At 34.7% G+C, this 54,661-nt stretch overlaps 2 protein-coding genes and 1 pseudogene across 8 annotated transcripts in view; all 3 read right to left on the reverse strand.

Annotated features, from left to right (window-relative positions):
• LOC145267057 (uncharacterized) overlaps positions 1–1,948 on the reverse strand; it is a 22,528-nt gene extending 20,580 nt beyond the window's left edge. The window contains exon 1 of one of the 2 annotated variants that reach the window (XM_080123003.1): positions 1,726–1,948. The gene's annotated coding sequence lies outside the window, so the exon portion shown is untranslated. Of the gene's footprint in view, positions 1–355; positions 415–1,725 lie in introns of those variants that run through there. The other variant, XM_080123004.1, reaches the window with a different exon arrangement.
• A 7,555-nt stretch (positions 1,949–9,503) lies between these two features.
• LOC145267058 (testis-expressed protein 9-like) lies at positions 9,504–52,805 on the reverse strand. Of its 6 annotated transcripts, none has more exons than XM_080123006.1 (12): positions 52,668–52,805; positions 46,239–46,386; positions 41,672–41,735; positions 40,361–40,431; positions 37,003–37,048; positions 27,091–27,194; positions 24,222–24,388; positions 21,043–21,125; positions 18,064–18,237; positions 16,856–16,990; positions 14,372–14,506; positions 9,504–10,007 (listed from the first exon to the last, which is right to left on the reverse strand). In XM_080123006.1, exons 2-12 carry the CDS (start codon positions 46,331–46,333, stop codon positions 9,933–9,935), a joined length of 1,149 nt encoding a protein of 382 aa, XP_079979132.1. In that variant the 5' UTR covers positions 46,334–46,386; positions 52,668–52,805; the 3' UTR covers positions 9,504–9,932. The 6 variants fall into 6 exon arrangements, with proteins under 6 accessions (XP_079979132.1, XP_079979135.1, XP_079979131.1 ...); XM_080123009.1 differs by lacking the exon at positions 52,668–52,805 and adding an exon at positions 52,608–52,631; XM_080123005.1 differs by lacking the exon at positions 52,668–52,805 and adding an exon at positions 52,274–52,484.
• Positions 40,113–40,296, reverse strand: LOC145267314 (U2 spliceosomal RNA; annotated as a pseudogene).
• Positions 52,806–54,661: the final 1,856 nt, after the last annotated feature.

Genomic DNA, 54,661 nt, shown 5'->3' on the forward strand with positions numbered 1-54,661 from the left:
AGAGAGAGAGAGATGGGTAGGGAACGAAGACGCAAAATGTGTATTTCTACAGAATTGAGACGAGATTTTGTAGTCGATAAATGGAGTTTTCAGATAAAAACAATTGTTTCAACTAATTTTTTTGTCAATTCTAATAAGTTACAATGGTAGCTTCAAGATTATGCAGTCAGAGTTATCTGAATATTACCGAATTAATAATTATTAAATAAAAAAAAAGAAACAACTTTAATCGTGTTAGCAGGTGAAAATTGCCGCCATCTTGTTTAAATCGAAACGGAAAATTATCTCCCCTTTGGACTCTCCTTTCATAAAATTCTGTTTTTTTTTAATTTTCTTTAATAAATAATTTTTTTACCTGATCGATTTTCGTAATTTTTGGATATAATCATCTTAGAAATATGACGAATACGTAGAAAGCATTGTTTGCGTGTGAAATTCAGTTGTATGATTCCTGAAATTTCGTCCCAATAGTTTAGAAGCGCCGCAAAATATATCTTACAATATTTGGCTTGTTTTTTTTTTTTGTTTTTTGTTTTTTTACCTACTCGGCGAAATTCAAGAACTATTCAAAAAATAAACAAACAAACGTTTTACGCAGTATCAGCGACGTCATCTTACTTACAATAGTGTCTAAGAATTGTGTATAAATTTTACGAATTACCCAAAGATGCTAAATTTAATAAAAGAAGCAAATTTTATTTTTATTATTGTTTATTGAATTAATTTTATTAATTAGAGCCCCCCCCCACCGTACATTTGTTTTGAAAATAGTAGCTAAATTCAAGTTGCCCCCTTCGCAGAAATAATTTTTTTGGCACTTCTGCATAACAGTAACATGAGACAAATGTGTGTATTTTAGTTTCAAGAACGGCTGATAGATGTCACTTGTCAGTCAAAAAACAGGGGTCGATAACTCTTCCTTTTCTAAAAGTGGGTGCAAACTAAAATTATATTTTTCTATATTTTTATACAATCTTTGGCACTTTTGTATGAGAGTGACATATTAGCATCAGAGACGAGTTATCGACCCCTGTTCTTAGAAAGAGAAATGGTGTTTAGCAGCCATTATGTGAACCTCAAATATAAACAAGGGTTTACGATAACGCAAAAATATTTAATAACAAAATAAATAACACAAATGAAAATTGAAACATTTATTGAATAAAAAATGTATCAAAATGTAATTTTGAATGTATTGATATAATTTTTTTTCAATGAGTGATTCATAACTGAAGATAAAATAATAAATATGATAACAACATGAAACATTTATTGTTTTTAGATTTTTATTTTTTTCAAAAACAATTTTTTTTTTGGTAAGGTTCTATAAAAATGTAGCAAAATAACAATTAAAATAATTTTAAGTTGTAGCTGAATTTGTAATCTGAATAATTCGCAATTGTATTCTGAGTATTGCCAGCATTGAGGATTGAACCTTCAATCTTCAGAAAAGTGTCAATCACAAATGCATTTCACCAAGTTATCCGTTACGCCACGGACACTTAAGATGAGAACAACAGGCCGAATAATAATCGAAATAATACAAAAGTTTTTTTCTTTCATACTGCCACTCGAACTTAGGGTTATTAGTAGAATTAAGGAAGGGCATGTGTTTTTGATAATTTTTGGAGTAGAATTACTAACATTACTAGCATGCTGAAAAAGTTCAATGATCAATATGGCATGTGGAGTAAGTTTACAGTTTACTGTCTGAGGTGCCCTTACCGGGGAATGCTGACAAGGTTTTTCAGGCAATCTTTAATTGGCCAAAGTACTCCATCTTCAGGGGTGCTGGTTTAACTCTCCGCCACCTTCAGACCTTGTGTCACATCTTCCTAGATGAGAAAGCAGTAAATAACATCCTTAAACTTCAAATTTGTCTGATAATTGTACTATAAAAGCTGTTTGTATTCGGAAAAAGGGAAATAATTCATTCTTAATTTCACATGAGTTACTTCCCCTTTCATAATGTCTTTCTCATGTTACCATAGCTACCAGAGTCGAATTTTATTTCCTTGGAACTTGTGCTGTTTCTTATTTTATTTTTCTCTCTCTCTCTCTCTCTCTCTCTCTCTCTCTCACACACACACACACACACACACACACACACACACACACACACACACACACATTAAAATTTATAAATTCATTTGCGCGGGAATTACAGCATTCACCCACACCAAATCTCTTTGGTCAAAAATGATGCTTGAGAAATGGCCGACATAGTTAAAAGCACGATTTTTCATCCAAAATATGAATTTTTGACCAATCAGGGCTCAATTTAAAAAACTTATTTTTTGCAAGTCTCTGGGAGCCTCTAAAGAAATATAAAAAGCAAGAAGAACTTCTCTTCTGAGACACCAGCAGAAAAGCAAGTCGCAAGTTGAACACTCGCCGAGCGAATTCAGTAGCTGAAATGACAGCTTTTCTTGCACGTCAAAGAACATTGTTCGACTCTCCCTTTCTCTCACTTTGCCACAACATGTAGTCTGACTTTTCTCTCACACTCTCACCTTCTTCCTCCCTTCCTTCTTTCATACAAACTGTCACCTTTGCGCACAATTTTACATTATTTGGTAGGGCATTTCTTTTTATTTATTTATTTCGAGGGATTTATGCAACTCCCTAACAAACTAAACATTACAGGTTAATATGCAATGGAACTAAATCTATCTAGCGTTGCCCGGGATTGAGTGATAATCAACGAATGTTTCACACTCTGATATTAAATCACCCATTTTTTAATCAAATCGATTGATTGCTGGCTCTAGTTGGGGATCCATATTGGTGGACCAGTGGGAAACTCACATGCCTCTCAGCAGTGACTTAATCCACAATACATTGCAGTCTACGTTGCACTGTAGAGGACCTACTGTTGATTTTATAAAATTATTTTTTATATATAACAGCTTGAATTAAACTTTAAAAGGCAAAAGTCAAGTATCATACTTCAATTGTGCTCTAAACAGAAACATTCATTACGAACGTGCCCCTGTCATATCAAAGAACCTATTGTTGATTTTATATACCTGGTTTTACTGGTTGTGCAGTTATAATGGCCTGAATTTAAGTTTAGAATGAAATAGTCAAGTATTATGGGGTAATTGTGCTTGAAACAGAAACATCTTGATCTTTATCAATGATCTCCCAAATCACATTCGTAGACAACTACACAGACGACACTACCATCTACAGCAACAGTTCAAAAGCTGGTAATGACAGAAATCTTTCTGATTCTCTCTCTTCTGATCTTGAGCATGTGATGCAATGAGGAAAAAGGTGGCTGGATAATTTTAGTGCATCTAAAATCAAGTTTCTCTCTTTTCACCATCAACGCTCTGACACCCATCTGGCCCCAATTGAAATAAATGGCTCTCATCTTAGAGAAATACTATGTCTTAACAAGCTCCTGGATCTGACCTTCACTCCTGATTTGTGAGTGGAGCACACACATCATATCTGTTGCCAACATAAATGGATGGATCATTGTACCATTCCAGTAGATATCTCACTTCTGATGCAATCCTTTACCTGTTGTTCGAACATGTTTTCCAACACATATACACACCCACACGTACGCATACACATACGCACACACACACGCACGCATATACACATCCTCATACACACACTCACATTCATGCGCACACACACACACACACACCCGAGCTGTGACGTCACTTCCTTTAAAGTGAAAACCAGATATGCGCACCCAGAACACTAACTCCAGCATAAAAGTCAACAAAACCTGTCAACTTCCCTTTTTTTGTCCGGACCAGCGTTCGAGCTGCTTAGTCGACGAACCGACCGTGTGCTCTAACGTCACTCTATCTCCCCTTCGGCTTTGGTCCATCAAAACAGACATGTGCGCGACGCTCTACTGAGCTTAACCCTCTCTTTCTACAGGCCGGCTTGCCACTTCGCGTTTTTCTATTGCATTCCCCTTTCCTTCCACGCGCGTAGTCGTCAACGGCCGAATGAACACGTGTACACCCAAGACTTTCATTTCTCAACATAAAATAAATGACATGTTTATTTTATTCCAGCATTTGAATTCTTTGTTTCCTTCATTCAATTCATTGCATTATTTTTTTTTTCTTGTAGCGAGTTAGGGTATTTTATATATCCTGGTCCGCAACACTGTATAAGAGCCAAGTACATCCTAGAATGGAGTACCGTTGTCACATCTGGGCCAGAGCTGCTCAGACCTTCCTATCCTGCCTTGACAGGGATCAACACCGGCTGCAACTTCTTTTCCAAAGAAGAGAAACGTGGATTCCATGAACAAAGCTTCTTTCTTAAAAGTGCACGCCTGTGGAACTCTCTTTTGTTTGCCTATTTCCCACCTGACTACAACTTGGATGTCTTCAAGTCCAACATAAACAAGTTCCTGATGAACTGCCTTCTTAAGTAAGACACTTTGTCAGATCTCCATTGCTAGTGATTATTACAATATTATCCCATTGATTACTGTACACGCAATAACCCTTATCCCTGAGTGGCCTCTGGGCCTTGATAAGTGGTAACTTTCTTGTAAAAAAAAAAATAAATCAATTGGTCCTGTGCCAGCTAAACACGAAAAAGGAAAATTGCATGTTGCAGAAAATTGGCAGTGACTGGCCATTGATACCACACATTACCAACGCGAACTGTATCTGACGATGATTAGCTGGGAGCCTGGGAGGATAGCAGTATGGTGAAACATCAGAACAGAAACAGCTGAAGAGAGTTGTTGAGGAGGTGTTTATGTGAAGGGGTGAAGTGGAAGAGGTTTTGGTGGATAATCATATATCTTTCTGCTTGGGAGTTTTTACAGAGCTACGTGCGAAGTGGAACATTACGTAATATTTCAAAGCGGCATAGCGGCTGAGTAGCAATGGACTCATCATCAGTATCATCGGACTATTAAAGCTGTAGCATCAAGAAGCTAAATTTTGGTATAACATGGCACCGAAGACTGACCAAGATGAAATGTCAGTACCGGATCGGCCTATTTTTACATATGAATGGTGACATCCATTGGCCGTCACAGAGAATGGAATAAGTACGAGCGGAAATCACGGTTGGTGAAAAGGTGTGGGTGAAACTATCCAATTCTTGTTGTACAATCTGCTGGGGAAGAAGTCCTGTAACTGAAGTGCTCTCCAAGAACTAAGTGACAGTTGACGGAATGCCACGTCACATCTCAGACATATGGAGAGTTTCCTTGCCAGCAGAGGAAGATGTTGATGAAGTTCCACTAGAAGAACCGATACGACGGTCGCACCGTGAATGAAGATGCCCAGCATGAATACTGAACTATGAGACCAATTCTTGATCTTAAAGATCAAGGGGGAGTGTCATTAAAGATTAGTACAAACCTGTTTGCGTGCAGTTTATAGAGTTCTGTGTAGACAAAAAAATGAAGAAAAAAGAAAAAAAATGGCCACCTTTTCTCTTTATATGCTTCTGAGATGCTTCAAAACTGTAAATCTTAAAGATACAGAGTGGAATGATAAAATTGTTGCACTAGAAAAGACGACATGATTCCATTTCCGTTTGAGTAAAACTAGTTTTCTTTTTTTTTTTGCTGCAGACCATTTACTAGTTGGCTAGTTGTGTACAAATCCCAAGAGCTATAGGAGCCTTCTATCATGTCTGAAAGTGGCACAATGTTCAACGAGCGTAATCAGTGATGCGCCACTGTACAACTCATGTTCTCTACTGACCCAAGTTATGACAACAGGATCCTTGTCAGAATCCTCAAAATGCATCGCTGGATTACCTCGAACAATAGGGATGTGTCTAGGGTGATGAAAACAAAGTTTCCGGCCACGGTTATGGTCTTTGGTGTGATTTCAAGTGAGGGTCACATCATGCCACCTCACAACTTTGAAATCGGCTTGAAAGTCAACACCAAAGTGTATCTGAATGTGCTGAAGAGTGTGGTGATTCCCTAGTGCAATCAGGTGGCCGCTGGCAGACCTTGTGCGTGGCAGCAGGACTTGGTGCCAGCTGACAAGTCCAAAGAGACCCAATCTTGGCTTCAGAAGGAGTGCTACGACTTTGTACCCTTCTCTCACTGGTCCCTCTTCCTTCCCCGACCTGAACCTGCTAGATTACTACGTTTGGTGATACGTCAAGAACATCACCAACATGACCTCTCACAACATCAAAGCCAGCCTGATCGCCACGATCCAAAATCAGCACTGTAAATCTTAAAGACATTTTTTTTATTCTTTCATATCCATCCTTATTATTTTGTTCGATGTTTTTCTTGGCGTTTCCATACCATCCTCCTCCTTCAACTGTTCTGCATCTACTCAAGAACTTGCATCAAGGTGACCAAATCAACACAGTTTCTTGTCCTACATAGATTTTGTTATTTCCATTTCAACAGATTGTTCTCTTTTGGAGGGCGGTATGAGCCGCATTGATCTGACCTTTTCACCTTTCAACCTCAATTGCATGAACAATCTGGTCAGCTGATTTGTGCTGACATCCCAAGATGACATAGGTCCAGCTTGGTTTTACTTGTCTTCCTCCCGAGGACCAGGAAATACGAGTAGACAGCTTGGAAATGTGGGGAGCTCTTCATCACAACAGGAAAGATATTTATACCCTCCCCTTTCTTTTATCACTTTCTTCTATGTTTTTCTTGGCCTTCCCGTGCCATCTCAACTCAAGAACCCTCATCAAGGTGACCAAATCAACACAGTTTCCTGTCCTACATAGATTTTGTTATTTCCATTTCAACAGATTGTTCTCTTTGGGAGATATGTATCAGGCACATTGATCTGACCTTTTCACCTTTCAACCTCAGTTGCATAAACAATCTGTCCGGCTGATTTGTGCTGATATCCCGAGACAATACAGCTCTAACTTGGTTTTACTTGTCCCCCTCCCCTCCCCGCTGAGGATCAGGAAATATGAGTAGATGTCTTTGAAATGTGGGGAGCTCTTTATCACAACAGTAAAAATATTTATACCCTCCCTCTTTCTTTTACATCTATCGTTATCACTTTCTCCTGTTTTTCTTGGCCTTCCCGTGCCACTTGCTACCTCAACAATTTCACATCAACTCAAAAACTCTCATCAAGGTGACCAAATCAACACAGTTTCCTGCCCTACATATATCTCTCTATACTGTTCAGATTTAATCTGGGCAGGAGCTGCTTGGCACACCTATCCTGCCTTGATAGAGTTCAAAACCAGCTTCAAAACCTAGTAGGCGATGCCCTTTTTTTCTTCCCTGCAACCTCTTTATCACAGAAGAGATGTCACCAGCCTGTCTCTGCTCTATTGCTTTTTTCATGGTAAGTGTTCATCTGAACTCCAATCTATGGTCCCCCTTATCAAACTTTCACAAAAAAAAAAAACACACTTGACTAGCTAAAACCACTATACATGATTTTCCCCACTGTCTATGCCTAGATGTAGATGCAGATTCCATGAACAAAGTTTCTTTCCCAGAACTGCCCGCCTTTCGAACACTATTCTACTGGCATGCTTCCTAGCTGAATACAACATGGTAGCCCTCAAATCTAATGTAAACAAGTTCTTGTTAGGTCGTCCTCATAAATAAGCAAATTCTACCCAATTTATATCATTAAAGATTACTTCACAACCACCTTACATTCATTAACCCTTATCCTCAAGTGGCCTTCAGGTCTTGATAAGCGATGACCCCCCCCCTCCCCCAAGTAAAAAAAAAAATCTTCCTTTGAGATCGTCAGAACTAAGCCTATTTCTAACACTCAAATTACACACCCATCTTATCATTCTCATATAATTTCACACCATGCAATACATGTCCTCAAGCCTCACTGATCAGGTCTAACTTCTGTACACCACACACCCACGCACGTGCCTGATAAACTTTTTCCTTGGTCGGCAAAATTACTCCAGCCATTTCTAACTTTTCCAGTCACACAAGGAGATTGAAAGTTTTGGAAGCTTTTTACATTTAATAATTTTATACCTGGATACCTGGCTTTGCCCGGTCGTACAATACACTTAAACATAATATTTTAATTTATGCAGATTGCGTATGTATCCTTATAGAATCAATCCTCTGCTGAATATTATATATTACGATGAATAATTTATCTGGTGGACCAATTCGCCAAAAAAAAAGAAAAGAAATTTTTAAATAAAAAAAAATAATAAAGATAATGTCGTTCATCAAATTTCATCTGTGTTTGTTTACAATATCATGCCAGCTGATATTTGGCTTGAAGATAAAAACACTGGAAAAGTCAAATCTGATTAATGTTTACTTTTGAAATATGCAAATGGAGAAATGATTTGCAGTGATTTTAAATGGTCCTTCTTTTATCACAAACTGAACTCATTAATAAGAAAAATTAAAATAAAATGGTGAGGTACACCTGGGCTTGAACAGGGTATCATCTGATCTGTAGTCTACTCCTGAGCTATATCTCCATATTATGATAAATCTGTTTTTTTTTTAAGGATAAATAATTTGCTGAGATTTTATTATCTCCCTTGAACGGATGTAAAATATTTCCCTTTAAAAATTCTTCTTTTTTATCTACAAGAGAAGAAAGACTATTTTTAAGACCAGATTTTTTTGATTTTCGATATTTATCAGATGAATTTCTGTACAAAACATATCTAAGAACTAGTGTTGGGACGATTAATCAGAATCGGAAAAATCGGAGCTTTTTGGGGTATCAGAATCAGAAAATATTTAGCCTATTTTCCGATGCCAAAACTGATTCCTTTACTTATCTTTTTCTATTTGATTTTGGTTTAAGAAACATCTTCCACTGCTTGTAGTAATAATAATAAAATAAATATTTATTGATTTAAACTTCTAGTAAAACTAAAATCTCTAGATCACCCCCTCACAAATGTGTGGTTTTACGTCTGAGAAAATATAAGCACATTTAAGGTGTGTTTTTACAGTAAACGGGACAAAATAACACTTTTATAGTTAAATATTTAGATATTTATAAAGAATCGGAATAGGAATCGGTAATTGTATTGGAATCGGGAGTTTAGTACAGAATCGGTAATTGTATCAGAATCGGGACAAATATTGGAATCGTCCCATCACTACTAAGAACACTGCCAGACATATAAATTAGTTTTGTGAGAAATTTGCAAATAATAGGCTCAGCCGTTTCAGAACCTATGAGGAACTCACACACACACACACACACACACACACACACACACACACACACACACACACACACACACACACACACACACAAAATGATATTTATATAATGATAGAGATAGAGATATTAAAAGAACATTATCTTAGCCAAAATTAGTTATAATTTTGTAACAATTTGGTTCAATTAATAATTTAATGACCAAACGATACTATAATAATTAAATTTAACTTCCAAAATTCTATTTAAAAAAATATTGGTAAAAAAAACAAACAAACAAACAACGAAAAAATAAATGAATCAAAGAAAAAAGTAAAAAACATATTCCTGAGCAACACTGGGGTAGGAACAGCTAGTAATAAATAAATTTAAAACAAGGAAAAATTTTTTGTTCATTTATTTGAGTTGAAATGAGCGAGAGTTCAAATGAATTTATTTGAGTTGAAATGAGCGAGAGTTCAAATGAATTTATTTGAGTTGAAATTAGCGAGAGTTCAAATGAATTTATTTGAGTTGAAATGAGCGAGAGTTCAAATGAATTTATTTGAGTTGAAATTAGCGAGAGTTCAAATGAATTTATTTGAGTTGAAATTAGCGAGAGTTCAAATGAATTTATTTGAGTTGAAATGAGCGAGAGTTCAAATGAATTTATTTGAGTTGAAATTAGCGAGAGTTCAAATGAATTTATTTGAGTTGAAATGAGCGAGAGTTCAAATTAAAAAAAATCTGGAACTGTTCGTATCTTGAAAATCAGGATAAAAATTGCTGCCAAACAAACAAAACATCCGTGTCTTTGAAAATTCGTTCCTATGCTTCCCATTCCATTGCCTTTACAAATTCTTCTTCCGTAAAAGACAGCATCTTTGACGCTTCCATATGTAACTAGAAACAAATACAAGTAAAAAAAAAAAAACGGATTATAAGGAATTTCCCACATGAAAGTAGATTAAAAGTTAACAATTTCATTAGAAATCTAAGTTAGAAATTAAGCTAATGTGTGCAGGAAATGACGTCATGAGAAGAAGTGAAGAAGACACGTTAAGTAAAATTATTTCTTTTTGACTTCCACTTTCTGTTTATCAGAAATTTTGCCAAGTTCTTGCCGGTGTATATTGAGGAAAAGTCCCTTCTGATTAATTATTTCCTGTTTAATTTTGTCTGTGCGTGTAAGTTCGTTCCCTATGGACTCTGAAACGGCTGGGTTGTCTTCAAATCCTTCTGATTAATGCTCACGTAATTCCAGTTTGATTTTAAAACTTTACATAAAAAACAGTCTCTTAACGATATACACTGGCGAGAGGTGTGTGGAGTCATAAAACGGGTGACAGCATTACAGCAGCATGAAAAACAGGCATTAAAACCAAATATTATTATTATTATGATGATGATGATGATGAAGAAGAAGAAGAAGAAGAAGAAGAAGAACCAGGCTTCTCTCTTTACATCATCAACATTGATCCACATCTGGGATCAATTGAAATGAATGGCTCTCGTCTTCAGGAGGCCTCAAGTTTTGACAAGCTTCTGGGCTTGACCTTTACTCCTGATCTTAAATGGAACACGTACATCAAATCTGTTGCCAAGGCCGCTGGAAAAATGTGGGATCTTTCTATCGATCCGGTAAATATCTCACTGCTGATGCTATTCTCTATCTATATAAAAGCCAGGTACGTCCAAGGATGGAATATTGTTGCCACATCTGGGCAGGAGCTGCTAGAAAGGACTTGTCCTGCCTTGATAGAGTTCAAAATAGACTTTGTAGCCTCATAGGAGATGTCCTTTTCTCTTCCCTGCAACCTCTTTTGCCATGTATTTGCCGGTATATACCGAGAAAAATTCCCTTCTGATGAATTATTTTGAGTTTAATTTTAAAACTGTACATACAAAATCTTTAAAATCCTTCTTTTTCAGGATTGCTTTATTCCTACTTATCTATAAAAGCCACTCTGTCTGTGTGTGTAAGTCCGTTCCCTATGGACTCTGAAATGGTTAGGTTGTCTTCAAATCTAATAGCAACAAATTCTTGGGTTATGCTAAATAAAATTGTCTCTTTTTAGCCTTTCACTTTCGGTTTAGCGGAAGTCTTGACAAGTGTTGCTGGTGTATGCCGCAGAAAAGTCTCGTCTGATTAATACTCATGTAAATTCCAGTTTAACTGTCGAACATTCAAAGCTTTACCAAATATGTTTGGATTTAAAGAACAATTGTGAATTTTATTAATCGGTGGCAATTTATATATATATTTATTATGTATAATATGGTGCAATCACATTGACACACCATCGTTAATCAATACAGAGGCTGGCCAGTACCAAATGGGTGACCATTTAAGAATACTAAGCACTGTATGTATAGGGTGGCAGGACAGCACTTCTTAAAGAAAGAGTAAACAAATATATGGTTTAATTTTAAATCTGTACATAAAAAAACTTTACTTTGAAATGCTTCTTTATTCGGAACGGTTTTATTTCTACAGGGTGGAATGATAAAATTGTCACCCTAGAAAAGACGACATGATTCCATTTCCATTTGATGATAACCGGTTTTTTTGTTTTTTTTTGTTGCTGACCATTTACTTATTGGCCAGTTCTGTACAAATCTCAATGAGCGATAAGACCTTTCTATAATGTCTGAAAGTTACACAATGACCAACGAGCGAGATCGGAAATGCGCTGCTGTACAACTCGTGCTCTTTACTGATCAAAGTTATGACAACAGGACCACTGCCAGTACCCTCAAAATGCATCACTGGATTGCCATGAATAACAAAGGCATGTCCAAGGTGATGAAAACAAAGTTTCCATGGTTATGTCTTTGATGTGGTTTCAAGTGAGGCCCACATCATGCCAGCTCACATCTTCGAAGTTGGCTTGAAAGTCAACACCAAAATGTACCTGAATGTGCTGAAGAGTGTGGTAATCCCCTGGAGCAATCAGGTGGCCGCTGGCAGACCCTGGATGTGGCAGCAGGACTCGGCGCCAGCCCACAAGTCTAAAGGCTTGGCTTCACAAGGAATGCTACGATTCAAGGAATGCTTCTCTCACTGACCCCCTTCCTCTCCTGACCTGAATTGGTTGGACTACTCTGTTTCGTCATACGTCGAGAACATCACCAACATAACCAAAATGATGAAAAAAAAAAAAAACCTCCCTAAATGGTAATGAAAGATGTGTCTGATTAAAGGTGTGTTTGTTTGGTGTGATTTGGCAAGACTTCCATTCAATAGAAAGTCAAAATCAAAAAGAAATTTATTTTACATATAAACTAAATCTTTCTATTTGGCTGGTGATTTACTTGATTCAGACGTCTTTTTCAAAGCTGTATTCACTCGCTGTGTCTGTTTTACAAATATTCTAATGAAATGTGCTCTGATGAACTGCTAGTACTTGTGCCCCCTTGACGTACATACCCCCGACTAACCTACCAAGCAGCAAAATCTCACCCCTTCACTGTTGAGGTCTCTAGAAGCTGGAAAGCCTTGTACTCTAATAGTTTCTTGTCTCGGGCTCTTAGACTTTGGAATTCCCTTCCTGTTTCCTGCTTCTCATACTTTATTAAACTGCAGAAATTTAAATGTAATGTGAAGAGACAACTCGCTGCTCAACTCCCCACATTTCCATGCTTGATATGATCTCAAATAGAAGCCTCTTACATTCCGATTGGCATGAAAAAGAGTTTTTAAAAAATGCAGATATAACAAAATCTTTCTCTTTGGCTGGTGGCTTGAATTGATTCAGATGTTTTTTTTTAAAGCTCTATTCCCTCCTCTCAGGTATCAAACGAGGAGAAACTTATATAATGGATATGTAACTCTACAATATGTTGTATAAAATAAAATGGACACTTATGCCGCAGTGCAAAGAATTTTGTCGACATATTTTTTAATTGTTACATTATTCCAACCACTATTACAGGACCAAAAGAAAGAGACTGTCATATCTCCAGTGAACTCAGCCAACCAGAAGGTAAACTCACACACATACACACACATATAAATACAACATAACTTTGAAAGAAATTTTCTAACGCTTTTGTCTACTTCTTAACAAACTTTGGTCTTTCATCTCTGTAAAATTGTTGATCTATAAATATGTTTTGTTTGCTAATTCATGTTGTTTCGCTTTCATTCCAAAATTTCTGTCATTGAGTTTGCACTTGCTAACTGGTGACCCATTCATAACTTTCATGTTTTTATCCAACTTTTTCATTTGCCAATTTAACTACATTTATATTAATTTTAAGTGTTGCTTTTGGTGCTTTTCAAAGACGTCACTATTACTTTGGGGAGATGACGACATTAGGTTTTTGCAACTCTTGCAGGGAGGTGTCTGTAATCAGAGTTTTTTTTTCTGTCTGTTTCGATTCACTCAAAACCGCACACACCTCGTCTTCTCATGTATCGTTCTCTTCTTCCTCTTCTACTTCTTGCTCTTTTTCTTCTTTTTTCTTCTCAGTCGTCAGAAGCGTCGTCTTTGTCTTGACTACGTTTTTCCTTGTCCCTTCTTGCTCACAGTGACCCGTTTTTATGCTAAGCTGAACTCTCGTGTGTGCGAGAGAACACGAGATTTTGCGTGATTACTTGGCAATATTAACCGGCCGCCGCCATCTTGCCGTTTTTCTTTGGACGTGCCCGCTTTGCAGAGTGCACACCTCGAGCGTTTGTCAGGTAAGCCCGTCTGTTCGCAATTTATTACACAGTGTCAAAGTAACACATGCAGTGCTTAGTATCTTGGTAGTGCTTGGTACTGAGGAGGCTCAGCGTTGCTTAACTTTGGTGATCTAATGAGAGCCAGTGTGCCAATATGATTATGCCATATATACATTAGGTTCATTTTTTTTTTTTTTGTGGGCAAGGAGAAGAGAGGGAGAGAGAGAGAGAGAGAGCAGCAGAGAAAAAGTTATTGACTTGGACCCTAATCTTTTCTTTAACTTCCACAAATATAAACATTTTTGTTCTATTCCCTCGTGCTATGTAGACAGACGCCTGAGGTAGTCTTTATTACAATCATTTCTGACCATTTTAGTGAACAGACACATTGAAGTTAAATTTAAAGATATTCATGCGACTGTTGACCACTTGTAAATTTGATATTCCCTGTAAACTTTCTTCTTTGGAGGAATCTGGCATAGCCCAACCAATTTCCTCATAGTTATCAATTTACAAATTCTCTAAGACACGATTTCAGGGAAGAATAAATTCCATCAAAGAATCGGCACTGTTTTTTTTTTTTCTTTTTCAAACAAACCTTTTGTTTCTTGAGAATATCGATTAGTTTCAATTGTTTCCGAAATCCGGTCATCAATTCATTTTTCTGTTTTTCCAAACGACGGTTATCGGCCATTAGCTGCTCTGTCCGTTTCTTATCTTGAGCACTGTGATCCTGAAATAAAAATTTTGACATTTGTTTTTTTAAATACAATGCAAAACAAAATACTTATAGGTATTGGTTAGACAAAGACAAAATTGAAAAAAAAAAAATGAAAAAAAAAAAATGAAAAAAAAAAAATTGAAAAAAAAAAGAAAAAACTTCAATAAAATATTTTATTTTTTTATCAAGATCAATATTTTCATTTTGCTTAGTGATATTTCAGAGGAGTTTTCACCCATGAAAACTTATCTAATAATATCAGCAACTAAAAATAAATTTGTTTGTGATTTACTGAAATTTTATTTGGATCGTTCAGACTACTATTCTCATCTTGAATGGTACACAACATGTAACCTCCGACTTTCTTCAGGTATATCATGTTGATCTCAGGAATCTTTCTGTTGAACTCAAAAACCTGCACAGAATTTCAAACCCGAGTGGATTAAATAAAGTGTTTCATTTGAAATTCCATGCAAATTCCCAAGTGCAACAAGATACCTCCAGACTCAAGACCCGAGAGCCCTTCTACAATTCAAAAATCAAAAATTTCAACAAAACCAGCTTTGAAACCTAGCAGGTGATGCCCTTTTTATTCCCTGCAATCTCTTTCCCACACAAGAGATGTCGCGAGCCTGTCTCTGCTCTAACGTTATTTTCATGTTAGGTGCTCATCTGAACTCAAATCTATGGTTCCTCCTTGCCAAACTTTCACAAAAAACAACGACTAGCTACAACCATTATGTACAATTTTCCCCACTCTCTATCTGTGCCTAAATGTAAACACAAATTCCATGAACAAAGCTTCTTTCTCAGAACTGGCCGCCATTGGAACACTATTCCACTGGCATGCTTCTCGGCTAAATACAACGTGGTGGCATTCAAATCTAATGTACACAAGTTCTTGTTAATTCGTCTTCATAAATAATCAAATTCCACTCAATTTACATCATTAATAACATTCATTAATTCACTACCACCTTACATTCATTAACTCTTATCCTCGAGTGGCCTTCGGACCTTGATAAGCAGTGATCCCAAGTAAGGAAAAAAAAAGCAGTGGGTAGAAGCAAACTAGATCAGAACAAGACATTGTGGGACTGCAGTAAACAAACACAAGTGGAGAAAAATAGACTCCCCAATTTGCCCAAAGTGCAAGGAACCCACTCCTAACCCCAGGACACAGACCACCTGATCCTAGACTGTCCAGTCACCCGACTGGAAGGAGACTATGTGACAGCCCATCTATCTGAAAACAATTTCTCAGACTGGCTAAAAAATAGCGGTATAAAGGTCTAGCCCATATGATACTACTACTACTACTACTACTACTACTACTAGTGCAACAAAGATTCCCAAATTCAACCTAAAGAAGATCAGTTTGCATCGACCAAAGTGTTGTAAGAATAACGCTCAAGATAAGAACAGTAGTCCAAATAATATGATTAGCCGTCAAAAAGAGGCCAAAAATACCCCAGCTGGAAGCCAGGTTGTTACGCCAACTTTCGCTTTTAGGTGAACTCTGACCTTTAGGGTGCTACTAAAACCCTTCCATCCAAACTCCTGTGCTTTACTAAGAGATGCCTCCATTCAGTCTCGAAAGACAAAGGATACCCCTTGTAAGGGCAGCTGTGCGTGTAAATATGTGGCAAGAGTTGCGCAATCCCCAACCACACCTCTCCTGAATCGGCACTGCTTGAGTCCAGTGGCAAGGAGAAATCCAGAACGACTGGAAACAATGCCGAGATAAGCGGAGAGTCTAGAAGTGTAAGCCATGTTTAGTTTCAGATGGTTCGTTGTTCTAAACAAGTCTTGAGAGGTGGTGACTGGTTTGCAGTAGACAGAATAGTTTCCGATGGTTCGTTGTTACACACAAGTCCTGAGAGGTGACTTGTTTGCAGTAGACAGTTCCACAGAGCAAAATATTCTTACAGTGTCGAGACGGAAAAAAACATGTGAAATTGCTCCAGAAAAGGTTTATATTTATGAAGCAATTCTGGTTTTTGATTGGTTGGTAGCAGAACGTGAATTAATTCGATTTGTCAGTTCCTGGCAGCATCGTTTATAAATAGAATCTCTCAACTGTGTGGGATCATACCCCCATTCTTGTTCCAAAATATTACAACATAGAGCACATAAAGCACTTGGTCACCCATTTGGTACTGGCCACGCTCATCGTTGCTTAACTTTGGTGATCTGACGGGAATATATATGTGCTTTACTATCTAACAGTAATACTACCCCTTTTATCCAAACTCCCAAGGGTGATCCCGTTACACTTAAAAGGTACTTTCACATTTTACACGTCCGCTCGTCCTTAAATGAGTGAAGAAGTAGAAAATAACTTGACGACAAGAAACCAACCTTTGATTCGTTTTTTATTTTCACCAGCTGTTCCTTGAATTTTTCGTTCTCCTCCAAAGCACGGTTGAGTCGCACTTCCGTCGCTTTGTGAGACGATTCTTCTTTTTTATTGTTACGCTTTATGTCGTCTAATTCCTGTGGACAAAAATTTACAAAAAAGAAAAAAAAAGTAGAAAGAATAAATAAAAAGTATTAATTAGTGATGGGACGATTCCAATATTTTTCCCGATTCCGATACAATTACCGATTCTGTACTAAATTACCGATTCTGATTCTTTATAAATCTCTAAATATTTAACTATAAAAGTGTTATTTTGTCCCGATTACCATAAAAAGCACATCTTAAACATAAAAACACAGAGATTTTAGTCTTACTGGAAGTTTAAATCAATAAATATTTATTATTTTATTATTACTACAAGCAGTGGAAGATGTTTCTTAAACCAAAATCAAATAAAAAAGATAATTTAAGGAATCGGTTTTGGCTCACAAAATAGGCACAAATTTTTCCGATTCTGATACCGATTCCGATGCCCCGAAAAGCTTGGATTTTTCGGATTCCAGATTCCAATTCCGATTAATTGTCCCAACACTAGTAAAAAGACAATACCGACTTCAAATATCTTTAGATTAGAAATAGAAAAACATTTATGGATAAAAGAAAATAAAAAAAGAAGTTAAAAAGCAGAAGTAAGATGGAAGGAAAAAATGAGGAAAAAAGAGGAGAATTAAATAAGAAAAATATAAAAGAAAGGCAGAAAAAATAAGCAAAAATGTGGGTAAACCAGATCCAATTCATGGAGGCTTAATCCAAAGGAGATAGGAGTACTCCGAAATAAAGTGAATAAAAAGTAAAAATCCGGTACAATCATGGGCAAAATAATCCTGAAGAAAAATTTTAATGAAGATGTAATCTAGTTCTGGGTCTTTGATTAAAGAGATCCTCACAAAAATATCATGTATTGATATTCTGTCCTTAGAAAATGCATTATCATACACGTCAAAAAGCTTTTAAAAGATGCAGTAATAATTTAGAAGAATAGCATACAAAGCAGATGTTGGGTGCATATATTAATATTAAGTAGGGAAGTATTCCAAATTCCAAATAAACCCCTTTCTATAATTTTAAGAAAATGTGCCTTAATTAGGGCAAACAACAATTTTTTGTTACAGAGTCCAGCAATAATACAATAATATTTTCTTCTTACTCTTTTCAAAGCTGCCAGTTGGGTTTCAAATCCGTCATTCTTTGCTTTGCCATCTTCAAACATTTTTTTATATTTTTCAATTTGTGACTGTTGATAGGTGATCGTCTTTTGCTGTCTTGTGCGTTCTTCTTCAACTTGCTTTTTCTGCTTTAAAAGATTTTTATTTTCTTCTTCCTGCAGAAAACAAAGAATGGCATAAGAATTATTGCAACACAACCAACAGAAAGGCACTCAGAGAGTGCACAGTGACACTATGGTACATCTGTGTACAGGACCAATGGTTTGGTCTTTTTTAAGAAAGCCCCCTTTCCTAGATGCATTATTTTCACAGGGGCTGAGGAACTCCATTTACTCTCTGTATGTATTCCTCCAGAATATGGGAAGCTGACAAGTGCTATATCTTGCCTAACCGTGACCTGGAACTGTGAAAGGCAGAGGCGGTCATCACCCTGAGGTATTATACTTCCCTGCTTACCTGAATAAATACAGTATCTAGTATTCTCAGATAGTCACTCATCTGGTACTAGCCAGAGAATGTGCATGTGCCCCCCCCCACACACACAATGGAATTTTGAAACAAACTTTTTAATGCTTTTCTCTACTTCTTATTCAAGAACTTTAAAACTTCTCAACAAAACTTTATCTTTATTTTATTTATTGCGGACTATTATCTTCATCTTTCTTAGTTGTTGTTTCACGACATTTCAGCCAACTATTCCTTTGGCCTTTGTCAGATGGTAACTGCGACAGGATAGGAACTCCGAATCTCCTAACTGCATTCTCAGTAATTACTGCCTTCCATAGTGGTTGTAGTTTCACCACGTTTTTTGGCCCCGTAACTAATAAATAATACCCATCTCAATAATGAATTCCAATTAAAAAATAATATATATATATATTCCATTCCATAGAAGATCAGATAATAAATAAACATGAATTTATAAGACCAAAAAATTCAACCTTGATCGCTCTTCGGGGCCCGTGGCGCAGTGGATAGAGACGTTGAATCTCTACGGTTCCAGGTGAGAATTGTCTGAAGATAGCGATTTCAATCCTACTCAAAGCCGGCCAGAGGCTCAATTGGCCAAAAACGTGAGATGACAACAACTACAGAAGGCAGAAACGAAGTTCCTATCCCGTCGCAATTACCACCTGACGAAGGCCAGAGGAATAGTTGGCCAAAACATTGTGAAATAACAACTAAAAAGATGAGGATAACAGTCCGCAATAAATGAATTAATAAATAATACTCATCTCAATAATGAATTCCAATTAGAATAATATACAAACTTTATCTTTCAAAGTATATTTTACATTTCTGTAAAAATTGTTGATAAAAATATTTGGTTTGTTAATTCATGTTTTCATCCATCTTTTTCGTTTGTGAATTTAACTACATTTATATTGGGAGCGCTGTTCTTGGTACTTTTTCAAAAACGTTTTTTTTTTTTTTTTGCACAGTGGTCACCACTTATCAAGGCCCGGAAGCCACTCGGGGATAAGGGTTATTGCAAGTACATTACGTTAGTGTGGAGATTTGATAAAGTGTTTACTTAAGGGGGCGGTTCATTAGGAATTTGTTAACGTTGGACTTGAACACAACCAAGTTGTAGTCAGGTGGGAAACAGGCAGACGGAACAGAGTTCCACAGGCGTGCAGTTCTAAGAAAGAAGCTTTGTTCATGGAATTTACGTTTTGATTTAGGCACAGATAAAGAGTGGGGGAAATTTTTCACAGTGGATTCAGCTAGACGGGTGTTTTTCATGAAAGATTGGCGAGGGGGGACCAGAGATTGGAGCTCAGACGAGCACCTGCCATGGAAATAACGATAAAACAAGGATAGGCTCGCAACGTCTCTTCTGTAGGAGAGAGGTTGCAGGGTAGAGAAAAGGGCATCCCCCACTAAGCCACGCAGTCTATTTTGCACTCTGTCAAGGCAGGATAGGCTGTTTTTAGCAGCTCCTGCCCAGATATGGCAGCAGTATTCCATCCTTGGATGTACTTGGCTTTTATATAGATAGAGAATTGCATCAGTAGTGAGATATCTTCTGGAGCGGTAGAAGGATCCCACCATCTTTCCAGCGACCTTGGCAATAGACTTGATGTACGTGTTCCATTTCAGATCAGGAGTAAAGATCAAACCCAGAAGCTTGTCAAAACACGGGGCCTCTCCCAGACGAGAGCCATCCATCCCAATTGATGCCAGATGGGGATCAGAGCGTTGATGATGTAAGGATAGGAGTTACTATCACTAAAATAGACTATCTGAAACCAGGAACGGCACTGCATGTCTTTGCTCATATTCATGAACGTATCCATTTACTAACTTTACTAACACACCTTCTCTTTCATTTCCTTTTATTTACTTGTTAACAAAGATAATTCAATACAGTTGTTTTAAATGTTGTCTTTCAATTCTACTGGTCCTCATCTCCAAACATATCTTAAACCTTCAGTGGCTTTTAGCCTTGATAAGTGGTGACTCATTAGTATAAAAATCCTCTCATAATCTTCATCATTCAACTTTTAATTTATCCATCTCATTAACCCTTATCCTCGAGTGGCTTTTAGCTTTGATTAATGGTGACTCATTAGTATAAAAATCCTCTCATAATATTCTCCATCATTCAACTGACAATCTATTCATCTCGTTAACCCTTATCCTTGAGTGGCTTTTAGCCTTGATTAATGGTGACTCATTAGTACAAAAATCCTCTCATAATGTTCTTCACCATTTAACTGACAATCTATCCATCTCATTAACCCTTATCCTTGAGTGGCTTTTAGCCTTGATAAATGGTAATGCATTTGTATAAAAATTCCTCTCATAATATTCTTCATCATTCAACTGACAATTTATCTATCTGATTAACTCTTATCTTTGAGTGGCTTTTGACTTTGATAAGTGGTGTGCATTAGTAAAAAAAAAAAAAGTTACAAAATTAAATCAACTAAAAATGAAAAAGAAAAATCTCTGACCTTCTCACAAAATTCTTGCGAAAACTTGTCCAATTCCTCTTGCATGACATGCAATTTTGCCTTCAGGAAACGTATGGTGGCCTCTAAGAGACAAAATAAAAGATGATAAGAGAATAAAAACAAGAAAAATGCAAAGCTTGTCATGAAACACTTCTGCACATTCGACAGAATACGACCTGCCATTCATATTTGGATTCTTCAGGCTACTGTTCTCATTTTGAGTGTTGTTTTCACAACATTTCGGTCGATATAATCTCCGACTTTCTTCAGTTCTTCAGGTGTATCTTGTCGAATTCAGTAATCTTTGACAGAAACTCAGGAATCTGCGTGGAATTTTGAATGGAACCCTTTATTTAATCTACAGAATGCTCTTGTTCCGTCAGCCATGACTGGGTAGAAGTTCTAAGTAATTTGCGATTGTATTTTGAAGTATCATCCTCCAGAAGAATGTAACTTTACAACTGAATTGTACCAAGTGATTTATCCATTACGCCACAGGTCCTTGCAGACAGAAAGATTACAGATTTTGACAGGAAGATTCCTGAGTTCAACAAGATAAACCTGAATGTCGGAGGTTATATTGACCAAACACATTGTGAAAAATAACACTCAAGATGAGAACAGTAGTCCGAAGAATCCAAATAATACGAATAATCAATCCTTATCTAAAAAAAATTTAGAAACGTTTGATCTGCCATATTTCGATATTTTTCAGATAAGGATTGTAATTGCTTTGGATTATTCAGACATCATCAACTTGTATTTAATATTATCTTGGATGTTATTCTCACATGTTGGCCAGTCAAAGCCAGAGAGAGAGAGAGAGAGAGAGAGAGAGAGAGAATCTACTAGTGGGGTCCAAAAAATTCCTTTATTGAATAGTACCAATGGCTTATTTGTGCTAAATAATCTTAAAAAGAGACACAGGTTTTGTTATTTATTATCTTAGATACATTATTCAGGAAGAGAGAGAGAGAGAGAGAGAGAGAGAGCGCGAGAGAGGGACAGATAGAGAATCTATTAGTGGGGCTGAAAGAATTCATCTATTGAACATTACCAACGAGTTATTTGCGCAACATAATGTTATAAAGAGACATAGTTTTTTTGTTATTCATTATCTTAAATACATTATTCAGGAAGAGACAGATAGAGAATCTACTAGTGGGGTCAAAAGTATTGAATACTATGGAGGGGGGAGGGGCGCTCGGCTTTGCCTGGGCATAGAATACGCTTAAATATGATATTTTAATTTGTCCAGATTTTGTACATATTATTATAGAGTCGTGATTTCAAAAGTAAAAAAAAAAAAACATAAAGTATTTAGGTGCCATCAGCTAGAATCGAAACCAAAACCAAAACTGTAGCATTCAAAGCTGGTGACGTTACCACTGCACCAACGTGAAACGCATATGAACTGATTAAAAATTAAAAATAAACTAAGATGAATGTACAAAATGTTTAACGATTTTTAAAAAATTTTGACCAATTTTTTACCCCTTAAAACTATTTTAACCGGCTAAAGACCCATAAAAGAACGGTCCGTAAAAAAATCCAATCATTTGAGGCCCATAGCATCGTTCTGCAACTTTTAGTTTCGGAGGAGATAGAGTTTGAAAATATGGAGATAGACAGACCGACAGACATATAGCTGTTTATATATTAGATTACCAATAGCTTATTTGTGCCAAATAATCCGAAAAAGAGACATTTTTTTTATTTAATATCTTAGATACATTATTCAGTCAGAGAGAGAGAGAGAGAAAGAGAGAGAGAGAGAGAGAGAGAGAGAGAGAGAGAGAGAGAGAGAGAAAATCTATTAGTGGGGCTGAAAGAATTCATCTATTTAACATTACCAATGAGTTATTTGTGCAATATAATGTTACAAAGAGACATAGTTTTTGTTATTTATTACCATAGATACATTATTCAGGCAGAAACAGAGAGAGACAGATAGAGAATCTACTAGTGGAGTCGAAAGGATTCATTGATTGAACATTATCAATGGCTCCATTAGGGCTTATTAGTGCCTAGTAACATTACCAAGATACATTTTATTTTAATTATTATTCTCAGTACATTATTCATAGAGAGAGAGAGAAAGAGAGAGGAGGAGGAGGAGAGGGAGATAGAGAATCTAATAGTGATTAATTTTAAGAGCATGCATTTTAACACAATAGTGTCACATATTGCAACTTGATGTCAATGAGCATTTCAGAATGATTTTCAATGGAGTTATCTTTTACCAGACTTTTGAAGCCCATTAAATATGGATTAAAAAGCGAATATTAATATACGGCTCAATCACGTTGATACACAGGTTCTCGCCAGATCATCAAAGTTAAGCAACGTTGAGCCTAGCCTGTACCAGATGGGTGACCATTTGGGAAGGCGAGGCACTGTATGTACCGTGAGGTAAAATACCAGGTTGAGAAACTGGCGCGGTCTATCCTTCTCTCGAGGGTACATGGGACTCTCTTAAGCTGTGGTAGGCACCCCATCTTGTGATGGCACCACAATAAAAAAAATACCCTAGATAGCCCTGACGAAGGATCAAGTATTCAGTGACCAACAAGATTTGAATTACACTACAAACTTGGCCTTCGGGACAAGATCAAAGTGTAGTATCTGTTCTTCAGATGCTGCACTTCCATTTCTTGTTCTCTTTCGGTGGAGGAGAAATCCTTCACGCCTGAGACAATTTTTATTTTTGTACCTTTTCTCCACGTTAAAAAACGACCCTGGTGTCTAACTCTGTCCCGTGGGGAGGCATAGTAAATAGGTACACTACAAACTTGTGTAGTGAGTTCAATCTCGGCTATGGCCGCGCTGGATGGATGGATGAAAAAGTGAAATGGACAGACAGACAAGCAGGTAGATATGATATAGAAGAATTTTTAGTTCATTAAAAAAGTTATAGGCCATTGACTCAGAATTAATACTTTCTGCCAAATTGATGGTTAAATACGGTTAAATTTATGCTAAATTATTAAATACTAATTCTTATAAATTCCTAACTTTGCATTTAAAGGATGCCATTATACTTAGTTTGCTCCACCTTATCATTACAAAGATCTATACAAAATTTGAGCCAGATCCGTCCAGTAGTTTCCAAGAAAAAGTAAGACAGACAAAGAGAAATATAAATGTTGAATTGCAACTTCAAAGTATAATAAACTCACCGCTTCCCACATCTTTTGCCGTAGATGGCAGGACGTCATCAAATTCTTCCGAAGGAATTCCAGGAACCAAATCAGTTTTGTTTATTTGTTCAGACATCTGTTGGAATGTCTCCTGCAAATCAGACATGTAAGTCGAGTCTGGGAGTGCTACATCTTCAGCACCACAACTGGGAAAAAAGAAAGAGAAAAAAATTCTCTGATTGTCTACTCATTTTTTCATTTTTGGATGTACATTTAAAGAAACATAGAGACATAGTTGTTTATTTATAATCTTAAATACATTATTCAGGCAGAGCCATAACCCTAATCAGCTTGACTTTTAGAATCCTATCTTTAAAAAAAAAAAAATAGAGAGGCGTGTTGTCAATCTGCTATCCAGGCACACACATGGACACAAAGCACAACACTTTCAGTTTGAGACATATACGTTTATCGCCCCTTCTTTCTAGCAATTGCATGTTTCAGCCCATAGGTGGCGATCAACTTTTTTTTTCCTCTTCTGTCTGTCTGCCTGCCTGTCTGTCTGTCTGTCTCTCTCTCTCTCCCTGTCTTTTTCTTTTTCCCATGACACAGGACAGTGACGACATACGTCACAAGTTCCAAGTCTGATTCACACACGCAAACCGACTTGTACATACCAATACAACCTTACAAAGGTAAGCTAAACTTTGCAAAATTATGAACAAACTAACTATACAATCCATGAATCACCTCTATAACCACATTAAACAAACTATGTCAATCTCAGTCCACAAATGATCACAGAAATCAACAAACACAGACATATGCAACACACACATACGCAACACACACATACGCAACACACACATACGCAACACACACATGGTCCAATACATTTTCACTAAAAGGTTTTGTTTGTATAAAGGAATGTATAAATACTATTTACTTGTTTAAATAAAGTTTAAGGTTGTGCAGAAATAAACTTGGTATGAATTTTCATTAATTTATGTTGTCAAACATGCAATGCTACCTCAACAAAACTTATTTTCATCCCAAACAAGGCACATTACTACTGAGACACAAAGTGATTTGAATTTCAGACCAAGAATTAATCTAGTCTGGTGGAATATGCGGCTTAGTATTGTAACTATAGACAACATCACTTAGAGAAGGTACACCAATCCTTGTGAAACTGCAAAAGTATTTATCTAAGTAATCTGGTTAATGTAGTGTCAGAATATATCTGGTTATTAATGTTTATCTCCAATGTCCTTACTGGAGTCTGTGACATGTTTCCATTTAAAGAGCATGCAAGCAAGATGTTTTTTCACATTACATTTAAATTCTTTCATGCTGATACATTCAGGGAAACAAAGAGCAGGGAGAGAATTCCAAAGGTTAGCAGTTTGAGGAAATGAATTAGTAGAGTAGAAAGCTTTCTGGCATCTGGAGACTTATTCAGTGAAAAAATAGGATATTTACTTTGAGGTGACACAAGAGCAGCAAGTTCATTAGAGCACATTCCATTTAGGTACTTGTGAAACAAGAATAAGGATGCAACATTTTTATCGCTGAACATGCGTATGAATACCCATTTTAGTGGGGTACTTATGTATGCAGAAAAGTCCAACAACACGGTCCTTTATCTTTTATTTTTTTGTCGTTTCACCCCAAACAAGGCACGGGGGTACTTAGTCACGAGGAGCTACTATTTAGAATCAGATTTGCAGGGATACTGTTTAGGGAGTTGGATAGCAAGATTACACATAACATTACACTTGAATTTCTGCATGTCAGTACGGTCAGGGAAGCAGGGGCCAGGGAAGGAATTCCAAAGTGGAGCAGTCCGAGAGAAAAAGCTATTTGAGTAGAAAGCTTTATGGCATCTAGGGATCTCTACAGTGTAGGGGTGGGATTTTGCTGCTTGTCAGGTTTGTCTAGGTTATTGTCATCGAGGGGGTACTAATGCTTGGAGTTCATTGAAATACTTGTAAAACGGGCACAAGGATGTCACGTTTTGACGATGGAACAGAGGTTGGAGTTTAGTTGATAGTTAATGACCTATTAGGTTGGCGACTCTTTTTTGAACCTGTCTAGAAGCGAGAGACAAGTGGCAGATGCACCAGACAAGATGTGGCAACAATACTCCATTCATGGGTGTACCGTAGCCTTGTAGAGATACAGGATACTCTCAGGTGTAAGTAGTCGTTTAGCACGGTAGAGAGAGCCTACCTTCCTTACAGCAGCCTTGGCAATTGCCTCAATGTCTTTGTTCCAATTCATGTTGTCTGTGAATATTCACATACTGACATCAAACTGTGCACTTATTGTCTCTATAGACACAACTGTCCTTATCCAATCAACTCTGGTGTTCTTACTTCCTTACTCCTCCCACACCTCTCATAATCCCTCACACATGCCCTGCTTTCCTTGAATCTCTTATGCCACTCAAAAACTGATGCTCAATTCCTGCAAGATGGTCCAAAAGCAGTCTGAAGCATTCCATACATTTGTGGCATTTTTTTCCAAATAAACAAATGAAAATAAATAAATATTTATTTGCTTAAAATTAATATTTCGACGATAGGCACCATCCTCAGAATTAAAAATTTTAAGTATACATTTCTGATGATGGCATCTATCACCGAAATATTAATTTTAAACAAATAAATTTTTTTTTTCTTTTTTCATAATATTGTATTGTAATTTGGCTTATAAACATATTTTATTTAAGAAATAAGACATTTCTCATTAAAAAATTGGTCAGCATTTACACACACAAAAAAAAAAAATCATAAAATTTTCATTCAGCACTTTCTTGGTGTTTTAAATGAACTGCCAGGAAAATTTTGATGATAATATGGTCCTTATTCTGCATAAGTATCTTTTATTGTTGTATTCGACTTACTGTGGTGAAGGCTGTCTTGCAGATGATCCTCTGGCTTGACTGCTTTTACCCCTTGGAGGTCGGCCATGACTAGAGGTCGGCAAGGATTGCGAGCTTTTTAATTGCTGGAATGAAACAACTTTGTTATGTTAAAATAAAAGTGCAAAGAAAAGAAATTGCTGATGTGTCACCACGTGGTCCCCTGCTTGACAACGCTGTTTCTGTCGTATTCTTTTTCATCCTCTCTGCTGACCGTGTTGCTGTCATTGCTATAAATTCATATCGAATTTCAAGGCAAAATAATGGTCTCTACTAAATTGTCACGTTACAGTAATGAATAAATCCAAAAATTACGAAAAAAAAAAAAAATTATTAAAATAAACATTTTTTGACAAAAATGAGCAAAAATAAAATGTTTGCATAAAAAAACACTGAAGAGTTCCAAAGGGAGGTAAATAACATATAACTATTGCCAAATTTTTTTAAACAAACTGTGTTTTGTCTTGTTTTTAGCATAACTGAGTTACTTCCCTTGATAATATGTCATGTCTTCCCAAAGAACTATGGCGACGTTTTTTTATGATGAAGATCGAAAACTCATGTTTTTTTTTTTTAAATAATTTGATAATATTTAAATACTACTGAAATGACAATTAATAATTTAGGAGATATCATTGCTTTTAGTTGAAATTGACAGAAAAAAATACTACTGACATGACCATTAATAATTTAGGAGATATCATTGCTTTTAGTTGAAATTTAGGAGATATCATTGCTTTTAGTTGAAATTGACGAAAAAAAAAAAATACTACTGAAATGACAATTAATAATTTAGGAGATATCATTGCTTTTAGTGTAAATTGACAGAAAAAAAAAATACTACTGACATGACAATTAATAATTTAGGAGATATCATTGCTTTTAGTTGAAATTTAGGAGATATCATTGCTTTTAGTTGAAATTGACAAAAAAAAAATACTACTGAAATGACAATTAATAATTTAGGAGATATCATTGCTTTTAGTGTAAATTGACAGAAAAAAATACTACTGACATGACAATTAATAATTTAGGAGATATCATTGCTTTTAGTTGAAATTTAGGAGATATCATTGCTTTTAGTTGAAATTGACAAAAAAAAAATACTACTGAAATGACAATTAATAATTTAGGAGATATCATTGCTTTTAGTTGAAATTGACAGAAAAAGTCAGTAGATAACATTGTCTTTTTTTTAAATTGATTTTTTTCATTTTTCTGAATTTTGCTATTATAGTGTAGTTGTACTGAAAAAAAAAAACCAAACAAACAAAAAAATTCTGCAACTATCAGTTGCATTCTAGCTGTGTTTGTGGCACCATCGACCTTCTCCATGCTAATGTCTTCTGTCGTTCAATTGTGTCCAACCCACAACTCTACTGTCGTTTACTGTCACAAACCCAAGACTGCCCTAAACCGTCCCCAACTGTCATGTACTCTCCTAATACTGCCTGTAAATTAACTCCAAACCTATTGTCTTCCATTGTTCAGTCCTTTTGTTCCTGTTACTGCCACACCTTGCTGACTGTTTTCCTCCTACCTATAGACTTGGTATTTTCAAGACTAAGGTCAGTAGGTATCCCTTGTCTTATTTCTGAATTTTTGAGATGAGGATAGTTTGGACTGCTCTTCTCATCTTGAGTGTCATTTTCACAATGTTTCAGTCAATGTGACCGCCGACCTTCTCCAGGTGTGTCAAACTCGGGAATGCCGACCCCAACATTGTTTCCGTAGTCTTCTTCTCTTTTGTCTTCTCTGTTGGCCATATCATCATCGTTGCTTATATTGGTAGCTGAAGGGGACAAATATGAATAAATAAAAATAAAAAAACACAAAAAACAAATTCTGTAAATATCAGTTGCATTCTGGTTGTGTGTGTGACACCATCAACCCTCTACACGTCTACTGTCAAGGTCATGTTCATCAGTTGATGCCAGCTCATATTGATCTGCTCTGAGCCACAGCCTGCATTCAATTGTGTCCAACTTGCAATTCTTCAACTCTGCTATCGTCAACAGTCATAAACCCAAGACTGCCCAAAACCGTCCCCAGCTGCCATGAACTGTCACTCCTAACCCTCCTAATACTGCTAATAAATTAACTCTTCCTAACACTCCTAATACTGCCAATAAATTAACTGTAAACATATTGTCCTTCTATTGTTTTGATTTTTTAAATTAATTTTTCATTGAACTCTTTTCGTGATAACAAATAATATATTTTTCACTGAAAAAATTAGTCAGTGTTTATGTAAAAAAAGAAATATCCAATAATTTTCGTTTGGCACCACTGGCGTTTTATGTAAACTGCCTGGAAAATTCTGAATCAGAGTCAGTGGCGGCTCGTGCATGGAGCTGTGGGACTGCAGCACCCCCAAGTTATTTCTACACAATATTAATGATAAAATTAAAAATAATACGTTTGTTTATTATTATTATTATTATTATTATTATTATTATTATTATTTTATTTTTCCTATGTGTACATTATAAAATCATTAACTTTAATGTCGGTATTTCCAAATTCATATAATAACAAAAATAAAACTTGCTTGGAGCTGTGAAATTCACAGTTACACTTTCTTAATGAAATTCTCTTGTACACATGCGCGGATTAGACGCTTTAGGCAGCCGATGAAAGCTGCTTGAAGAACTGTCGCTTGGCGCAGTTCCGTGTTGTGAAATTCGTTGTTTGCTTAGAGTGTGCGCCTGTATAGATATGATAATATTGTTATTGAAAAAAAAAAGGAGGTTTACTTATATTTTTTAAAATTATTATTAAAATCTGCACATAACGTGTTCTTGTACATAAAATATTGTGCTATTTTTTTTAAATACGCACACTTTTAGCGTTGAGATTTAAGTCGGTAGCAGACGGAAATATATAATATGCAGAAACTGTTTATTTTTATTTATTAAAAGTATTCGGGAATTTAGCAGTGAAGCTAACACACGGCCAAGAGTAAAAACCAAATATACAATAAATAAATTTTACCATAAAAATAAAGTTACTTTTCCATCTACCTGCCTTTTTGTTTGTTTCTTTAAAGTAGTTTTAAATGCTATTTATTTTGCAACAACTAAACTTTACAAAAACAACTGTTTACATTTTTTCCTAGAAGCAAAAAAGCGAAGAAACAGTTTATGTTGAAAATACATTTTAGTTAGAAATCTTTTTAACGTGTATGTTTTAGATATAAAAAAATTAGCATTTATTTGCCTCCGACAAGGACAATGTTAAAAGTTTTACACTTTGAAAAATGGATTTTTTACACAAGATTTTTTAATTAAAATGTGGTTGTAAGTAAAAAAAAAACACAGTTTTTTTAAAAATAATTATGCATTTTTAAACTTTACATTGAATTTGTGAGTAGATGGGTCAGATAATACGCATTAAAAAAAAAGTAATTAGAAATCCTTCTGGACTGAGACAATTTTAATTTTTTGTTTTTGGGGGAAGAAAGCTACATTAAAATTCGATGTTTTATAATGCTTATATATGACATCCTATTTTCTTATAATAACTCTCCACTTTATGTCGATCTTTACCGGCATGGGAAGGTCAGTAAATAGCCAAATTTGTTCTTTTTATATAAAAAGCAAGTTGTTAAAAGATTTGTAAATAAAATTTTGTATCTTTAAATATTTTTGTTTGTTTGCTCACTTTATAAAAATGTAAACTTTTTTATTTTGCATTTTATTTACAAATACGTTTTGTTATAAATACATCTTTAAAAATAAATTTTGTAAATAAAACTGTTATTAAATAAAACGCTATTTTCAAATAGTAAACTCCTAAATTAACACTCGTAGGGAGGCAGATAAATTTCAAAGTTTTTCTTTTTTGTTTTTATAAAAAATAAGTTATTTTTAAAAATGTTTTTTTTTTTTTTTTTTACAAAGGCATCACCACATTATCAAGGCCCAGAGGCCACTCAAGGATAAGGGTTAAAGAGTGTACAGTAGAAATTGGACAATATAGTAATCATTAGTAATGAAAATTTGGTAAATTTGATAACTTATATGGAACAGCTCATCGTTTGTTTGCAAAAAAAAAACCCCAAAAAAACCCCGCAAACTTTTATTTAATCTGAAAAGGAATAAATATATATATTATTTTTATTCTGTAAAGTGTACATAATTTAAAAAAATCTTTTTAATAAAAAAGTTTTTGCGTATTATCCATTTCTGATTGATTATTTGTTTTTGTTATATATTTGAATATTTATTTGAATGTTTGTTTATTATTTGATTAAATATTTATTTATATATTCGAATTCCTTTGCATGATATTAAAAAAATACGTAAAATTTTTGAAGCAGCACCCCCACTAATCTCAGGCACGAGCCGCCACTGATCAGTGTAGAAACAACACATTTATCAGTTACAAGCAGAAGGAAAGAGAGAAAGACAATGGGAAGAAAAGAGAACCTGTAGGTGACAAAGGATACAATCTACCCCACCCTCCCTATCGCTGACTGCACTTGCAGCAAGTGCCAACAAAGCTGCAAATCCAGAATCGGACTATATAGCTACAGTAGATGCTGTAAAAACTGAAGAAAGTGCTCAATACTGTTGTAGAGCAAATATGCGTTTTATTTTTTATTACCGTATCTTTCTGTCAAGTTACATTATTGTTTCAGCTACTCGGCCGTTTTTTTCTGTAGCTTCCTCAGACTTTTACAGAAATGTACGACAAGTTAAAATAAAATACTGGCATTTCTGTAAAAGTCTGAGGAAGCTACAGACGGCCAAAAAATCGGCCGAGTAGCTGAAACAATAATGTAACTTAACAGAAAGATACGGTAATAAAAAATAAAACGTATATATATATATATATATATATATATATATATATATATATATATATATATATATATATATATATACATTAGGGATGAGACGATTCCAATATTTTTTCCAATTCCGATTTCCGATACAATTACTGATTCGGTATTAAATTCCTGATGTCGATACAATTACCAATTCCGATTCTTTCTAAATCTCTACATATTTAACTATATAGTTGTTATTTTTCATGATTACCGTAAAAAACACATGTTGAATGTGTAGATATTTTCTCAAACGTAAGGATAAAAAAATCAATGAAATTATCTATTAGATTTACATTTTTTGTTACATTAGATAAAGTAGTTGAAAAATAAATAAATAAATGAATAAATAAATAAAAATTTGCTTGAACCAAAAATAATAGTCGCATCTTTCATGATTGCCAGTACCGTATTGTTTTAAAAACAAAACGTTCGAATAAATGTATAAAAAAAAAAAACATAATAAAATTCTCTTTTATATCTACAAAAAATAGTCGCATCTATTTTTCCTTACAATTAGCATCTCATATAACAAAAAAAATAAATAAATAAAAATAAAACAGAGTTACCTCCCTTAGATGAATCGATCTTTCTTCATAACTACCATAATCCCTTCTGATCATTCAAGGGGAATAAATAAAAGGCAATACTTTCGTATGTTATAAAACTAAGTAGAATATAAGGGGAGGCAAATCTGGTAAAATTATCTAAGATTACCTCCCTCGAAGATTACTGGACAATTGTCTAAAAAAAGAAGTCTAATTAATTTAAATAATCTTTATACATCTACTGTTTTATTTATATACTAGCGTGGGTACCCGGCGTTGCCCGGGTGTTTGTAGGTGTGTGTGGTGTTAAATAAAAAAGAATCCGGGGGGGGGGGGTAGGATCGAACCCGAAGCCCTGAGGAAAATAAAATCGGCCAGCCAGAATGAGTTAGCAAAAGATGTTTGAATTTATTTAAGTAAGAACCAAATTGACAGGTGCGCGCCCGGAAGTCGTCGAGCGTTACGACGACGACGATGACGACGACGTCAATGACCAGGTTTGTTTGTTATAAGCGAAGTAAAAAAAGAAAACAACATTAAAACGTAAGCGGGAAAAAAACACAAAAAAAACTAACGTAAGGCAAACGAACGATGAAAACAGAAAAACGGACACGTGAAAAATGGCTTAAATAAGCCTGTTTCGATATTAAAATTTAAAAAATCGGTGGGTACCCGGGTGTTTTTGGGTGTGTGGTCGGGGGTGGATAAGCGAAATAAAAAAACCCCAGAAAAACGAACGTTACGTCAAAAATGGCTTAAATAACACTGGTTCAATATTTAGATATAAAAAATCGTAAAAAAAAAAAAAAGACATCTCACATCACGATTCGAACCCAAAACATTTAGATAATGAACCAACGCGTTAATCGACTGACCTAACACGACGTACATGAAATTTGTTCAGTTTTTCAACTATTTAAAGTAAATCAGGTCATGACATCATCTGTCGCATGTGTAGAACCGCTCGTCGTCACGAGAAGACTGCTTTTGTTGACTCCCCCCTGTCGAAAATTGTCAATTTCGGGGTGAAAAAATGAACGTTTTTGGACAATTTTTTGATATTTTTCGAGCGAAGGATGGGGCTTCGATATGAGACCGTGTTTGTGAATTTTTGTTGTGTCTGTCGAAAGTTTTTAGCAGACACACAAACATACACACATACATACATTTTCGCTTTTATATATATACTAGCAGGGCTACCCGGCGTTGCTCGGGACCGTATAAACAATGAAAAAACAAAAGCAGATATTAAACATATGTTTTATTCTTAGGGGAGAGGAATCTTTCACCTCAAGTTTTAGCGTTACAAACAAACATTTGTCTTTTATATATATAGATATTGACAGTTTTTTTTGGGGCCCCCCTCGAAGATAACTGATCAGTTGACCAACTTCTAGTGGTCCGTTTGACGTGAAATTTCGATATTTGTCATCCGGGTGATGGGGCTTCGATATGATACCAAATTTGTCAAGTTTGGTTCCGTCTTTCAAAAGTTTTAGCGTTACAAACAAACATACATACATACACACAGACGTTTGGCTTTTATATATATAGACTAGCAGGGCTACCCGGCGTTGCCCGGGACCGTATAAACAATGAAAAAACAAAAGCAGATATTGAACATATGTTTTATTCTTAGGGGAGAGGAATCTTTCAGGGTGAGAGAGAGAGAGAGAAGATAAAGAGTGTGAGAGAGAGGCAGAAGAGAAAGTTGTTCCATCCTCTTTCCCAAATTTGACTACTGTTCACGTTTGAACTCTCATCGTCGAGTTGATCCTCGAGTTGCCTATTGGCCTTGATAAGTGCTAATATAGAGAGAAGAGAAACAGGGTGAGAGAGAGAGAGAGAGAAGATAAAGAGTGTGAGAGAGAGGCAGAAGAGAAAGTTGTTCCACCCTCTTTCCCAAATTTGAATACTGTGCATGTTTGAACTCTCATCGTCGAGTTGATCCTCGAGTTGCCTATTGGCCTTGATAAGTGCTAATATAGAGAGAAGAGAAACAGTGGTTTATAATGAGTAAAATCTTTGTTTGGGTGGATGAATAATCCGTACAGAAATATGTTGACAAGGTGAAATGCAAAATATTCATTTTAATTTGCCGACATATTTCTATTATTTTTGCGCATGTGCAAATTCGTTCATACCTTTGAAGTGGTTTAATTTTAAATCTTTCTTATCTATCTTTCAATAGTTCAAATGGTAGGAAACACGGTGGGAGGACTAAATGTTTTTGTTTCAATTCTAGCTGATAGCACCCAAGTCTTTCTTTAAAACTTTTGAAATCAGTATTATGTATTAGGTACAATATAATATTCAATAGAGAATTGGTTCTGTAATGATAAATAAAAAATCTGCATGAATTAAAATATATTTAAGCATATTTTACAACCGGGTAAGGCCAGGCGCCCCTCCCTAGGACAAAGATAAAGTAACGTTGTCAACCAAAGTTGAGGGATAAATTTATATGTAACAAAAAAACTACAATAGAGTTCCATTCCTTAGATAAATCAGTCTTCACTGGTGAGACCTGTGGAAATTCCATAGTGGCATCTTTTATATGTAATGTATTGTTGCTGGCAATCATACAACATAATCATGTTGACACACCGGTTCTCATCAGATCACCGAAGTTAAGCAATGTTGAGCCTGGTTAGTATCAGATGGGTGACTATTTAGGAATTCTAGGGGCTGTATATGCCCTCTGCTTATCTCGGCATTGTTTTTCTTTTTTTTTTTTACATAGGCATCACCACATTATCAAGGCCAAGAGGCCACTCAAGGATAAGGGTTAAAGAGTGTACAGTAGAAATTGGGCATTATAGTAATCATTAGTAATGAAAATTAGGTAAAGTTGATAACTTATATGGAACGGCTCATCAAGAACTTATTTACGTTAGACTTGAAGACAACCATATTGTAGTCAGCCGGAAAGCAGGAAAACGGAAGACAATTCCACAGGCGTGCAGTTCTAATAAAAAAGCTTTGTTCATGGAATCTACGTTTAGGTTTAGGCACAGATAAAGAGTGGGGGGAATTATTGATAGTGTTTACAGCTAGACGAGTGTTTCTTGTGAAAGTTTGGCGAGGGGCGACCATAGATTGAACCTCATTCGAACACTTTCCATTGTTTCCAGTCGTCCTGTACATACACTTCACTTGCCACTGGTATTTGACAATGTTGACTCAGGAGAGGTGTGGTTGGAGATTGCGCACGTTCTGCCACAAAAATTTCACGTGCAGGCACCCCTTCGTCGGTATCCATAGTCTGTCAAAGACTGAAGGAGCCTGTGTGTGTTTATTGCTGCTGGGCATTCTGCGGACGTTCAGCGTGAATGGAGACCTCATAATATTATTGTACTTATTTACTATACCTCCCCACGCGACAGAGTTAGACCCCAGGGTCGTTTTTCAACGTGGAGAAAAGGTACAAAAATAAAAAAATTGTCTCAGTCGTGAAGGACTGATCCTCCACCAAAAGAGAACAAGAAATGGAAGCGCAGCATCTGAGGAACAGATACTACACTTTGAAGTATTTATTTGCTCCCCCACTAAGCAAATTAGGCACAAGGCCGATTTTTAAAGTGAGGAGTGAAGTGGAAATGGGGACCAACTCACCAGGGAGTAGGGGAGCTGGATAGTGACAATTGGTATGAAGGGTTGCCCCTACATTGACCAAGGTCTTATATGTGGGGTCGCCCCCACATATGGTCTTTGCTTCCAGTATCTGCCGGAACAGATACTACATTTTGATCCTGAAACTGTAAAATATTTACCTAAATGATGTGGTTAAAGTAGTGTCACAATATATCTAGTTATTACTGTTTATCTCAAATATCCTTATAGGAGTCTGTGACATATTTCCATTGTATTGATGCCTGGTGCAAACAGAAACCCCATGATATCATTATACCATGTATAGACCGAACAGATACTACCCCTTGAATCCTAGCCAGAACACCAAGAAGGTATATTTAAGTTTCATGTATGGCCTAAGAGCGACATGATCTTTTTTTTTATTTTACTTTATTTATTTATTTTTACATTGCGTCTTTGGTGATCGGGAGATCCTATTTATTCAAAAGGAGGATAGAAGATGACAACATACTACGAACATTAAATTAGAATATATCTATATACTAATTTAATTTTCGTAGGATGTTATCACTTTTTATCCTCCTTTTTAATAAATAGGATCTCCTGATCAAATAATTTATAATCTGGAAACCATAACACACGTACGTACGTACGTTAAAGGTACTACGGTATTAATATATAGATTATTATCGCAATCCCTTTTGATTCATTCGGGTGGAATAAAAAATAAAAGGTATTAAGTTTGAAATGAAGTTAAGGGGAGGCAAATCTTGTAAAGTTATATAAAATTATCTCCCTTGAAAACAATTGTCACGTAACACTGAAATTAACAGGAACTAGTCCAAGGATGGTTTATAACGAGTACGAACATAAATTAACGTTGTCAAAGTTGAGGGATAAATTAATATGTAACAATCATACCTTAAATTTTTCATATTCACTTGGATCTTCATGCTCCATCGATTCTCTGAAATAAATGAAGAAGAATACCTAGAAAAACATCTTTCATGTTTCAGAGGATTATTGTGGCGTGGTCCCTGGCCTTGGTAGAGGCCATTTTAGATTAACACAGCGTCTTTGTGCATTGTCAAGAACCACACTAACATTTTATTATAGAATGGGTAAAACAGTTACGTTGTAACAAAAGAAGAAATTGATATATATATGAGGGGCGTTCGAAAAGTAATGCCTCCTATTTTTTTTTATTCTGCCAGAATGTATCAAAGGAGATTGTAAATTGCATTGTTATGATGACTGAACTTATGCATTCACGACCTGAAGAAGAATATCTAGAAAAACATATTTCATGTTTCCGATGATTATTGTGGCATGGTCCCTGGCCTTGGTAGAGGCCATTTTTGGATTACCATAGCGTCTTTGTGTATAGTGAGCACAAGATGAAAAAGGCTTGTATGTGAGTCATTGAAGATTCCTTTGCAGTCAATGGCATGGGGGTGGACAGGGGAGCATACGTTCTTGGGTTCTGTTCGAGATGCTGTAGGACGATGTAATCTGGGGAAAATCTCATTTGGTCACTGTCCTTACAAGAGTTCCTAAGTTTCTAACTTGAACAGAATTTTGAACAAAAATGGAAATATTATAAAAAGTGTAAGAGTGTAGAGTGCTTGCCTTGCATGCAAGAGGTTCGGGTTTCGAATCCTGAGTTCGGATGTGTCTAACTGATGAGCCCAAATGAGGGCGAAACTCAAGTCTTGGACTTCCGGTTCTTTGATTGTCATGGCTCTTGTGGGCTGCGACGTTGTTTGGCTGTGGAATTTATTATATACAATCTCTCACATTCTGAAAATCCTATCATAAGTTGCTCGCTTGGTTAGTATTGCTGGATGGCATCGTCCTTTCGAGTTAAAACTCCTACTTGTGAGACATCAGCTTGGGGTTATTAGCTGGTTGGATGACCGCGTCCCGTGTTGAGATGAAGTAGGTTCATTTCACAGTCGGATTTCGGCGCGGTTTGCTTGATCTGTGTTGGTTAATTGAAATTCTTGTGTGCAGGGCGTTTGCTCAGTTGGTAGAGTGCTTGCCTTGCATGCAAGAGGCTCGGATTTCGAATCCTGAGTTCGGATGTGTCTAACTGATGAGCCCAAATGAGGGCGAAACTCGAGTCTTGGACTTCCGGTTCTTTGACTGTCATGGCTCTTGTGGGCTGCGACGTTGTTTGGCTGTGGAATTTATTATATCCATATAATTATAAAAGTTGCTTTGGCCTTTAAACCATCCATCTGGTTTGTGACTTCCAGTTTCAACAAATTCGTCTGCTTACCTATTTCATGGCTTCCCTGTCTTAAATCCAATATTAAAAGCCACTGCTGCTATTCAAAACTTACACAAGGTCAACAATATTTTTTTGTTTTAACTTATTTTAACATGTTTTCCTTACAATCAAATGTAATTTAACCCCTAGTGTTAAAAAAAAAATGATTTAAATATAAATATACAATATATAACTATAATCATATTTATACTCATATTTAATGCTTTTAGTAGTGCTCCTGTGGATTCAGACGACTTTTTTTTTCAGGCCTTACTTAAAAAATATTTCCTTTTCAAGGAGGGGGGAGGTAGAAACTTGGTTTTAGTAGTGCTTTTAGTAGGGCCTCCTTAATTTTAACTAGCAAGGATTGAATGATGATCAACGAATATTTCACACTCCTATATTTTTATTGTCATCGAAATCCGTAAAATCGCCCGGGAGGAAGTTTCACATGCCTCCATGCAGTAACTTAGTCCAAAATATATGTTATTCTACATTGCACTCTAGAGAACCTACTGTTTCTTTTATAAAATTATTTTATATAAACTTCTTTCCAGTTAATGCAAAAAAACATTAAGAAATTTACGTATGGGGTTTAACCTACAGACCACGTCATACAAAAAAACAAAAAACAAAAAGAACACGTAAATTTTCAAGTCTTATAAAATTCTTTCCAGTTAAATTAAGAAATTTACATGCGGAGTTTAAATCTGCAGACCACGTCATGCAAAAAAAAAAAAAACCCACGGCATCAACTTATCCACAGTAGAATTTTCACAGCCCGTTGTTCTATCATTGTTACTAAGTGACGACATGGAACAAATAGCTTTACCGATGATAGATAAATTAAAATAACGGTTCTGATTATTGATTACCAGTAATTATCAGGGATATTCTGAGACAAAACTTAACTAAGACCACTCCCAAACTTATACACTAAAGTTCTGTAAATTTTAAATAAAATCTGTTCAGCCATTTTCGGAATCTATAAGGAACAAACTCCCACACACACACACACACACACACACACACACACACACACACACACACACACACACACACACACACACAGAGACAAAGTTGCATTTATATAATTGTAGAGATTAGTGCTTGCAGTAGTGCTCTAGAGGCTTCCTGAGTTTTATTTTTCCACTCATCACTTAAAAAAATGTTTTCTCAAGACAATAAAAGACAATGTAATCTCAAAATCACTTTTTATTTTGAACATTTTTCATCTTACTCTTTAAAGGCCAACGGGTAGGCTAGTAAGAGATAAGAATATAAAAGTTATTTTTCGTCATTGATGCAAACACGTGCTTGGTGAGTTTGTATTCACAGAGCTTAGAAATGTATAGGTCAATATGTTAGTAGTATGTAAGTAATATATGTATGTGAGTATTTGGCAGCGTGGCATTGTGTATGTGTGTTGGTTTACCTTATGCTGTTCGTGCGTGTGAGTCGATAGCAATTTGTTTCCGTTCGCCTGACTGTCACTACTATGTAAGAATGTGTGTTTGAGATGAAGAAGGCGTGTATATGAGTCATTGACATGCTCTTGTTCGCCTCATCCAGACAAAGGTACAAAAGGGGCGAGGTGGGGGGGGTGTTGAGCAGACTGCATGTAAAACAGACGTTAAACTGAACTTGATGATGAAGAATTGGATGAGAGTGTTTGGGTGAATAGATGTAGAACAGTTGATGTAGCAGGGTCAGTTCACAGAGGAAGGCTTGCCTCCCCCATGAGGGCATAGTTAGACACGAGGTCGCTTTTTAATGTGGGGAAAATCCAGCTCCCCAAAAAGGAGCACTGTGGATAGGAACAAAAATAAAAATTGCCTCAGTCTAGAAGGATTTCTCCTCCAATGATCGAGGACAGAAAAGGTGAAGTGTAGTATCAAAACAGATACTACACTTTGCTCCTAGCCAAAAGGCCAAGAAGAAAACGGAAGGCCAAAGACGTTAATGTATGAGAAATAAATAATGTTACCATAACAAAGAATTACTTACAGAAATTCAACCGGATCAATGTTATCCAAAATTCTTGCCCTCGAAGAATTACTCCCTGTGTCGATTTCAGCCTAAAAAACATTGAAAATTTCTTCTTATGATCTTTCTGCATTTTTCAATAAAAATAGAATTTCAATAAAAATAAAATTTCTTCTTATGATCTTTCTGAATTTTTCAATAAAAATAGAATCAATCAATAGAAATTAACTTTAAAATAAATTTCAATCATTTACATTTTGCTATTATTTGGAACTAGCAAGGAGACCAGACGTTGCCCGGGATTAAATGAAGATCAATGAATTTTCCACACTTCCAATACTTTTATTGTTATCAAAATCGGTGCAATCGCCTATTTTTCAATCAAATCGACTGATTACCTGCTCTAGTCGGGGATCCACCATAATGCACTAGAAGGAAGCTTCCCTTGCAGTGACTTAATTCACAATACATTGCAGTCTACACTGCACTGTGAAGAACCTACTGGCGATTTTATAAAATTATTTTTATATAATGGTTTGAACTAAAGTTTAAAATGCAAAAGTCAAATATTCTGGTTCAAATGAGTTATATAATCAGAAACGAGGTTGAACCTAGTTTGATTTTTTATTACAATACATTTTCATTATTTTTTTTGTATTATTTGGGCTATTATTCTCATCTTGGTTGTTTTTTCCACAACGTTTCGGTTGATGTAACCTCCGACCATCTTCAGGTGCATTCACACTGGATGTTATTCGTGAATAGTGAAAAAAATGTTGTTTTTTTTTTGTTCTTTCCCAATGAACATAGTCGTTAGAAATTTAAAATGCAAATAGCGCCAATACAATTTCTTTTTTTCTTTTTTTAATAAATCCGGGTTCCTTCCATTTTTTTGATATGATGTTTGTATATTTTTTAAAATAAAATAATTTTCAATCCTCATCTCAAAAATATGCAAACATCATATAAAAAAAAAAGCAAAAAAAACGGAATGGACCCGGATTTATTAAAAAAAGAAATAGACTTGGTGCTATTTTTCAGCATTCACCAATAAGATCCAGTGTATATACCTGAAGACAATCGGAGGTTACATTGGCTGAAACGCTGTGGAAAAAACCACCAAGATGAATACAATAGTCTGAACAATCCAAATAATACAAGAAATAATTATCAAGCCTCATCTCAAAAATATACAAACATACATTTTCATATTTGAAAAATTGAAATCTCTATTTACAGTTAGACATTCATGTTAAAATTAAACAAACAAACAAACAAACAAACAAAAAACGTTAATAATAATAAAAAAAGAATTCCTGCGTTTTTACTTACAATTACTTTTTCGGCCTCATTTACCAACATGGCCGTTTTGGCTTCAAGTTCCTCATTCAGTCGTCTGAAAAGATTTTCAAAGATTCCAAAAAATCACCAAAGAAAAAAGTTTTCTTTTCTTTAATTGTCAAACAATAAAACAATTTTTTTTCTAAATTTAATGGTTTTGTCAAAAAATGAAACCATTTTTTTTTCTAAATTTAATGGCTTTGGCAAAAAATGAAACAATTTTTTTCTAAATTTAATGGCTTTGTCAAACAGTAAAACAATTCTTTTCTAAATTCAACAGTTTCGTCAAACAATAAAACAATTTTTTTTTCAAAATTCAATAGCTTTGTCAAACAATAAAACAATTTTTTTTCTAAATTTAATAGTTTTGTCAAACAATAAAACAATTTTTTCTAAATTCAATAGCTTTGTCAAACAATAAAACCATTTTTTTTCTAAATTCAATAGTTTTGTCAAGCAATAAAACAATTTTTTTCTAAATTTAATGGCTTTGTCAAACAATAAAACAATTTTTTTTCTAAATTCAATAGTTTTGTCAAACAATAAAACAATTTTTTTCTAAATTTAATGGCTTTGTCAAACAATAAAACAATTTTTTTTCTAAATTCAATAGCTTTGTCAAACAATGAAATAATTTTTTTCTAAATTCAATAGTTTTGCCAAACAATAAAACAATTTTTTTTCTAAATTTAATGGCTTTGTCAAACAATAAAACAATTTTTTTCCTAAATTTAATAGCTTTGTCAAACAATAAAATTTTTTTCTAAATTCAATAGTTTTGTCAAACAATAAAGCAATTTTTTTCTAAATTCAATAGCTTTGTCAAACAATAAAACAATTTTTTTCTAAATTTAATAGCTTTGTCAAACAATAAATTTTTTTTCTAAATTCAATAGCTTTGTCAAACAATAAAACAATTTTTTTCTAAATTCAATGGGTTTGTCAAACAATAAAACATTTTTTTTTTCTAAATTCAATAGCTTTGTCAAACAATGAAATAATTTTTTTTTCTAAATTCAATAGTTTTGTCAAACAATAAAACAATTTTTTTCTAAATTTAATGGCTTTGTCAAACAATAAAACAACTTTTTTCCTAAATTCAATAGCTTTGTCAAACAATAAAATTTTTTTTCTAAATTCAATAGTTTTGTCAAACAATAAAACAATTTTTATTCTAAATTTAATGGCTTTGTCAAACAATGAAATAATTTTCTTTTCTAAATTCAATAGCTTTGTCAAACAATAAAACAATTTTTTTCTAAATTCAATAGCTTTGTCAAACAATGAAATAATTTTTTTCTAAATTCAATAGCTTTGTCAAACAATGAAATAATTTTTTTTCTAAATTCAATAGCTTTGTTCAACCTTTATCGTGCCGACCATAGAATTTACTTTTCGATTTATTTATTTTTTAAGACAAATTTATCATAGCTTGTAGACTTTACAAGAAATTTTTGTAGTTTACATGAAAGCAATATACATGAACTACTGAAATCAAGTTAGCTTAGTACAAATATTTGATAAAAATCGAATTTGGAATAAAATTATCGGTAATTGAGCATAACACAGTAGCTTAACTTCCAAACATGTCATTAAAGGGCGTTTGCATCACTGAATTGAGGTACGGAAGGACAAAATAGAAACAATATCCGCTTTTCTCCAAAACTGCTTACGTATATATTTGGGTAAAATATTAAGATATTTTGTGTTAATATATTTATGTTTTAAATTTATTAATAGAAACATGAAAAAAACAATGAATGCGCTGTGAAATATTTTTTTGAATTTGTAAACATTTTTTATCAATTTTTACTTATTTATTTTTGTCAAACTATTTAGATATTTTAAAAATATATTTATTGACAAAAACATTAAAAAATAAATATTGTTTTGAATCCTTAAACTTTTTGTATCAATTTTTATTTATTTATTTTTGGTCAACTATTTAGATATTTTAAAAATATATTTATTGACAAAAACATTAAAAAAACAATAAATGTGTTGTTTAATATTGTTTTGAATTCTTAAACTTTTTTATCAATTTTTATTTATTTATTTTTGTCAAACTATTTAGATATTTTAAAAATATATTTGTTTACAAAAACATTAAAAAAAACAATAAATATATATTTATTTACAAAAACATGAAAAAAACAGTGAATGTGTTACTAAATATTATTTTGAATTCTTAAACTTTTTTAGCCATTTTTATTTATTTATTTTTGTCAAACTATTTAGATATTTTAAAAATATATTTGTTTACAAAAACATTAAAAAAAAAACAATAAATATATATTTATTTACAAAAACATGAAAAAAACAGTGAATGTGTTACTAAATATTATTTTGAATTCTTAAACTTTTTTATCCATTTTTATTTATTTATTTTTGCCAAACTATTTAGATATTTTAAAAATATATTTATTTAGAGAAACATGAAAAAACATAACATTTTTTTTTTTTTTTACATTTTTAACTGTTACAAAATAGTGAGTGTACAAGAGAAAAGTGGTTTAACAGTTGTATGAATAATCTTATTAGAATTCATAACAATATTTTATATTTCCATAAATAAATATATTCTCAAAATATCTAGATAAATTGAACAAACACTTTTTAAAAACCTTTTTTAAGTTGTGAACACAATGCGACACATTCATTAAATTTTTTTATATCATGTAAATAAAGAAATTTTTTTTAAATATCTAAACAGTTACCAATATATATGACACATTAACTTAAATAAACATAGCTATTTCTTATAAATTTTCCTAATGTCTGTCTGTCTGTGGATGTGTGTGTGTGTGACATGGTTTATCTCAGCCTACATGCAATCCACCCAGGCAAGTAAGGTACCAAAATGAAGCTTATGACCCAGCGGATGTTTTAATGATATTTATATCCATGCTTGGTGTATGGAAATGAAAAAAAAAAAATAACGATTTACTAAACAACGTTTTATTTACTGGATATTTTTCCGATACAAGGACGCAAGTTTGCCCAGCTGGGCAAACTTGCGTCCTTGTTTTAAAAAATATGTGATAAAAAAAAGTAATAAAAAATAAGCTGTTTTGGAGAAAAGCAGAAGTATTGTTTCCATTTTTCCCTTCCATACTTCAATTGAGTGATGTGAGTGCCCTCTAACAATGAGTTTGAAAGTTTAAGCTATTGTGCTATGCTTAATTACCAAATTATGACTTCTACATTAATTTAAAAATTACAGTCTATTTAAAGAACAATGGGAGGAAAAAGGGTTAACAAACTTTAATGGCATCATTTTAAAAAGATTAATGACAATAGTTACTTAAATTTAATGGCCTCTGGAATAATACTGTAAAGAGCCATAGATATATGCAGCCACAGTTATCATGTGTCTGCGGTAACAGTGACATCCAGAAACTATCTTATTGCCGATGTATATCTGTAAAAGAATCAGGTACGCCCTAAAATGGTGTACTGTTGCCACATTTGAGCAGGTTGGTTGGTTGGTTGTTTTTGTTTTACGGCATATCAACCCTTTTTAAGTTATTTAATGTCGAATTCAGTGATTTTGAAGAACAATTTTTTAATAGAGTACATTTGTTTTTTTTGCAAGTCGGTTTCTATTCAACCCATAGTTGGGACCCTAACAGGTACTACCAGTCCGGGTCAGAGTGGACCTGGGAGCAATGGCAATTAAAGGGTGGCTCCACACTCCCCAAAGCCCGAAAGCTGGAGCCTCACCATTGGATATAGTTTAAGGTCATATCCAGAACTCATCTGGGCAGGAGTTGCTCATCGTGCCCTATCCAGCCTTGATAGAGTTCAAAACCAGTTTCAAAACCTAATAGATGATGCCCTTTTCTCTTTCCTGCAATCTCTTTCCCACAGAAGAGACGTTGCAAGCCTGTCTCTGCTTTATCATTATTTTCATGGCAAGTGCTTGACTGAACTCCAATCTATGGTCCCATGTTGCCAAACTTTCACAGAAACACTCGACTAGATATAACCACTATATACGATTTTCCCCATTCTCTATCTGTGCCTAAATCTACATGCAGATTCCATGAACAAAGCTTCTTGCCCAGAACTCTCCATCTGTGGAACACTGTTCTGCTGGCCTGCTTCCCGGTTGAATACAACATGGTAGGCTTCAAATCCAATGTAAACATTCTTGCTGAACCCATAAATGATCAAATTCTACCCAATTTACACCATAAACGATTACTATACCATCACCGTACATTCGTTAACTCTTATCCTCAAGTGGCTTTCAGGCCTTGATAAATGGTGACTCCCAAGTAAAAAAAAAATATGCGAACATAGAATCTTTTAGATACAAGACTAAGGCCATTATGCAAATTTAGGTGCTGCTGGGAGTCCAAGGTGACAAAATAAAGGTAAGGATTGGCAGTATGCATATTGGCTATACCAACTTACTAAGAGAGGGTCGGACAAAATTATTTTAAATCGAAAATAGATTAAAAACGGTGAAATTTCCACAGGTTGCGCTATCTATCATGGTTATGGAAAAAAATGTCAGACATTATGGAAAAAACATAACGGATATCATACTCACTTATATTCTTCTTCTTTGGTATTTAATTCGTTAAGCTTTGATTTTGGTCTCGATGGACTGTTTTTTGTGGAACCTTTTCGCTTGACAATCGACATTTTGTTTCTGATACTTTCTCATTGATTCATAGAGTTTCATAGATCGCCAGTCTCTATAAATGAAAAAAAAAAAAAAAAAAAAATATATATATATATATATATATATATATATATTTTGAAAAACAAAGCAAATATTAATATTATATATTCACATATTTTGTTCCCAAAATGCAGAAATTACAATAAGAGACTTGTTGGCACATATTCTCCTATTTTTGAGATAGTATTATAAATTTTAAACATAAAGAGTCGGAAGTTTCCAAACAGGGAGAAAGGGGAAGACAGCATGTGGAAGAAATGAGCGGAAAAAATAAAAGAGGGTACCTGCCGACACAGCAGTGGATTTTGACACTAAAGAAAAAAAAGAAGGGGGAAAATTATTGCTCCTCACAAAGAAGCAGACATCGCGTTTTCATTCTAAATTTTGGAGAGGAAATCATAAGCAAGACAATTAATTACAAAGTTGTTTCTTCGGTGAAAACGGATTGTATAGACCCAAATCCCACAACGAGGAAATCACCATTCTTTAATAAATTTAACCTCACTCTTTGTTAACAGCAATGAAGAGTGTTAACTGACCCCATAAGAATGAGATGGGTGGCCATTTTATTTTAAATCTATATAATAAAGTGAACCCCCTAGCATAATATATTTTACTGGCGGAGGTGGAGGGGGGGGGCTTTAAAATATGCTTAAATATGATATTTTAATTTGTCCAGATTTCATATATATTATTATAGAGTCGTGATTTCAAAAGTAAACAAAAAATGTATTTAGGTGCCATTAGCTAGAATCAGAATCGAAACTTTAGCATTCAAAGCTGGTGACGTTACCACTGTACCAATGTGACATGCATATAAACCGATTAAAAATTAAAAATCAACTAAGACGAATGTACAAAATATTTAACGATTTTTTTCAACTTTGATCAATCTTTAACCTCTTAAAAACTATTTTAACCAGCTAAAGACCCATAAAAGAATGGCTCATAAAAAATCCAATCATTTGAGGTCCCCTAGCGCCGCTCTACGACTTTCAGTTTCAGAAGAGATAGAGTTTGAAAATATGGAGACGGACAGACAGACAGTCAGGCAGACATATAGCCGTTTATGTATTGGATTTTCATTTTTTAAAATGATTTTGACGTATAATCGCACGTAAAAAAACACAACAGAATCTTATTTGGCACCAGTGCAGTTTAACATCTGCAAGTAAATTTCTTGCTTTCATTTTAGGAGAGTTCCATCCCAGCTAAAGTTAAATGTTAAATTGTAGAAGTGTCTCTTATTTCTTTTTTTTTATATTGAGAGCGTGGTGGTATGTTTGTGGGGGGACGAGTTTGCCTGATTATTTTTACTCCTTGTCATCTCAAACAAGGTGTATTGCTACTTGGAATGTATGGGGCTACTATTTGGGATTGTGTCTAACAGGAGACTGTGGGGAGTTGAGCAGCGAGTGTTCACATTACATTTAAACTTCTGCAGGTTAGTACAGCCAGGAAAGCAGGAAACAGGGAGGAAATTCTAAAGTCTAGCAGTCTGAGAGAAGAAACTATTAGAGTCGAAGGCTTTCCGGTATCTAGGGACCCCAACAGCGAATGGGTGGAATTTTGCTGCTTGTCATATTAGTCGGGAGTATGTACGTCGAGGGGACATAGGTGCTATTGAGTTCATCAGAACATATTCCATTAACTTGTAAAAAAAGCACAGGGCAGCAACATTGCGTCAATGAGACAGAAGTTTGTAATTTTTGACATTAAACTTTAATCCAAGCCAAAAAGTTCTTTCTATTCGGCAGTTTAAAGACTTTTTTTTTACTCACGTTCCCCCCTAAGAAGGCATATTTCTACTTGGATGTAAGGGGCTACTATTTAGGACCATGCCTAGGAAAGATTAAAAAGATGTTGGTTTACGTTAAACTTCTGCATATCCGCACAGACAAAGAAGCAGGTAGCAGGAAGGGAATTCCAAGGTCTAGCTGTTCGAGATTTTTGAAATTCGAAAGGCCATAAAGTAAACCTCGTAACGGAAGAATTGCCGACCAAGACCGGTGTCAGTTAAAAATCGCTTACTAATGTAAAATTCTTCAACTTCCCAGACAGGATTTGCTCTGGCATCGCAGAGTTAAAAAAAAAATTGCTTCAGCAATATTTTACATGATTATCTGAGTGTATTATATTTGTTGAAGTTTGTGTTTTTCTCTCAAAAATATTTAAATAAATACAAAAAAGTAAAAAAATAAATAAAAACAAAAAAAATTTTTTTCCGAAAAAGATAAAGAAATCAATAAATATTTAAGTAATATATTTTTTATAATAAAACAGAGTCAAACCATTGAAAAAACATTGTATTCTATCCTCACCCCTCCACTCCCTAAAAAAAAAAAAACAAACAAGCAAAAACAAGCAACGATCCTGGTACATACGGTGGTACATACGCCAAAGTTAATCACTTTTCATACAAGGACCCACTACAAATAGGAGACAAGGGGTTACTTAATCGGACACAATCAACAACTGCCCAGTCGTCTCACCTATAATGGGTAGCAGACTACACAATCATCAAATAATATGATGTGCAAAATTCAGAACGAAAAAGGTGCTACAGCATGGGTCCACCGTGCACACGTCAGATGGTTGGTTCAGCGTCCACAACTAACCTTTACAGATCTCTCACTCCCACTATGCAATGAATACTACCAATAGCCACTAATAATGGGTAGCAGACTACACAATCATCAAATAATATGATGCTTGACGTGACTACCCCTGACAAACCCGACAAGCAACTAAGTCCCACCCCTTCACAGTAGAGATCCCTAGGTGTAAGAAAGCCTTTTACTCCAATAGTTTCTTCCCCAGAACTGCAAGTCTTTGGAACTCCTTTCCGAGATTCTGCTTTCCCAACTGTACTGACATGCAGAAGTTCAAGTGTAATGTGAACAAACATCTTGCTACTCATCTCCCTTCATAATGCCCCCGCAAATTATGTCCCTGATAGTAGCCCCCTACTTCAAAGTAGCACTGTTCCTTGTGTGAGGTGGAAATTGAATAAAAAAAAAAATATATATATATATATAAACTATAATTCATGGCGATCTGGGGGAGGGATCTAATTTCAGAGCGACCCTCGCATGCTCGGTAAATTATCAACACTTTCCGTTTGTGAACTTTCCGTTGTTTTCATGTAATACATGTTTTAAACTGTTATCCGTAGTTCTGTTCTTCTTGTGGTTATTTGTGAGCCGTTACACCATCCTTCCACTACAATACACAGTTCATTATAGCAAAGAATTATCGGGCAAAACACATTGCCCAAGGAAATAGCTATGCTAAGAGAGAGAAGGCTAGGAGATTTCGACAGATCGAATACGAATATATGTGATGAAAAATATTTACAAAATGGGCACAAGTGACAAACATAGTTTAAATTCATTCACTGACACACCAAGTTTAAATAGAAATAAAACGTGAAATCAGGGAAACAACCATTTACCTATGGCAAGGCTAACCCGTATCATTATGACACATCTGACATCAAAAGTTATCTATTGTTCACACATGAAAAATTTGTCTACAACTACGTGGTTGTTCACCTACTGACGACAACAACAAACTTTAATAACAAGGACTTTGATATTTTCTTCACCTTGGAACATCCTGTCAACAAGAGACATTTCTAATTATTTTTACTTCTAACAAACCTTAATAACAAGGACTTTGTTATTTTCTTCTTCTCGGAAACTTCTTATCAACAAGAGACATTTTCAACCATTTTGTTTCTTTTCAATAAATATTTAACTTAGTAATCTGTCTGTCTTTCTTGCTACCATACGCCAAATTTGTTATTGTGACCGTCATTATCAGGTATTAAGATACAATATCTTGTGACGACGATATAACACATCGTATTCTATTTTTCGGTGTTTCTTAAGATACAGTTGACAGATCGATTTTTTAAAAATGCTGTTTTAAGCAAAAGCAATATTACATACTTAACTGTTATGCCGAAAATAGTAATATATCCAAAAATTACACAAAATCATCGAATAGAAATTTATTTCTAATTAAAAGTAATTTTTACAGAAAATTGGGTGAAATTAATTTTTCTTAAACGTTATAAAGTAGGCAGTAGAAGACTACACACAGGGGAAATAACTCCGAAAGGAATATTTTAGATTACTTGTGTCATGGCTGCAATATTTGTTGTTTAAAAGCAATAGACTTATTTTTATTATTAAAAACACAGTAGCAGTTGTTTTACTTGACGAATTTTCGTAATTTTTGGATATATTACTATTTTCGACATGATATATTATTATTTTTGCTTAAAACGATACATTTTTTCGACTATAGCTTAACAACCACCCATTTTTCTAATAAATATTAACTTTCTATACTTGTTTCCCACGAGGGCAGAGTTAGACACATGGTCGGTTTTTAATGTGGGCAAATCCAGCTCCCCAAAGGGGGACACTCTGGATTGGAGGAAAAATATATTAATTGCCTCAGTCATGAAGGATTTCTTCTCCACTGACAGAGGACAGAAAAGGTGAAATGTAGTGTCAGAACAAATACTACACTTTGTTCCTAGCCAAAAGGCCAAGGAATGAAATCAATAAATATGTAATAAAATAATATATTTTTATAACACTAATGCAAAATTTAATCAAATATTACTTATTTTCGTAAAATATATGTACAAAAATAAAATTTTCGTAAAATATATGTACAAAAATAAAAGTTTCACATTTTCAGGTTTGTATTACTATACACATAGATTCGAAAAAGTTGTCAAAAAACAAATATATAACAAATAAATGTTATCAAAAGAAAGATAAGTTACTTTTCTACCTAATTGGATAACTTTTTAGTGTTTTCATTTTATATAACATGCTTATTCAGCTCGAAAAACATACAGTGTTTATCGATGTACTGGAAAATTTAAAATGGCGCCGGACTCTCTGTTGGACATGGTAAGTTTGGGAAAATGAGTTAAAAATAAAAAAAACTATACAAAATACTGTTAAAACCCCACCAAATATATGTCGGCCTTCAGCCTATGTCACGGTAAAAATATTGAGCAAGTTTCTATCAGTAATTTGTATAGTTTTTTATTTGTAAATCATTTTCCCTAACTTACCGTGTTTAACAGAGAGTCCGGCGCCATTTTAAATTCTCCAATACATCGGCAAACACTCTATGTTTTTTTAGCTGAATATACATATTACATTAAATAAATACACAAAAAAATTATCCAGTTAGGTAGAAAAGTATCTTGCCTTTGATAACATTTGTTATTTGTTTTTTGACAACTATTTCGAATCTATGTGTACATGATGTTTGTATTATAGATGTACACTGTACATCTATAATACAAACCCACATTTTCTTTCACGCCAGTTTGTTTGTTTGTTTGATGTTTTCCAATGAAAACAGAAGTCTGGTTTGGTAACGGAAGTATTATTCGTTCCCCTCGAGGTTTCACCTGACACCGGTGGGTGCGCGTACGACCGAATGGAGAGTCGCCCATTGTTCCGTTACACCGAGTAAACATATATCGATTAGTTTTAAATCCTATTTAAGTCACGTATATTATTTTGAGTGAATTGGGTTTGTGGTTCTAAAACAAAAAAGAAATACATATTACTTTTGTCGCGCGCCCCGCCCCTGTTATATCAAAAAATGACATTGGGAATTATTAAAGATACAATAAGATAAATAGATAAATCATGCTTGGCCTTTTGGTCTGGAACAAAGTGTAGTATCTGTTACCTTGTGTGCGCCCTAATTGTTTATAGTGTTGGGAGTGTTGTTGGACTTGTTGGACTGAGTGTTGGTTGGACTTGTGTCTAATTGTTTATTTTATTTATTTTGTATTTACAGAAAATAAATGATAAAAACCACAAACTGTAGTATCTGTTCTGATAACTACACTTCACCTTTTCTATCCTCGGTCACTGGAGGAGAAATCCTTCATGACTGAGTCAATTTGTATTTTTGTTCCTATTCCGAGTGCCCCTTTTTGGGGAGCTGGATTTTTCCACATTAAAAACCGACTTCCTGGAGAGGCAAGGCACAAGGCAATGGGTTATATTTGTCCAAATAAGTTTCTCTAAATAATTGTTTGTTAATTTGAACTTTTTCATCGATAGTTTCGTATATTTCAATCAGTTTTTTTTTTTTTTTTTTACGATTTCGAGATTAATCAAATAAACTGACAAAATTAAAATTAAATAAAACAATTAAAAAAAAAAAGAAAGATGTTTAAATTACCGATATTAAAATGGAAATAAAAAAAAGAAAGAGAAAAAAAATAAATATCTTTCTTTTTACCTGCGAGACAACGTTTGGTAACTAAGCAACTTTGCAGACAAACATTTCATGGAATTAATTATTCCCCTATTCTTTTATTCCAGAATTACAGAATTATAATACCGATAAACTCATAATCAAGATTTCATAAAATAATTAGTAAATAGGCATGAAGTCCATCGAATCTCACTTCCGCTTACTTCCGCGAGTACTTATAATAAAATTGGTTATCTCAAGTTCCGCGTGTTTGTTTTAGTTCCTGCTTCTGCTAACCGTTCTGCTTTACTGTGAATGACACGGAAAGTCTCTTCCGAAGATACTTCTTCATTATAAGAACGAAATTCAAAAGTCGAAATATTGAATTTCAAGCAAAACCACCGGTATTTAACATATCCAAAAATTACGGAAAACGATAAGATAGAAAATTAATTATTAATGAAAATACTTTTTAGAAAAAAATTCAAGTTAAATTAATATACAGCATGAAGTCAGGGGAAGTAACTGCAGCCTTCTTGTTCAATTAATGGCGGATATTACTGAATCGTGTATTCGTCAAAGTACATGTTTTATGTGATAATGCAGTAACATTTACTTAATTGCGACATGACAATTAAGTAAATAACATTGGTTTTGGTTGAAATTGACATAGAAATTGAGCAGATAACTTATTTTTCAATAAAAATTCATTTTTTTGTCGATTTTTGGATTTTGCTCTTATAATTAAGAACCGCTCTTCTGAGTTTGTTTAAGGTTTTAAGGTTTGTTTAAGAGTTATGGCCTCAAGGTTTTATAAAAAGGGATTAGGGGTGGGAAAGGATGCCATAGAGGCCACAACAAAGAATCTATGAAATGAATAACGTTGGAAGTTTGTAGATTCTGACTCCATATAATTAAAGACAGACGAATGTTGAAGGTTGAGAACGGACTTTATTTACTAGCAACAATTTGTATTAGAAGAAGCAAAGTGTTCGTAGGATGGAATGTGATTTAACAAAGGAGATGAATGTTCGTAAAATGTTTGTAAGTATGTATGAATTGACAAGGAATGAATGTTCGTAAAATGTAACTTATCTTTTGGACGATGGAGAGGGTTAGGGTAGGCCGGTCATCCTGCTGTCAGTGATGTGTGTCCTGGCTTGTAACTGGAAAGCGAGTGACTTTTTTCATCAGCGCTGGCAGCCTGGCGTCTTCATCTTCTTTCTCCTCTCTCCTGGTTCCCTAAAAACCCTCGTTTTATAGTGGCAAACTGGCTCCCAGTGACTGTGATATTTGAGGTGTTTATTTTAGGTGCGAAGCTGTGCCATTGGTTGATAATTATTTTGTGGTTATCTTATTTTTTTCTTCCCAAGCGGAAGCGATGCCTGAAGCCATGTGCAAAAGACGATTTTTCATTTTGTCTCTCATGGTGGATGCATTAACATCCGGTTCGCTGCTAATTCTCATCATGTTCCCACAGAGTACAGGGCTCTATGGACAAACTTATCCTTAGTTGATCTTTGACAACTAAATATTTTCATTTACTAGCCAAATAGAAAAGTTACTAGTGTAGCAATCACAGAGAACTATTTTCTCTGGTGAATCAATGCACCCCTCTGAGTTCTTCGGCCACAGGCTGACCTATCAGCTTACAGGGCGCATTGATTCATCTGCTCCATAAAAAGTCTTGAGGGAACATCAGTCAATCAGAACCGGACCTCCAGCCTAGCAACACCTATCCTCTCTCGTCCCCTGTCCACCGGATATCTGGGTGTATCAGAATTTGGAGGGAATTTTTGACACCCCTACCACTGCGAATAAAATATAAAAAACTCGTAATTTCTCTTTTTAAAGTGGGTTGTTTATTTTCTTTATGGAATATACTTCCAAAATAAACTATTAAATTTGTTTAAAAAATAATAGAAATATTATTTTTTAAAAAACAGTGTTTACAAAGTGCCGGCGCACCTTCATACAGCCATTTTTCTTACGTAATAAAATCAATTGAATTTTACGAGTTAAATATTTTTCAATTTTTA

The sequence above is a fragment of the Euprymna scolopes genome, chromosome 42, assembly GCF_053919585.1.
Source record: "Euprymna scolopes isolate OS-2025 chromosome 42, ASM5391958v1, whole genome shotgun sequence".
NCBI lineage: Eukaryota > Metazoa > Mollusca > Cephalopoda > Sepiida > Sepiolidae > Euprymna > Euprymna scolopes.

Excerpts from the sequence above, each read along its gene's own strand:
- LOC145267058 (XM_080123006.1), bottom strand. The coding sequence starts at position 46,333 with ATGTCGATTGTCAAGCGAAAAGGTTCCACAAAAAACAGTCCATCGAGA. Across the intron at positions 21,126-24,221 it reads GGCAAAAGATGTGGGAAGCG|AGGCCACCATACGTTTCCTG; the intron begins GTGAGTTTATTA and ends TTTGTCTCTTAG. Across the intron at positions 10,008-14,371 it reads ATATTCTCAAGAAACAAAAG|TTACATATGGAAGCGTCAAA; the intron begins GTTTGTTTGAAA and ends ATTTGTTTCTAG.